The 69,276-nt window shown below is 41.3% G+C and overlaps 2 protein-coding genes and 1 pseudogene across 2 annotated transcripts; 1 reads left to right on the top strand and 2 right to left on the bottom strand.

Moving 5' to 3' along the window:
• Nucleotides 1-9,339: 9,339 nt before the first annotated feature.
• On the bottom strand, nucleotides 9,340-16,427 carry LOC110491874 (serine/threonine-protein kinase mTOR). Its single transcript, XM_021565696.2, has 3 exons — nucleotides 16,211-16,427; nucleotides 12,177-12,302; nucleotides 9,340-10,224 (listed from the first exon to the last, which is right to left on the bottom strand). The coding sequence occupies exons 2-3, from the start codon at nucleotides 12,261-12,263 to the stop codon at nucleotides 10,048-10,050; spliced, it is 264 nt and encodes an 87-aa protein (XP_021421371.2). The 5' UTR covers nucleotides 12,264-12,302; nucleotides 16,211-16,427; the 3' UTR covers nucleotides 9,340-10,047.
• Nucleotides 16,428-18,089: 1,662 nt separating this feature from the next.
• On the bottom strand, nucleotides 18,090-67,940 carry LOC110491873 (annotated as a pseudogene).
• On the top strand, nucleotides 51,590-57,661 carry LOC110491872 (angiopoietin-related protein 7). The gene is made up of 5 exons (XM_021565695.2): nucleotides 51,590-52,156; nucleotides 55,993-56,093; nucleotides 56,174-56,368; nucleotides 56,658-56,853; nucleotides 56,953-57,661. The coding sequence occupies exons 1-5, from the start codon at nucleotides 51,799-51,801 to the stop codon at nucleotides 57,120-57,122; spliced, it is 1,020 nt and encodes a 339-aa protein (XP_021421370.2). The 5' UTR covers nucleotides 51,590-51,798; the 3' UTR covers nucleotides 57,123-57,661.
• Nucleotides 67,941-69,276: the final 1,336 nt, after the last annotated feature.

The raw sequence follows: 69,276 nt of genomic DNA, 5'->3' as shown, positions 1-69,276 counted from the left end.
ACAGTTTAATTACCTCTGGTTATGGACACTTTTGCCAGCAATAAAGCTTCCACGGCCTGTTCCTGGGACAGTGAACATACATCTGAAATGAAAGAAAATCGCTTATTTTTTGTAGATATGAAAATAATAACTGAGATATGACCTTTCAATCTAAAGTAGCAGATGTCATTTTTAGGATGCGACAATAGAGCACAGAAAGCTTAACACCAGACTGGTGTTGTGGTTGTTCATTAGGTGATGGGACATATGCAATATGTATACAAAATAATATACTCACCTTCCTTGAAAATCCATCTATACCACCAAATGAGACAATGTTGTATCTTGAAAAATAACACATTGGAATTAAAAGTGAAATGTTTAACCTATTAACCTGATTCATTATTTATCTATTACCAGTTGAACATCTCCAATTTGAAAATGTGTCTAGGAATAAGTATGATTAAAAAAGATACAATAACTTCTTAGATTTGATGGAGACATTATACATCTTAGTACCTTATCAATTTATGATTTGTATCAATGTGGACAAGAGACAGGGGTGCAGGAACTGAGTATTTTTGCCGAGCAATGCAACAAAGCTGGATCATTCTGGCAATGATACCTGCACCATCTACACGCCGAAAAGACTCCCTAACTATTCGCCATTGTACACGATTGCCCATTGCTCAGACTTCCCTTGACCATTCTAAAGCCCGCATGGGGAATCCTTGCCTTAATGTCCCTTACTTTCTGGTCTAACTCTTCATCTGACATATCAGAATAACATTCCCTGACAGACATATTGTGTTCTTTCATCACTCTGTAAAAAAAGCTAACTGTTACACTGTCAGGAAATATGATTATATATTGACTATGAAACAAATACTACAAGAAAGAAAGAAAGTTAGATGAATTCAACTGAAAATGGCGAGAACAGGAATTTGTAGCTAAATATTTTTAGTTAGCTTGAGAATAATAATTGCATGATTTATCATTCTGCGGTATGTACAGTGGGGCAAAAAAGTATTTAGTCAACCACCAATTGTGCAAGTTCTCCCACTTAAGAAGATGAGAGAGGCCTGTACTTTTCATCATAGGTACACTTCAACTATGACAGACAAAATGAGAAAAAAAATCCAGAAAATCACATTGTAGGATTTTTAATGAATTTATTTGCAAATTATGGTGGAAAATAAGTATTGGTCACCTACAAACAAGCAAGATTTCTGGCTCTCACAGACCTGGTTATCTACTCCGATTTCAGAGCACTACCGGAGCGCAGAATAATGAATTTATGGAGAGGTCTCATTTGTGTCTGGAAGTAGCTAGCAAGCTAGCCAACATTAGCTTGTGTGTATGACTGCCCTTGTAAGGCCAGAACACTCAAATCCACCCTATGTTCGGTGTGCGCTCTGAGAGTGAAACTTTCTGAATTTACCCAGAGGGGTTTTCATTTTTCATGGAATAGAAACACCATAATATTAATCAAATGAATTAAGCAAGTAGCAAGTAGAATAAATAAGCAAGTATCAGTCAAAAGTTTGGACACACCTAATTATTCCAGGATTTTTATTTTTCTAAACTTGTTTGCTAGCATGATGAATGCTTTCCACGTGGTGTTTCCTGGCAGCCAATCTACAGAGAAGATGCCACAGAGGAGGCACGTCCACACACCACTCTCTACCCCTTATTGCCTTGTTTGTCCACTGACATGGCCTTAGGCCCAGATCTGCGGTAAACTCGGGAGTAAAATTGAATTCACTGAATCCGCTTTTTACTTGACTATGAGAAAAGTCTGTTTGGTTGTTACAACTTCTTAAATATGTTGGTAAAGTTATCATTTATACACTGTGCTCACTGTCACCACAAGTTGTCTGGGGGAGTTGGCAATGGATGTCCATCACAGTGCAAGTGTAGTCCATTAATTACAATGAAGAAGAATGACGGGAAGAGTTGTAATTAAAAATCACAAGTGATTCTAAGACCTTTCTGTAGCTAAAGTAATGTGCCGCTGCTTTTGGTAATGATGCCTAAGTTTGATAAATGTCTTTGCGCGACATCAATCTTCTTTCTCTTTTTAACATTGCCAAGCGTGTGATTGGTTTATAACACTTCTCACCAGGAACTGGCGAGTGCTGCACAGCGATCCACCACTCAGCTCCTAACTGTGTGGAGCACTATTTCCAGAGAGAACTTCTAATAAATTATCCATCAGCATTACCTAATCCTGCTGAGTACTTTTCCATGTGAAAATACACTACCGGTTCAGTTTGTCTCTGACAAACCTCTTCTCCTTAAGAAAAACACAGAAAAACTAGTGCCAGTAGTGCTTCTGTGTTACCACGAGAACTCAGAAGATTCCAAGGTTGCAGGTCTTATCATGGTAATTGCCTTGTAACGTGTCCAGTTTTCAAATAAATAGCTCTAAAATTACAACAAATTATTTTGGGGAGATGGAGTGTGTGTGTGCACGGACCAGGTGTGCACCTTTCCACAGTGCCAACCTGTTTTCGGGAAAGTGTGTCAGCACGTCTGGAAGAAAATCGTGCTAACCAAGTTACACAGGTGTTTTCCCGAAACAACATTCCACAGACAATGAGAATCCCTGTCAGGAAGTGCAATGGCAGGTATGAAACATTCCTTTCCTGGTGTCATGTTCGCTTGTTGCCTCAATAGAATTATGAGGTGTGTTTGTAGAGTGGCTAGTGAAAGACTGCATGCCCCTTAAAAGGTGAAGACTGTGCAATGCCTTAACATGTAATCTCATTTTACATACATTTGAAATCGGAGGTTTACATACACTTTAGCCAAATACATTTAAACTCAGTTTTTCACAATTCCTGACATTTAATTCTAGTAAAAATTCCCTGTCTTAGGTCAGTTAGGATCACCACTTCATTTTAAGAATGTGAAATGTCAGAATAATAGAGAGAATTATTTATTTCAGCTTTCAATTAGAATGTTACTGTACATCAATGATTCCCGACCAAAATTACTGAGCTTGAGCAATTCTGGCAAAAACAATGGCCACATGTTGCCCGAAGAGTTGTGCAAAGTTGGCAGAATATTATTCATGATTCACAGATGTAATAGTTTCCACCAATAATAACCTCTGGGGTGTGAAGACATGCAATCAAGACATCTTCCTTTTTTTAAATGGATTTTTAAATGTTTTATTTATTGCACTTTGAATCTTTGGAGTAGGTTGTGTAGATACAGTTGAAGTGGGAGGTTTACATACACTTAGGTTGGAGTCATTAAAACTCGCTTTTCAACCACTCACACACTTCTTGTTAAACTATAGTTTTGGCAAGTCAGTTAGGACATCTACTTTGTGCATGACATAAGTAATTTTTCCAACAATTGTTTACAGACAGATTTCCCTTATAATTCACTCTATCACAAATCCAGTGGGTCAGAAGTTTATATACAATAAGTTGACTGTGCCTTTAAACAGCTTGGAAAATTCTAGAAAATGATGTCATGGCTTTAGAAGCTCTGAGAGGCTAATTGACATCATTTGAGTCAATTGCAGGTGTACCTGTGGATGTATTTCAAGGCCTACCTTCAAACTCAGTGCCTCTTTGCTTGACATCATGGGAAAATCAAAAGAAATCAAGACATCAGAAAAAACATTGTAGACCTCCACAAGTCTGGTTCATCCTTGGGAACAATTTCCAAACACCTGAAGGTACTGATTGGCCATAATGCCCATTGTTATGTTTGGAAGAAAAGGGGGAGGCTTGCAAGCCGAAGAACACCATCCCAAACGTGAGGCATGGGGGTGGCAGCATCATGTTGTGTGGGTGCTTTGCTGCATGAGGGACTGGTGCACTTCACAAAATAGATGGCATCATCTATGGACAATTATGTGGATATATTGAAGCAACATCTCAAGACATCAGTCAGGAAGTTTAAGCTTAGTCGCAAATGGGTCTTCCAAATGGACAATGACCCCAAGCATACTTCCAAAGTTGTGGCAAAATGGCTTAAGGACACCAAAGTCAAGGTATTGGAGTGGCCCTGACCTCAATCCCATAAAACATTTGTTGGCAGAACTTAAAAAGCGTGTGTGAGCAAGGAGGCAAACAAATCTGACTCAGTTACACCAGCTTTGTCAGGAGGAATGGGCCAAAATTCACCCACGTTACAGTGGGAAGCTTGTGGAAGGCTACCTGAAACGTTTGACCCAAGTTAAACAATTTAAAGGCAATGCTGCCAAAAACTAATTGAGTGTATGTAAACTTCTGACCCACTGGGAATGTGATGAAAGAAATAAAACCTGAAATAAATCATTCTCTCTACTATTATTCTGACATTTCACATTCTTCAAATAAAGTGGTGATCCTAACTGACCTAAGACAGGAAATTTCTACTAGCATTAAATGTCAGGAATTGTGAAAACTGAGTTTAAATGTATTTGGCTAAGGTGTATGTAAACTTCCGACTTCAACTGTATCTCCCTGGCATATTACATCATTTATGCAGCAGCATACAATACATTTTTGGAGTCACCTTGTTGTGCTGTGCTCACAACAGGAAGGTGGCGCAGCTATCCTTTTTGTGGGAAAATGTTGTCATCAAATTCTGCCATTCTCTGGATTTATGGTTCATTCAGGACAACTGGGAACTCGGAAAAAGTCAAATCATGACATCAGTGAGCTTCAGGCCAGAGCTCTAGAAAGAAGCCGGAGTTCCCGACTTGGAATTCGGAGTTGGAAGACCGTTCAAAACGTATTTTCCCCAGTCAGAGCTCTTTTTATTCCAGAGTTCCCAGTTGTCTTGACCTTACCAAAGTCTGAAATTGACCAGTTCCGAGTTTCCAGTTGTTTTGAACATGGAACGAAGTCATGCTGGATTGATAGCATGGCCAATGTATTGATCCTTTTCTGGCCCATGGCATGTCAATGTTTATCCTTTTAAGCTTGGAAAAGACACCCTTAAACCCAGACCACACACCGACCACTGAATAGCAGGGTAGTGATTGCTTTGCAATGCTTGCAGTTAGCCACTGATTCCTTCCAAACCACTCATTGTTGAATTTGACATTTCCAGCTTGTTGTTCAATGTTTATGTCCAACGGCCAATGAGCATCGGTACGTTTTATCTGTAATTTCTCTTCATATGACAAGAATTTAAAGGATTTTCTAGTAGATTGGTTACCAAACTTTTTATACCCCTTCAAACATTCAACCTCCAGTTGCATACCACCTCTAGCACCAGGGTCAGCGCACTCTCAAATGTTTTTTTTTGCCATCATTGTAAGCCTGCCACACACACACTATACGATACATTTATTAAACGTAAGATCAAGTGTTTGTCACAGTCCGGCTCGTGGGAAGTGACAAAGAGCTCTTATAGGACCAGTATATACAGTGCCTTGCGAAAGAATTCGGCCCCCTTGAACTTTGCGACCTTTTGCCACATTTCAGGCTTCAAACATAAAGATATAAAACTGTATTTTTTTGTGAAGAATCAACAACAAGTGGGACACAATCATGAAGTGGAACGACATTTATTGGATATTTCAAACTTTTTTAACAAATCAAAAACTGAAAAATTGAGCGTGCAAAATTATTCAGCCCCCTTAAGTTAATACTTTGTAGCGCCACCTTTTGCTGCGATTACAGCTGTAAGTTGCTTGGGGTATGTCTCTATCAGTTTTGAGTCGAGAGACTGAAATTTTTTCCCATTCCTCCTTGCAAAACAGCTCGAGCTCAGTGAGGTTGGATGGAGAGCATTTGTGAACAGCAGTTTTCAGTTCTTTCCACAGATTCTCGATTGGATTCAGGTCTGGACTTTGACTTGGCCACTTGGCCAGAAACCTGCAGACAGAAGGCCAGAGGGTCGTTGGCACTCTGTGTTAGAAGATGATGTGGAACCAAATCCACCAGTTTTTAGACCCAAAAGGCAGCTAGGACCTCAACTAGACATGACTGCAAAGTACAGCCCCCTTCAACGTTTTCAACTGTTTTTCACCTCGTCAGTTGTTGATTCCCTGGTGTCGAACACCAATGAGTACAGGGCTAAGAAGCAGGCAGGAAAGAAAGAGGCATGGAAGACCATTTCCATGTCAGACCTTTTCTGCTACTTTTCAATGGTCATTTACATGGGGCTGTTGAAGTTGAAAACTCTAAGGGACTACTGGAAAACGTCAGCTCTCTATCAACTGCCTTTCTGCATGACTGTCATGTCTTGTAAAAGGTTTCTGACTATCTCACGTGCGCTTCACATCATTGACCCAGAAGTTGATGGGGAGAATGACAAGAAGAGAGGCACACCAAGGTTTGATAGGCTCTGTAAAATAAAACCTCTCTACCCCAGCATCGTTGATGCCTGCAAGACTTATTTTCAGCCCGCCCAGAACCTGTCCATCAATGGTAGCCTCAAATGCCAGAATCAGCCTCAAACAATACATGCGTAACAAACCAACCAAATGGGGTTACAATCTTTTTGTTTTGGCTGATTCTGTGTGTACACTTGCAATTTTTTTGTTTATGAGGGGAAAAACTGTTTTGCTACTGGTAATGGACTGAGTTATGATTCCGTTATGGAGGTATTGGATTTTCAACTGCTGGGGAAGGGCTACAAACTGTTTGTGGACAACTTCTATACAAGCCCTACCCTGTTTACAGAGCTCAGGAAGCGGGAGGTGTGGGGTTGTGGCACCATTCGTACCAACAGGGTGGGATTTCTAAGACCAAGGTGAACGACATGCCTAAGTGGGTTGAGCGGGGTACCATGTGATGGATCCGTGAAGATGGCCTGCTCTTTGTGAAGTGGATGGGTACCAGAGAGGTGGTCATGTGCTCCAGTATCCACAAGTCCTTCAGTGGAGATCACGTTGTCAGGCGTGTGAAGGACGGTGCCGGGGCATGGACCACAAAAAAATGTCCCCATTCCAGCTGCTGTGAAGGACTACAACAAGAGCATGGGAGGTGTGGACCTGTCAGATGCGCTGATAGGCTATTACAATGTTCTACATAAGACCATGAAATGGTACAAACCATTTTTCTATAATTTCATTGACATTGCTTTGGTGAATGCCTTCATCCTCCAGAAGGAAATTGCCAAGAGCTGTGGACAGGCCCCCATCTCACAGCTAGCCTTCAGGGAGCTGCTCAACCAGGAGCTTGCTAGTTACAGCAAGTCCACTGCAGCACCTCAGGGCAAAAAGGGCACAGTAGGGAGATGTCGTTGTGCCCTTTGTCACAGGAAATGCCCCATCACCTGCACCACCTGGTCAGTAAGCCTCTGCTTTACAGCCCGAAAGAGACTGCTATGGGCCATGGCACCAGCAGCACAATATTGTGTAGAGGACTGAGGGTCTGAGGGAAAATGTGTAAATAGTTACCCTGTTTGTTTATTATTATTATTATTTATTTTTTCATTTATATATATAATTTTTGGGGGTGTGTTAGAATAGCATTTATGTATTTTGTATATAGTTCTTTCCTTCAAAATGTATCACTGTACCAATTCGGCCACTTGGGTACATTTGGGTACATTTGTGTGGGACACCTGGGTGACTTCATGCTCAATGTCATGTAGCTCGCTTATTTTTGAAGTTACCTGTCTAAAACTTTTCTTCTATTGTTGCCATCGTATGTTCTTCATTCAAATCATCCACAGCATCCTATCTGTATGTTCGGCTGAAAGATGATGCAGCAACAATAAAAAACAGAAAACGTATGTTTATTTCCTTGTATTTTATTCTACCAGATCTATTGTGTTATATTCTCCTACATTCAATTCACATTTCCACAAAATTCAGAGTGTTTCCTTTCAAATGATACCAAGAATATGCATATCCTTGCCTCTGGGCCTGAGCTACAGGCAGTTAGATTAGGGTATGTCTTTAGGCGGATATTGAGAAGAAGGGGGGGTATAAACAAATAAAAATATATTTTAGATTTTAGATTTTTCAAAGTAGCCACCCTTTGCCTTGATAACAGCTTTGCACACTCTTATAGACAGTGTAGACATTGTTAATGTTGTAAATGACTTGTAGCTGGAAAAGGCAGATTTTTTTATGGAATATCTACATAGGCGTACAGAGGCCCATTATCAGCAACCATCACTCCTGTGTTACAATGGCTATTCTATTCTTGTTCTGAGAAATTAAGGCTATTCCATGGGAGAAATTGCCAAGAAACTGAAGATCGCTACTCCCTTCACAGAACAGCGCAAACTGGCTCTAACCAGAATAGAAAGAGGGTTGGGAGGCCCCGGTGCACAACTGAGCAAGAGGATAAGTACATTAGTGTGTCTAGTTTGAGAATCAGACACCTCACAAGTCCTCAACTGGCAGCTTCATTAAAGAGTACCCACAAAACACCAGTCTCAACGTCTAGAAAAAGACATATCTCAGACTGGCCAAGAAAAAGAAAAGATTAAGATGGGCAAAATAACACAGACATTGGACAGAGGAACTCTGACTAGAAGGTCAGCATCCTGGAGTCGACTCTCCACTGTTGATGTTGAGACTGGTGTTTTGCGGGTACTATTTAAACTTCTTGCTCCTACTTGAGACGTCTGCGTCTCAAGTAGGCACCTGGAAATGCAAATGCGCTACGCTAAATGCTAAATGTACTCGTTAAAACTCAAACGTTCATTAAAATATACATGTAGGGTATTGAATTAAAGCTACACTCGTTGTGAATCTAGCCAACAAGTAAACAACAGATTTTGCGGTAGCCGGCGCTACCCAAAACGCAGAAATAAAATATAAAACATTCATTACCTTTAATGATATTCTTTGTTGGCACTCCTATATGTCCCATAAACATCACAAATTGGTATTTTTCCCGATTAAATCCGTCCATGAATGCCCAAAATATCCATTTGTATGGCCTGTCTGCATCACGAAAAAAGCTCTCTTCCAACACGCAACGTCATGTTTAAAAATGATATAAGTTGCCTATATTCTTTGACAAAAAACTTCAACCTACTTTTATAACCCAACTTTAGGTATTTGTAAACGTTAATAAGCGATCAAATTGATCACTGGGCGATCTGTATTCAATAGCAGCTACAAAAGAAAACAGTGTCCATTTTTCAATCTTCCAAAATCGATTGAGGTAGGCTGGATGGAATCAAGGATCTATTCGTAATGTCTCAATGGATTTTTGGCGATATCGTGTGGAAGCTGTAGGAATTGCATCCGTCTCCATATTAAATTTGGTTTCCTTTAAATAATCCATGAAAGGGGCGCATGGATACTTTTTTCAGATTTCAGTGACCAATTTTTCTTGCGCTTTTCGATGAAACACACGCTCTGTTATAGTCACAGCCGTGATTTAACCAGTTTTAGAAACTTCAGAGTGTTTTCTATCCACACATACTAATCATATGCATATACTATAGTCCTGGCATGAGTAGCAGGACGCTGAAAAGTTGCGCGATTTTTAACAGAATGTTCGAAAAAGGAGGGGGTATGATAAAGATTAATGAAGCTGCCAGTTGGATGGTACCAAGGGTATTATGAGGCTTGTCTTATGTTGCTTCAAAGTAGCCGAGCTAAAATCCAACTAAACATGCAGGCAATTATTTTATAAACCAGATGTATTTTTCTCTCATGTTCTATTGGTTTTTAAAATCAATGTTCTTTCATTGTCCAGTAGCCAAAGGCACAATCCTAGTGATATTGGAAACACATACTAGTTGTTGCATATTTGGATGTCCCCACTTTCTAAATTTCTAACAGATTTTTTGATGTCTGTCACATGAAACCACTCATAATGGTGTTCTCTTACTAATTGCATTATGGAAAAAACGTTTGCGTGTAACCTAGCCTACTGCCATGTGCGCATTGCTGCGCTTATAATTGGATCTAGCCTAGGCCTACTGGTTGTATGAATTTGGGATCTACCATTCTACAACTGTCCCAGAGTCTGTTTACACAGAATGAAACGAGAGAGAAATTGGCTGGGGTTGCAAGACGTAGAAGAGTAACAGCACTGGGGTCGGGTCACGGTCCTGGAGAAAGAGTAGAACGCTCTGTACGTGACCCTTTAGATGAGGGAGAACATGTGGGCTGAGAAAACGTTTGTGTGTTTTTAAAGCTCACACTGCAATAACAAATAGAGTGCGACTGATTTGTTTTTCTCCTAAAGTAGTTGCGGTAGGAGTCCTGGCCATGAGCTTGTGGAGCTCCTGCTGGTGTTGCTTGTCTTCAGCGGCATGCTGGGCCTGCTGCTGCATCCCCTGGACAAAGTGTTGTGTGTGCTGGAAGGCTTCAATCTGATGGGGGACAGAAGAACAACAGACACACACGGGGGTCAAATAGGAATTCTCATTCAAAACAGGGATTCAACTCAACTCTCCTGACATAGTCAAAATACAACTGGCTCCAGAGTGATGTTCAACAGTATTTGTCTTTATCTTTAAATTAGTTTCAAAATGTTTCCCCCTTCAGAGTGGGGATGGACGGCCCCTCTCTGGCAGGGACCGGGGTGCATGTGTCATTAAGATTCCTGCCTTGTGAGCTGTGAGTGGCTCCTGCAGCTGGCCCTACTATAGCTCTGTGGCAGGCAGCAGGCTGGTGGGCGCAACATCGCCTCTTCAACCTCAGGAGGATGAAAAAATGTGGCTTGTCACCAAAAACCCTCACTAACCTTTACAGGTGCACAACCGTGAGAATCCTGTCGGGCTGTATCACCGGTATGGCAACTGCACCACCCTCAACCACAAGGCTCTCCAGAGGGTAGTGAGGTCTGCACAACGCATCACCGGGGGCAAACTACCTGCCCTCCAGGACACCTACACCACCCGATGTCACAGGAAGGCCAAAAAGATCATCAAGGACAACAACCACCCGAGCCACTGCCTGTTCACCCTGCTATCATCCAGAAGGTGAGGTCAGTACAGGTGCATCAAAGCAGGGACAGAGAGACTGAAAAACAGCTTCTATCTCAATGCCATCAGACTGTTAAACAGTCACCTCTAGCCGGCTAGCACCCGGTACTCCACCCTGCACCTTAGAGAATGCTGCCCTATATACATAGAGTCACTGAACACTGGTCACTCATCCTATATAACCACTACTATACATACATACATTTCTATATACACCATTCAATGAACTGCATTTTAGTTACACTGTTCATACACACTGCATATTTATTTATAAACTGTATTCGGGGCGGCAGGTAGCCTAGTGGTTAGATCGTTGGGCCAGTAACCAAAAGGTTGCTCGATCAAATCCCCAAGCTGACAAGGTAAAAATCTGTCGCTCTGCCCCTGATTGTATTTGGACGACTGTTACAGTATTTGGGTTGTTCATTGGATTCCTTCAGACATTTCTTAGTATATCTTGTGTAAAGGAATCTGGTATATATACATATAGATTGTATTTGGACAACTGTTACAGTATTTCGGTTGTTCATTGGATTCCTTCAGACATTTCTTGATTTCTTGTTCTTTCTGGGTTTAAAAAAAAGTGTTTTATTATTATTTGAGCATCTGTTTGACATTTTACTGCATTATTAGGAATTAGTAACAGAAGCATTTCGCTGCACCTGCTAGAACATACAAACTTACAATAAAAGTGCCGTGGGGGAGGAAAAACTATAACAATGTTATTAAACAGGTTTGAGGTACGGTTTCTAAACCGTGTGATTTCCGAGAGGCGGCCTACATTTTGCAATCGTTCCAATGAGAGATTCAGTTCCACACCAAAGCAACAGGCTGTTGGACTTTCCTGGCAGTATCCAAATCCAGGAGAATATATTTCCCCTTGGATTGACAGGAAAGCTTCAAAATATTGTTTTAAGCAAATTTGTCACATTCTGGTTGTATTGAAGTCAAGTGGCAATAAACGACGTATTTTGAACCTGATACAGCAACTTAAGTCTGTATCCAGATGAAAGGTTTTTAAATACAATCTGATTGCCAAATACTGTGTAGAGTTTTATAGCCATTTCTGACAGAGATATCTGTGCCCGCTGTTTTATGGAGTCCAACCTTTTGTCCAGAAGGTCTTTGTCAGGCCTGGTCAAAACGTTACACTTGATAAAACGACGTGAGCTGGACAACGTAGTGCATTTAATCATGATTTTAGACAAAAACACTTTGGGCAAGGATAACTGGTTAATGGTGCAGGCTAACCGGTTGCAAAAAGAACCCTTACTGGCATCCCTATTTTGAAACATTTGGCCCTTGACCCATTAGCTGTCCTGTGCTAGTGAACTCACCAGACGTCCACTCTTGCCACAGAGGCTGGCGTACTTGAGCCAGGTCCTCATGTCGTCGTGGAGGTTGATGACCAGCGAGCAAACCATCAAACCACCTCTGCCAGTCCTCTACGATCCACTGGTAAACTTAGAGAAAGAGAAACAAAGAGCAATCTATCAATTCAATGTATTTTATAAAGCCCTTTTTAGAGTGTCTTCAGAAAGTATTCAAACCCCTTGATTTATTCCTCATTTTATTTTACTACAGCCTGAATTCAAAATGGATTAGATAGGGTTTTATTCCGGCCCAGCTACATACAATAAATACCCCATAATGACAAACTGAAAAAAAATTGTTCAACATTTCTTTTTAATTTATTGAAAATTAAGTACAGAAATAGCAAATTTACATAAATATTCAGACCCCTTAGTCAATACATTTTAGAATCACCTTTGGCAGCTTTGAGTCTTTCTGGGTAAGTCTAAGAGCTTTGCACACCTGGACTGTACAATATTTGCACATTATATTTGTTTTATTTCTTCAAACTATGTCAAGTTGGTTGTTGATCACTGTAGTAGTAGTTGTAGTTGTGTTGAGCGATTCGTGCTTTTCGAGGTCGGTTCGATTATAAAGAAATAATCTCAGTTATTGATTTCAGTTTTGATTATTTGTTTTGACATTAAATGCACTATGCATTATGTGGTTTGAATGTTGTAACAAAACAGAATAAAAAAATACAAGTTTTTTTTAAACTATTAACTCCCTACTATGTCACACAGTTCAAGCTTATTTATCTCTAACACACAAAAACAAAAAATGGAATTCAAATAATTGAACTGACATTTTGGTAAATCGCTCACTGCTAATTGCTAAACATCAATTTAAGTCTTGCCATAGATTCTCAAGCCAATTTTAAGTCAAAACTGTAACTTGGCCACTCATGAACTTTTAATGTCGCCTTGGTAAGCAACTCCACTGTATATTTGGCCTTGTGTTTTAGGTTATTGTCTTGCTGAAAAGTACATTTGTCTCCTAGTGTCTGTTGGAAAGCAGACAACTAGGTTTTCTTCTAGGATTTTGTCTGTGCTTAGTTTCTTTTTATACAAAAACATCCCTAGTCCTTGCAGATGACAAGCATACCAATAACATAATGCAGCAACCACTACTTTTGAAAATAAGAAGAGTGGTACTCAGTGATGTGTTGTGTTGGATTTTCCCCCAAACATAACACTTTGTATTCAGTGAATTCCTTTGCCACATTACTTGCAGTATTACTTTAGTGCCTTGTTGCAAACAGGATGCATGTTTTGGAATATTTTATTGTACAGGCTTCCTTCTTTTCACTCTGTCATTTAGGTTAGTATTGTGGAGTAACTACAATGTTGTTGATGCATTCTCATTAATCTCTAACTGTTGGCCTCATGGTGAAATCCCTGAGTGGTTTCCTTCCTCTCCGGCAACTGAGTTAGGAATTATGTCTGTGTCTTTGTAGTGACTGGGTGTATTGATACACCATCCAAAGTGTAATTAATAACGTCACCTTGCTCAAAGGGATATGTTTATTTGAGTTTTTACCCCTCTACCAATAAGAGCCTTTCTTTGCTAGGCACCTCCCTGGTCCTTGTAGTTGAATCTGTGTTTGAAATGCACTGCTCGACTGAGGGACCTTACAGATAATTGTATGTGTGGGGTAGAGAGATGAGGTAGTCATTCAAAAATCACAATAAACACTATTATTGCACACAGAGTGAGTCCATGCAACTTATTATGTGAGTTGTTAAGCACATTTTTACTTCTGAACATATTTAGGCTTGCCATAACAAATAGGTTGAACACTTATTGACTCAAGACATTTCAGCTTTTCATTTGTATTAATTTGTAAAAACATAATTCCACATAATAATTCCACTCATTATGGGGTTTTGTGTGTAGCCCAGTGATAGTGTGTAGGCCAAAATCTCAATGTAATCATTTAAATTCAGGCTGTAACACAACAAAATGTGGAAACAGTCAAGGGGTATGCATTCTTTCTGAAGGAACTGTACACATTTGTAGTTTTCACAAATTACTTTCCAGGAGAATTGACCAGACTTTACACACAATGTCCAGGTAGATGGTATTTTCTTCTTTTAGAAACACATTCTCTAGACACTAGAGAATACAAACAAACACACATGTGCAAACAAAACGAGGGAAAGAAAAATGCAGCCTGGTTGAAGACCTTTGGGACTCCAATTAAGGGGGAAGAAACGACCCACAAAGTGCACACAAGCGCATATAAGTAATGGGTAAACACAACAACGACCATAGTGTGCACAAGTGTGTCCTGCAGCGTTGCTTGAGAGCCCAGGACATTAATGTGGGGACACAGTCAACATGGTGTTTAGCTCATGCAATGCATTCCCCTTCATTCCAGGTCTGCGTCCCAAATGGCACCCTATTCCCAAAGTGCACTACTTTTGACCAGGAAGGGAAGAGGGTACTATTTGGAACTCAATCTAGGTCGTTTGACAGAGGAGTGTGTGACTCTCTTGACAGAGGGGTCAGGTTAGACGCCAATAAATCACAGTAGAAGGGAAGCCTGTCAAGATTTGAACCTGAGACTCTGGAGCTGTCATTAAACAAGCCTTGTTTGCTCTGCTGGTCCCCCCCCTCTCTTCTTTTATGAATGGAAAGTGGAACCATCTAAGGTTTGGGGGTTTACATATCCCCCTGGGAGATGTGACAGGCCCTAAGGCCCTATGGAGATGTAAATAATAGCCTTGTTGGGTTTGTGTCTAAGCAACACTTGTGTGGAAGTTTGTGTGTGAGGGTGAAGGGGTATGCGTGTGTTTGCGTGGTGTCTTAGGCAAAGCTTCAAAATGTCAACAAGACTTGACCTCACAGAGGGAGAGAGAGAGAGAGAGAGGCTGGAATTCCAGCCAGACAAAGAGTGGTAGTATTAAACATGACTTTTACCACTCTTTTGAAAGTGAAGTCATCACGTGTTGGGAACTGCTTCCCTTGCATTGGCATCGAGTGCATACTGGAACTCTCACCACACCTACTTTTAGGTTTTCTGTCTGAGCGTGCACCGACAGTGGCCTAAAAAAATACCTCCAAGATCTTGTTTTGATTTCCAATTAGGATGGTGGTAATGGAACTAACTATAGACAGCACAATGATCGAGTACATTTTTAGTTTGGGTCATTTTCTGGTCGGCGTTCGTATTGAGTTGCACAGTCATACACATACATTGTACCTGGTTGATTGTGTCAGTAGCATATGCTTGTCTCAAAGATAAAGCCATGCAAGTCTAAGTACACATGGGCGGTACAGTTAAACTGCAAATGGCTCATTAAAATAATGTATAAACATGTCAAAAGCAGGCCGTCAATGGTTAACATTGGTTAACTGTCCTAACTGCTCTTCCTAGCCGCCTGCAGAAGTTGAAGAGTGTATTACAGGATCTAACTAACCACGTGCATGTTGTTAGGAATCTGGGTGTATACACCAGTGTAACACCAGCGTGGCATTGGAAAAGTCACATCAATGCATAATCCCATTAGGTAGGGCTAACTAACTAAATAACCTCTTTCATCTGTTGTGGAGGCTTTCTGCATCTCTCCGTTGACCATTTTCATAAAGCACATTCAATTTGAATTCTCTCTTGTTGAGAGTTGACTGAATGATAGCGAAGTGAGCCATGCAATGTTCTTTCATAAACAATGTTATCCGTGTTCGCCTCAACACAAACAGATCTAGGATCAGGCTAACTTCCTAGACAATTAGTATACAGATCAAAGTCCTAGTGTATGCTGATCGTCAGCTTAACATCCTGATCTTAGGTTCTTCAAATGTCCATTGTAGACAATGACAAGCTTTTCTATATGTATGGTACTTGGTTCTATATTATTGGTAAGAAAAGTCGGCCAGCAATCGCAAATAAAATATTATGATATTGAATTATTTATTATCAGTGGTCACATGGACACGTTTCGACCTTCAAGCCTTCGTCAACTAGTTATACCTGCAAATGTTCTTGTGAAACATTAGTGGAGAGTTTCGTGCTTACCTTGTAAGCTCTGCTGTAACTCTCTCCCGCCATGGCGGTCAGCTCTGCATCCAGTAGATCTCTGGCCTTGTCGATGCACTGGAATAGCACACACGTAGGTACACACCAGAGGGGGTAGGTGGCACCTTAATTGGGGAGGACGGGCTCGTGGTAATGACTGGAGTGGAATGGCATCAAATACAGTGCCTTGCGAAAGTATTCGGCCCCCTTGAACTTTGCGACCTTTTGCCACATTTCAGGCTTCAAACATAAAGATATAAAACTGTATTTTTTTGTGAAGAATCAACAACAAGTGGGACACAATCATGAAGTGGAACGACATTTATTGGATATTTCAAACTTTTTTAACATATCAAAAACTGAAAAATTGGGCGTGCAAAATTATTCAGCCCCTTTACTTTCAGTGCAGCAAACTCTCTCCAGAAGTTCAGTGAGGATCTCTGAATGATCCAATGTTGACCTAAATGACTAATGATGATAAATACAATCCACCTGTGTGTAATCAAGTCTCCGTATAAATGCACCTGCACTGTGATAGTCTCAGAGGTCCGTCAAAAGCGCAGAGAGCATCATGAAGAACAAGGAACACACCAGGCAGGTCCGAGATACTGTTGTGAAGAAGTTTAAAGCCGGATTTGGATACAAAAAGATTTCCCAAGCTTTAAACATCCCAAAGGAGCACTGTGCAAGCGATAATATTGAAATGGAAGGAGTATCAGACCACTGCAAATCTACCAAGACCTGGCCATCCCTCTAAACTTTCAGCTCATACAAGGAGAAGACTGATCAGAGATGCAGCCAAGAGGCCCATGATCACTCTGGATGAACTGCAGAGGTCTACAGCTGAGGTGGGAGACTCTGTCCATAGGACAACAATCAGTCGTATATTGCACAAATCTGGCCTTTATGGAAGAGTGGCAAGAAGAAAGCCATTTCTTAAAGATATCCATAAAAAGTGTTGTTTAAAGTTTGCCACAAGCCACCTGGGAGACACACCAAACATGTGGAAGAAGGTGCTCTGGTCAGATGAAACCAAAATTGAACTTTTTGGCAACAATGCAAAACTTTATGTTTGGCGTAAAAGCAACACAGCTCATCACACTGAACACACCATCCCCACTGTCAAACATGGTGGTGGCAGCATCATGGTTTGGGCCTGCTTTTCTTCAGCAGGGACAGGGAAGATGGTTAAAATTGATGGGAAGATGGATGGAGCCAAATACAGGACCATTCTGGAAGAAAACCTGATGGAGTCTGCAAAAGACCTGAGACTGGGACGGAGATTTGTCTTCCAACAAGACAATGATCCAAAACATAAAGCAAAATCTACAATGGAATGGTTCAAAAATAAACATATCCAGGTGTTAGAATGGCCAAGTCAAAGTCCAGACCTGAAACCAATCGAGAATCTGTGGAAAGAACTGAAAACTGCTGTTCACAAATGCTCTCCATCCAACCTCACTGAGCTCGAGCTGTTTTGCAAGGAGGAATGGGAAAAAATTTCAGTCTCTCGATGTGCAAAACTGATAGAGACATACCCCAAGCGACTTACAGCTGTAATCGCAGCAAAAGGTGGCGCTACAAAGTATTAACTTAAGGGGGCTGAATAATTTTGCACGCCCAATATTTCAGTTTTTGATTTGTTAAAAAAGTTTGAAATATCCAATAAATGTCGTTCCACTTCATGATTGTGTCCCACTTGTTGTTGATTCTTCACAAAAAAATACAGTTTTATATCTTTATGTTTGAAGCCTGAAATGTGGCAAAAGTTCGCAAAGTTCAAGGGGGCCGAATACTTTCGCAAGGCACTGTACATCAGACACATTGGTTTCAAGGTGTTTGATGCCATCTCATTTGCTCAGTCCCGGACATTATTTTGAGCCGTTTTTCCCTCAGCAGCTTCCACTGGAACACACACACACACACACACACACACACACACACACACACACACACACACACATGAAAAGGACATTTCGGTTATCAACTGGGCAACGGAGAGTGTAGAGCTTTATATATTGGCATTGTAAATGATCGTTCTAAACAACACTGTTATGTCTATGAAAACGATGTAGTAACAGACCATACACTTCAGCTGATTTACCAAATAGACGTATGACTTCTCAGGCAGATAGATGCATGCTCTCAACCTCCCAGTACACACGTATCTCTTACGCCAAAGAAACCCAGATGGACCAGCTGGCTGGATTGTGAAAGGACATGTTCAATATTTCCCTATCCCAGTCTGTTGTTCCCACTTGCTTCAAGATGTCCACCAGTGTTCCTGTACACAAGAAAGCGAAGGTAATTGAACTAAATGACTATCGCCCAGTAGCATTCACTTCTGTCATCATAAAGCGCTTTGAAAGGCTAGTTAAGGAACATATCACCTCCACCTTACCCGACACCATAGACCCACCACAATTTGCATACCACCCCAACAGATCCACAGACAATGAACTGCACACTGTCCTATCCCACCTGGACAAGATGAATACCTATGTAAGAATGCAGTCCATTGACTACAGCTCAGCCTTCAACACCCTTGTACCCTCCAAGCTCATCCCAAAGCTCAGGGACCTGGGTCTGAACTCCTCACTGTGCAACTGGGTTCTAGACTTCCTGACGAGCCAACCCCAGGTAGTGAAGGTAGGGAACAACATCAGCCACGCTGATCCTCAACACGGGGACCCACAGGGTTGCGTGCTCAGCCCCCTGCTGTACTTGCTGTTCACCCATGACAGCGTGGCCACACAAGTCTCCAACAATCATCAAGTTTGCTGATGACACAACAGTGGTAGGCTTGATTACCAACAATGACGAGACATCCTACAGGGAAGAAGTGAGAGCCCTGGCGGAGTGGTGCCAGGAAAATAACCTCTCCCACAACGTCAACAAAACAAAGGAGCGGATCGTGGACTACAGGAGACAGCAGAGAGGGGCACGCCCACATCCAGATCTACAGGGCCGCAGTGGAGAGGGTCAAAAGCTTAAAGTTCCTTGGCATACTCATCACACATCACTTAGGACCTTAAATGCGTGATGACAAAGGCGCAATAGCGCCTCTTCAACCACATGAGGCTGCAGAAATTTGGCTTGGCCCATAAGACCCTCACGAACTTCTAGAGATTCACAATCGAGAGCATCCTGTTGAGCTGTATTACCGACTGATAAACAGCTTATATCTCCAGGCCATCAGATGGTTAAACAGTCACCACTAGCCGGCCTCCGCCTAGTTACCTGCCCTGAACCTCTGACACTGTCGCTAGCTGGCTACCACACGATACTCTACCCTGCACCTTAGAGACTGCTGCCCTATGTACATAGTCATTGAACACTGGTCACTTTAATCATGTTTACATACTGTTTTACCCCCTTTATACAGTATGTATACACTGTATTCTAGTCCCGGCTCATCCTATATAACTACCGCTGTACACACCTTTTCTATTCATATACTGTCTATACACACCATTCACATACATATAGATTTATATTCCGTACTCTGGTCCGGAAGCTAATTTCCTGCAATTCTATTCATTTTGCCATGGGGTTTTGTACTGTGTATTTAAATACCAATCTGTTAACACTTTACTTGACATCCAGCGTCATAACGTGTTATAACAGTCATTCATAATCATGTCATAACAGCTGATATAACATGTTACAATATGGTCATAACACTGTCATATTTAGACCTGTTGTGACATATATTGTGTTATTTTATGGCTGGTTATGACAACTACATAAGAGTGTAGAAACCCACAAAATCTACCACTGTAGTTATTTTATGGCTGGTTATGACACCTACATAAGAGTTTCAAAACCCACAAAACCTACCACGGTAGATATTTTATGGCTGGTTATGACACCTACATAAGAGTGTAGAAACCCACAAAACCTACCACGATTGATATTTTATTACTGGTTATGACACCTACATAAGAGTTTCAAAACCCACAAAACCTACCACGGTAGATATTTTATGGCTGGTTATGACACCTACATAAGAGTGTAGAAACACACAAAACCTACCATGGTAGATATGTTATGGCTAGTTATGACACCTACATAAGAGTTTCAAAACCCACAAAACCTACCACGGTAGATATTTTATTACTGGTTATGACACCTACATAAGAGTGTAGAAACCCACAAAATCTACCATGGTAGATATTTTATGGCTGGTTATGACACCAACATAAGAGTTTCAAAACCCACAAAACCTACCACGGTAGATATTTTATTACTGGTTATGACACCCACATAAGAGTTTCAAAACCCACTAAACCTACCACGGTAGATATTTTATGGCTGGTTATGACACCTACATAAGAGTGTAGAAACACACAAAACCTACCACGGTAGATATTTTATTACTGGTTATGACACCTACATAAGAGTTTCAAACCCACTAAACCTACCACGGTAGATACTGGTTATGACACCTACATAAGAGTTTCAAAACCCACTAAACCTACCATGGTAGATATTTTATGGCTGGTTATGTCACCTACATAAGAGTGTAGAAACCCACTAAACCTACCATGGTAGATATTTTATGGCTGGTTATGTCACCTACATCAGAGTTGTCAAAACCCACTAAACTTACGACACAAGGCAAAACATTCCATTATACCATAAACATACTAAATATCAATATGTTAACACTTTACTTGACACCCAGCGTCATAACGTGTTATAACAGTCATTCATAATCATTTCATAACAGCTGATATAACATGTTACAATATGGTCATAACACTGTCATATTTAGACCTGTTGTGACATATATTGTGTTATTTCATGGCTGGTTATGACAACTACATAAGAGTGTAGAAACCCACAAAACCTACCACGGTAGTTATTTTATGGCTGGTTATGACACCTACATAAGAGTGTAGAAACCCACAAAACCTACTACGGTAGATATTTTATGGCTGGTTATGAGACCTACGTAAGAGTGTAGAAACCCACAAAACCTACCACGGTAGATATTTCATGGCTGGTTATGACACCTACGTAAGAGTTTAGAAACCCACAAAACCTACCACGGTAGATATTTTATGGCTGGTTATGACACCTCATAAGAGTGTAGAAACCCACAAAACCTACCACGGTAGATATTTTATGGCTGGTTATGACACCTACATAAGAGTGTAGAAACCCACAAAACCTACCACGGTAGTTATTTTATGGCTGGTTATGACACCTACATAAGAGTGTAGAAACCCACAAAACCTACTACGGTAGATATTTTATGGCTGGTTATGAGACCTACGTAAGAGTGTAGAAACCCACAAAACCTACCACGGTAGATATTTCATGGCTGGTTATGACACCTACGTAAGAGTTTAGAAACCCACAAAACCTACCACGGTAGATATTTTATGGCTGGTTATGACACCTCATAAGAGTGTAGAAACCCACAAAACCTACCACGGTAGATATTTTATGGCTGGTTATGACACCTACATAAGAGTGTAGAAACCCACAAAACCTACCACGGTAGATATTTTATTACTGGTTATGACACCTACATAAGAGAGTAGAAACCCACTAAACCTACCATGGTAGATATTTTATGGCTGGTTATGTCACCTACATCAGAGTTGTCAAAACCCACTAAACTTACGACACAAGGCAAAACATTCCATTATACCATAAACATACTAAATATCAATATGTTAACACTTTACTTGACACCCAGCGTCATAACGTGTTATAACAGTCATTCATAATCATTTCATAACAGCTGATATAACATGTTACAATATGGTCATAACACTGTCATATTTAGACCTGTTGTGACATATATTGTGTTATTTCATGGCTGGTTATGACACCTACATAAGAGTGTAGAAACACACAAAACCTACCACGGTAGATATTTTATTACTGGTTATGACACCTACATAAGAGTTTCAAACCCACTAAACCTACCACGGTAGATACTGGTTATGACACCTACATAAGAGTTTCAAAACCCACTAAACCTACCATGGTAGATATTTTATGGCTGGTTATGTCACCTACATAAGAGTGTAGAAACCCACTAAACCTACCATGGTAGATATTTTATGGCTGGTTATGTCACCTACATCAGAGTTGTCAAAACCCACTAAACTTACGACACAAGGCAAAACATTCCATTATACCATAAACATACTAAATATCAATATGTTAACACTTTACTTGACACCCAGCGTCATAACGTGTTATAACAGTCATTCATAATCATTTCATAACAGCTGATATAACATGTTACAATATGGTCATAACACTGTCATATTTAGACCTGTTGTGACATATATTGTGTTATTTCATGGCTGGTTATGACAACTACATAAGAGTGTAGAAACCCACAAAACCTACCACGGTAGTTATTTTATGGCTGGTTATGACACCTACATAAGAGTGTAGAAACCCACAAAACCTACTACGGTAGATATTTTATGGCTGGTTATGAGACCTACGTAAGAGTGTAGAAACCCACAAAACCTACCACGGTAGATATTTCATGGCTGGTTATGACACCTACGTAAGAGTTTAGAAACCCACAAAACCTACCACGGTAGATATTTTATGGCTGGTTATGACACCTCATAAGAGTGTAGAAACCCACAAAACCTACCACGGTAGATATTTTATGGCTGGTTATGACACCTACATAAGAGTGTAGAAACCCACAAAACCTACCACGGTAGTTATTTTATGGCTGGTTATGACACCTACATAAGAGTGTAGAAACCCACAAAACCTACTACGGTAGATATTTTATGGCTGGTTATGAGACCTACGTAAGAGTGTAGAAACCCACAAAACCTACCACGGTAGATATTTCATGGCTGGTTATGACACCTACGTAAGAGTTTAGAAACCCACAAAACCTACCACGGTAGATATTTTATGGCTGGTTATGACACCTCATAAGAGTGTAGAAACCCACAAAACCTACCACGGTAGATATTTTATGGCTGGTTATGACACCTACATAAGAGTGTAGAAACCCACAAAACCTACCACGGTAGATATTTTATTACTGGTTATGACACCTACATAAGAGAGTAGAAACCCACTAAACCTACCATGGTAGATATTTTATGGCTGGTTATGTCACCTACATCAGAGTTGTCAAAACCCACTAAACTTACGACACAAGGCAAAACATTCCATTATACCATAAACATACTAAATATCAATATGTTAACACTTTACTTGACACCCAGCGTCATAACGTGTTATAACAGTCATTCATAATCATTTCATAACAGCTGATATAACATGTTACAATATGGTCATAACACTGTCATATTTAGACCTGTTGTGACATATATTGTGTTATTTCATGGCTGGTTATGACAACTACATAAGAGTGTAGAAACCCACAAAACCTACCACGGTAGTTATTTTATGGCTGGTTATGACACCTACATAAGAGTGTAGAAACCCACAAAACCTACTACGGTAGATATTTTATGGCTGGTTATGAGACCTACGTAAGAGTGTAGAAACCCACAAAACCTACCACGGTAGATATTTCATGGCTGGTTATGACACCTACGTAAGAGTTTAGAAACCCACAAAACCTACCACGGTAGATATTTTATGGCTGGTTATGACACCTCATAAGAGTGTAGAAACCCACAAAACCTACCACGGTAGATATTTTATGGCTGGTTATGACACCTACATAAGAGTGTAGAAACCCACAAAACCTACCACGGTAGATATTTTATTACTGGTTATGACACCTACATAAGAGAGTAGAAACCCACAAAACCTACCACGGTAGATATTTTATGGCTGGTTATGACACCTACATTATAGTTTCAAAACCCACAAAACCTACCACGGTATATATTTTATGGCTGGTTATGACACCTACATAAGAGTTTCCAAACCCACAAACCTACCACGGTAGATATTTTATTACTGGTTATGACACCTACATAAGAGTTTCAAAACCCACAAAACCTACCACGGTAGATATTTTATGGCAGGTTATGACACCTACATAAGAGTTTCAAAACCCACTAAACATACCACGGTAGATACTGGTTATGACACCTACATAAGACTTTCAAAACCCACTAAACCTACCATGGTAGATATTTTATGGCTGGTTATGTCACCTACATAAGAGTTGTCAAAACCCACTAAACTTACCACACAAGGCAAAACATTCCATTACACCATAAACATACTGTTGACACGCAGGCTATGTTCACATTTTTTTCTTGACCATAAATTATAACTGTAATTGCACACTCACTGATGTCAGACATGTACCTACCCCAATGCTCGGTTACTGAAAACTGGGATGAATGCAGGCGCAGATTTCAGGAGCAGGCCAAGACACCCTCTTTTTGACCGATGACTGATATAAGGGCATGTACGTGATAACGTGTTATGACACTACGTGTCAAGTAAAGTGTTGCCATTTATCTACTACTGTACATATTATATCTTGCGCAAATCTGATATATATACAGTTGAAGTCGGACATTTACATACACTTCGGTTGGAGGATAAAAAAACGTTATGCCTAAGGATGTGTAGCCAATCTGTGTATGGACCCTAAAACATTTACATACACTTAATTTGGAGTCATTAAAATTAGTTTTTTAACCACTCCACAAATTTCTTGTTAACAACCTATAGTTTTGGCAAGTCGGTTAGGACATCTACTTTTTTCTACTTTTTTTCCAACAATTGTTTACAGACAGATTATTTCACTTATAATTCACTGTATCACAATTCCAGTGGGTCAGAAGCTGACACTCATAGGACTTCATGTTACACAATACATGTATGTTTTGTTCGGTAAAGTTCATATTTATATCCACAAATCATATTTTACATTGGTGTGTTATGTTCAGTTGTTCCAAAACATGCAGTGATATTGCAGAGAGCCACATGAATTCACAGAAATACTCATTATAAATGTTGATGAAAATTCAAGTGTTATGCATGGAACTAGATACACTTCTCCTTAATGCAACCGCTGTGTCATATTTCAAAAAAAACTTTACGGAAAAAGCATAATCTGAGAACGGCGCTCAGAGCTCAATCCAGCCAGAGAAATATCCGCCATGTTGGGTAGTCAACATTAGTCATAAATAGCATTCTAAATATTCACTTACCTTTGATGACCTTCATCAGAATGCACTCCCAGGAATCGCAGTTCCACAATAAATGCTTGTTTTGTTCGATAATGTCTATCATTTATGTCCATTTATGTCAAAATAGCTTCTTTTGTTAGGGCTTTTGGTAAACAATTCCAAAAGCACGTTCTGGTCCAGTCGGACGAAAAGTTCAAAAAGTTATATTACAGGTCGAAGAAACTTGTCAAACTAAGTATATAATCAATCTTTAGGATGTTTTTATCATAAATGTTCAGTAATTTGCCAACTGGAAAATTCCATTGTCTGTAGAAAAGCTACCTCTCATGTGAAATGCGCGTGACTGAGAACGAGGCTGCTGGCAGACCCCTTAGTCAAACAGCTCTCATCCGGCCCCCCTTCACTGTAGAAGCCTGAAACAACGTTCTAAAGATAGTTGACATATAGTGGAAGCCTTAGAAACTGCACCATAACCCATATCCCACTATGTATTCGATAGGGGCTGAGTTCAAAAACTACAAACCTCAGATTTCCCACTTCCTGGTTGGATTTTTTCTCAGGTTTTTGCCTGCCATATGAGTTCTGTTATACTCACAGACATCATTCAAACAATTTTAGAAACATCAGAGTGTTTTCTATCCAATACTAATAATAATATGCATATATTAGCATCTGGGACTGAGAAGAAGGAAGTTTACTCTGGGCACGCTATTCATCCAAAGTGAAAATGCTGCCCCCTATCCCAAAGAAGTTTTAAGAAACGTTCCCCAACAGAATTGGAGGAATGAATACGCCCCTGATCACACATAAACACAGTTCACTTTCATAGCAGCAGTGCTTAATTTGAGCCCGATCGCCACCTCTCCGTTTTGGACTGTTTTGTTCCGGAACATTTTTGGCCGGATCTGGTACCTTTTCATGGCATGAAAAATAATGATCACTTTTTGCAATGTAATTTTTTTTAAATAAACGCAATCAAAGCCCATTCGAGTTGCCTCTTCCTTATTTCTCCTGCCCCCCTGCATCTGTCACAGAACTAGAATGAGATTCACTTTCTGTGATCTCTCTCCCTCTGCTCTGATAGACTTGAGCCTGCAACTCTCGTGGCACTTCATAATTGATTTTCTTATAGAACCATAGCCACGTGAAGGGTTCTGCAGCATGCTTTAGAAATTGAAATAAATTTGACAAACTGCTGTCTGTTCAAAAAAATTATAATTCAGAATAGCCTACTACACCATTAGCAAGCCTAAACGTTTGCCACAGAGGATAAATTGCTTATTTTTAATAGCCTAGTTGTGGAGTGTAGCCCAATTACAAGGCATAGCCTACAGTCGGGAAGTCGTTTTCATTGATCTCAGATTCTCAGTTTGTCAGTGTCGAAGTAGTCTGTCCTTTGATCATTTGTGCGGTATTACGGTGCTTTCAAGATTACTGGAAACAAGGGAAAAAACGTCAGTGATCTTCAGGTCGGAAAGTTGGAGCTCTAGAAAGTGCCCAGAGTTCCCCACTTGGAATTCCTATTAGGATGACTGTTCAAATTGAATTCTCCAGGTCGGAGCTCGTTTTTACCTGATTTCCCAGTTGTCTTGAATGCACTGAAGTCGGAGATTTCCTAGCTCCAATTTCCCAGTTGTCATGAACGCGGAATTAAAACATATTATGCCAAAGTCTCCAGTCATGTAAAATGACGTAGAATTGCATGAAATGTGTTTATAAAAGGCCAAACATTTCCTGTAGATCTCCATTGCAAAAAAGTGTGTTTTAATCAATTATTTGGTGACTTTAGTATATGTAGTATAGTTTTTATCTAAAAAGGATACATTTAATGTATCATTATTTAAATTGTTCTGATATTCACTGAGGAGGATGGTCCTCCCCTTCTTCCTCTGAGGAGCCTCCACTGACATATGTAGATAGCATTTTGATTACTGTTACACTGGTATTTCAGTTGTTAATTGACACGTGTAGATTGCATGTTGATTACTGTTACACTGGTATTTCAGTTGTTAATTGACACGTGTAGATTGCATTTTGATTACTGTTACACTGGTATTTCAGATGTTAATTGATACATGTAGATTGCATTTTGATTACTGTTACACTGATATTTCAGTTGTTAACTGGATTCGTTGTGACATTTCTTGATCTCACGTTGTATTCTTTTTAAAATTATTATTTGTGTACGCATTTGACACTATACTGCATTGTTAGGAGCTATTAACATAACCACCCACTAACATCTGCTAAACTGTGTACGCGATCAATAAACATTTATTTGATTTTGATTTGCTATGGATACATACGGGTGGATGCCAACTCCCATCTAGACAGTCGAGCTGTGGCTGTTATCATCACTGTTTGGCTTCAGTTACAGCCAGTCAGAGAAAATGGAAGCCCACTTACTGTTTAGTGCTCCCAGAGGAGCTCTGTGGCAAAGGTGTGGCAAACAACACTGCAGCCTTTATGACATGTGTCGACTGTTCCGCTGTATCGACTGGTTTTTAAATGTATAGGCTAGCTGTATTGAATAGATGCAATGTAATACATTTTACATCAATTTGTAAAATGAGTCTGTATGAAATAGTTTGCCTTGTTCAATCCACTTTTAAATAGTTATGTAATAGGCAAGTTACTGCAGTTACAAAATAGAAACATAGTGATACTATTGTAATGTTATTGCCATAGTAATATTTGATGTAGGGATGATTGAGAGCTCGTAGCTAGACCCCAGGCTGCAGTGGCAGCCATCCGCGCCATCTTGGCCTGCATATCCTCAGTGACCAGAGTCAACTCCTCACAACACTGCTTGTGCAACTGGACCCTGTGCAATGAAAAAAACACATTTTTAAAGAAGGAAATTACATAAACTCGATGCTACATATTTTCGTGTTTGGACCAATTAAATTTTTTGCGACTCAACCCTGACACACACACGTCTGCTTCAGGAAAAGTCAAGCGCACAAAGCCTGTATTACTGCTTTTAGTGCTTGTACCGAGACAAACTGACTGCAACTCATTTCCCCCCGTATGGTCTCCATAAAAAGACAAACACATTTAAACAGGCACTGCCATCGTGCACTAAAGACATGACTCAGATACAGTCCCTTCAGGAAGTATTCACACCCCTTGACTTTTTCCACATTGCTGTGTTACAGACTAAATAAGTTCAGGAGTAAAATGTTTCTTAGCAGGTCATATAAAAAGTTGAATCGGCTCACTCTGTGTGCAACAATAGTCATTAAATTAAAACCTCTTAGGGCTAGGGGCAGTATCCTGAATTTCCTACTGACTGGTGTGCCCAAAGAAAACTGCCTGTTACTCAGGCCCAGAAGCTAGGATATGCATAAAATTGGTAGCATTGGATAGAAAACACTCTGAAGTTTCTAAAACTGTTAATTTCTTAGGGATAGGGGGCAGCATTTTCACTTTGGATGAATTGCGTGCCCATAGTGAACTGCCTCCTACTCTGTCACAGATGCTAATATATGCATATTAATATTACTATTGGATAGAAAACTCTGCAGTTTTTAAAACTGTTTGAATTATGTCTGTGAGCATAACATAACTCATATGGCAGGCAAACTTCCAAACAGGAAGTGGAAATTCTGGGGCTGGTTGATGTTAAACTCATCGTCTATTCACATCCCAGTAAGATATGGATCTGTTCGCACTTCCTACGCCTTCCACTAGATGTCAACAGTCAGTAGAACGTGGAATGAAGCCTCTAGTGTGATGTGGGGCCGGATGGCAGCTATTTGAGTCAGTGGTCTGGCAGAATGCCAGTTCCTGGTCATGCGCATTACTCATGATATCGCCATGGGTTCCTTTACTCTGTAGACAAAAACGAATGCTCCGGTTGGAACGTTATTAGATATATTATGATAACATCCTGAAGATTAATTCTCTACTTAATTTGACCAGTTTATTCAACCTGGAATATAACTTTTTGAATTTTCCGTCCGAGTTCGCCTGGACCGGCACTAGCGTTTGGAAATGTGAACTAAACGTGCTAGCAAAAGTAGTTAATTGGACACTAGTAATGGACATTATCGAACAAAACAACGATTTATTGCGGAACTAGGATTCCTGGCACTGCATTCTGATGAAAGATCATCAAAGGTAAGGGAATATGTATGATGTAATTTCGTATTTCTGTTGACTCCAACATGGCGGAGAAATGTTGTGTATTTCTGAGAGCCGTCTCAGATTATTGCATGGTATGCTTTTTCCATAAAGTTAAAAAAAAATCTGACACAGCGGTTGCATTAAGAACAAGTGTATCTTTAATTATATGTAAAACATGTATCTTTCATCAAAGTTTATGATGAGTATTTATTTTGTTTGACATGGTTCTCTGCAATTACTCTGTATATTTTTGAGGCATTTCTGAACATGGCGTCAATGTAAACCGAGATTTGTGGATATAAATATGCACATTATCGAACAAAACATAAATGTATTGTGTAACATGATGTCCGATGAGTGTCATCTGATGAAGATTATCAAAGGTTAGTGATTCATTTTATCTCTATTTCTGCTTTTGTGACTCTATCTTTGGCTGGAAAAATGGCTGTGTGTTTTTTGGATTTGGTGGTGATCTAACAATCATATGTTGTGTTTTCGCTGTAAAGCATTTTTTTAATCGGACACGATGGGTAGATTAACAAGATGTTTATCTTTCATTTGCTGTATTGGACTTGTTAACTGTTGTAACTACCCATCCCGGGTCCGGGATCGTTGTCATCATCTGACACGAATTAGCATAATGCAATGGACATAAATATTACTAGAAAATATTCCTATTCTTGAAATCACAAGTGAAATATATTGAAACACAGCTTAGCCTTTTGTTAATCACCCTGTCATCTCAGATTTTGAAAATATGCTTTACAGCCAAAGCAAGACAAGCATTTGTGTAAGTTTATCGATAGCCTAGCATAGCATTATGTCCAGCTAGCAGTAGGCAACTTGGTCACGAAAATCAGAAAGGCAATCAAATTAAATAGTTTACCTTTGATGAGCTTCGGATATCACGGGACTCCCAGTAAGATAGCAAACCTTATCTATGTACACCACACATACTATCATCTTTAATGTCCCTCAGTCAAGCAGTGAATTTCAAACACAGAAACAACCACAAAGTCCGGGGAGATTTTCCAGTGCCTCGCAAAGAAAGGCACCTAATGGTAGATGGGTAAAAAAACATTAAAATATCCCTTTGAGCATGGTGAAGTTATTAATTACTTTGGATGGTATATCAATACACGCACTCATTACAAAGATATAGGTGTCTTTCCTAACTCAGAGAGGAAGGAAACTGCTCATGGATTTCACCATGAGGCCAATGGTGACTTTAAAACAGTTACAGAGTTTAATGGCAGTGATAGGAGACGACCGAGGTTTGTTCAACAACATTTTCAGTTAGGTTAGTATTGTGGAGTAACTATAGAGTGAAAAGAAGGAAGCTTGTACAGAAAAAAAAAACATTCCAAAACATGCATCCTGTTTGCAACAATTCACTAAAGTGATACTGCAAAAAAATGACTTTTTGTCCTAAATACAAAGTGTTATGTTTAAGACAAATCCAATACAACACATTACTGAGTACCACTCTCCATATTTTCAAGCATAGTGGTGGCTGCATCAAGGTGGACTGGGAAGTTTTTTAAGAATTAAAAAGAAACAGAATGGAGCACAGGCAAAATCCTAGTGGAAGACCTTGTTCCGTCTGCTTTCCACCAGACACTGGAAGATGAATACACCTTTCAGCATGACAATAACCCAAACACAAGGCCAAATCTACACTGGAGTTGCTTACCAAAAAGACAGTGAATGTTCCTTAGTGGCGGAATTAAAGTTTTTAGCGTAAATTGAAATATGGCAAGACATGAAAATGGTTGTCTAGCAATGATCAACAACCAATTGACAGAGCTTGAAGAATTTAGAAATAATAATTGGCAAATGTTGCACAATCCAGATGTGGAAAGCTCTTACAGACTTACCCAGAAGGACTCACAACTATTACGGACTACAAAGGGAAGCACAGCCGCAAGCTGCCCAGTAACAAAAGCCTACCAGATGAGCGAAATAACTTCTATGCTCGCTTCGAGGCAAGCCACACTGAAAAATGCATGAGAGCATCCGCTGTTCAGGATGACAGGTCAACATTCACAAGGCCACAGGGCCAGACGGATTACCAGGATGTGTACTCCGAGCATGCGCTGACCAACTGGCAAGTGTCTTCACTGACATTTTCAACCTGTCCCTGACTAAGTCTGTAATACCAAGAACACTGTGAGCCCAAGAACACTAAGGTAACCTGCCTAAATGATTATCGACCAGTAACACTCACGTTTGTAGCCATGAAGTGCTTTGAAAGGCTGTTCATGGCTCAAATCAACACCATTATCCCAGAAACCCACTCCAATTTGCATACTGCCCCAACAGATCCACAGATGATGCAATCTCTATTGCACTCCACAATGCCCTTTCCTACCTGGACAAAAGGAACACCTTTGTGGGAATGCTATTCGTTGACTACAGCTCAGCGTTCAACATCATAGTGCCCTCAAAGCACATCACTAAGCTAAGGACCCTGGGACTAAGTACCTCCCTCCGCAGGGGTGTGTGCTCAGTCCCTCTCTGTACTCCCTGTTCACTCATGACTGCATGGCCAGGCACAACTCCAACACCATCATTAAGTTTGCCGATGACAACAGTGGTAGGCCTGATCACCGACAATGACAAGACAGCCTATAGGGAGGAGGTCAGAGACCTGGCAGTGTGGTGTCAGGATAACAACCTCTCCCTCAACGTAATCAAGACAAAGGAGATGATTGTGGACTACAGGAAAAGGAGGACCGACCATGCCCCCATTTTCATCAACGAGGCTATAATGGAGCAGATTGAGTGCTTCCAGTTCCTTGGCGTCCACATCACCAACACACTAACATGGTCCAAGATTTGGCATGGGTCCTCAGATCCTCAAAAGGTTCTACAGCTGCACCATCGAAAGCAGTGGTTGCATCACTGCCTGGTATGGCAGCTGCTCGGCGTCTGACCGCAAGGCACTACAGAGGGTGGTGCGTACTGACCAATACATCACTGGGGCCAAGCTTCCTGCCATCCAGGACCTCTGTACCAGGCGGTGTCAAAGGAAGGCCCTACAAATTGTCAAAGACTCCAGCCACCCTTGTCATAGACTGTTCTCTCTGCTACCACACGGCAAGCAGTACCGCAGTGCCAAGTCTAGGTCCAAGAGGCTTCTTAACAGCTTCTACCCCCAAGCCATAAGACTACTGAACATCTAATCAAATGGCTACCCAGACATTTGCATTGCCCCCCCCCCCCCTTTTACACTGCTGCTACTCTCTGTTATTATCTATGCATAATCACTTCAATAACTCTAGCTACATGTACATATCGCCTCAATTACCTCGACTAACCAGTGCCCCCACACATGGACTCTGCACCGGTACCCGTTGTATATAGCCTCGCTATTGTTATTTTACTTCTGCTCTTAATTATTGGTTACTTTTATTTATTTATTTTTTGTATTTTTCTTAAAACGGCATTGTTGGTTAAGGGCTTGTAAGAAAGCATTTCACTGTAAGGTAAAACCTGTTGTATTTGGCGCATGTGACAAATGTTATTATTTTTTTATTTTTTTTATTTTAAAAACAGGTTTTTAGACATTAGGTAGTGTATATAATTTATATCTATATCTACAAAGAATTATGCAGAAAATGACATTGATGGAAGCCACAATCTATATGCAATATTAAAGCTGTGTATATGTGTGTGTGTGTGTGTGTGTGTGTGTGTGTGTGTGTGTGTGTGTGTGTGTGTGTGTGTGTGTGTGTGTGTGTGTGTGTGTGTGTGTGTGTGTGGACAAAGCAGGGTGAGGGCTTCCAAGGTATGTCCTCTGTTTAGAAAATGTTATATCATATCTGGAGCCGATCCCTCTGGAGAATATCATACACTTTGAGGAATAACAGAAGGGAGTTATACATATCGCAGTTAAAATAAGAGAGGAGCTTCTGAAAATCGGTAACAAAGAGAAATAGACCTTGGCCAAGAATCTTACAAAAAATAACAAAATAGTTCATGTTGATATGAACACCTAATGTGAAAAAGTGCCAATTTGCAGGCTTTCCACTTGGCATGTGAAGCAATCCCACAGGAACATGAGAAAATTGCGTGTATATTACACATACGGTGAGGGATTTTGGTATGGTTTTTGCTATGCATTTTATCATTTTGAGAAAAGAGAAATTGTGGAAATATTAGTATCAGTTATGTGACTTTAAAAAAAAGTATGTTTTCCCATAAACTACAGGATAAAATATCAATATATCTACCCATGCATACATACATAAACTACAGGAGAAAATACCAATATATCTACCCTTGCATACATACATAAACTACAGGAAAAAATATAAATATATCTACCCATGCATACATACATAAACTACAGGAAAAAATGCCAATATATCCATGCATACATACATAAACTACAGGAGAAAATACCAATATATCCATGCATACATACATAAACTACAGGAGAAAATACCAATATATCCATGCATACAGAGCACGCCACGAGTTGGAGAGTGAGCACAGGAAATTCCCCTGGACCATGTTTCAAATGGTGCTCATCCTGTTGTTAAGGGATGCTTTTCAAGGTAGGAGATAAGGAGACACTTTCTAGGGACAATTTAAAGTGTATGTACAATAGAGATGGATGGAGAACAAGTCAGTGAAGTCTCTTACCAGTTCACCAAAGTGCTTCATGGCATACTCCAGGACCCCAGATGCTGCCTCTGGCTGCTGCAGTTTGTTATTGATGCTGGAACAAGACAGACAGAAGCAAAGAGACAGCTTTTAGGCGATATCCCTACCCAATCTGGCAACCCGACTCTCAGGAGCTCTCCTGAGTCGTATTAAGCATTCTCTGGGTGATGGATAGAGTCTGAGGTCCCACACAAATAAATATATACAACAATCGGAAGTTATGAAATGGAAGGAATATGGGAGCCAGGCAACGCTGTCACTGTATGACTGATGGCACTGATCAACCCTGGTTGAGAGCCATGTCTGCTGAGATAAGGCATGTTTGGAGACTGGGTCTAATTTATGAATCATCAGAGAGAAGTACATCCAATTTGTTTTCTGCAAAGTAGTCCAACTATGTGTGCTTATGTTTGATCAAATGGGTGCAATCCATTCGTAAGTCATCACACACTGTTTCTAACCTACAGCACATCCTGAAAGGGCAAAAGTGACGAATCCAAAAGTACAGCTGAATTTACTGTGACTTTAAACATGCATCTGCACTAAAGTAGATTTGCGGAGTTAGGGCCAATGACCTTGCCTGGCTACCCAGAATCCTTGCTCCTGCAAAACGCTATGCCACGTCCACGGACGTTTAGTTCTTCTCCGCAATGAGTCTGGATCTGAGTACCTCCCCAACGATTTCTAGAATGGAAATGTATTCTAGACGATCTGAATGGTCCCAGAAACCGATGGGTTGGGCCAGAGCCAGAACAATATGTGGGTATAGCGGCTTTCCAGACATTCTGTCTTTGATAATCTGATTAGTTAGCGATGATGACTTTGTTCTGTGCAACACCCTTCATTTTGACGTCACCACAAACAACTTCAATAAGGGCAGCCTCAGACTGAAGTATATAGCGAACAATAGAGCAGCTGAAGAATTCAGATTTGTGTCATCAGGCAACCAATGACCTCCTATGAACACGAAAGGCTGGAAAAAACGAACCAATAAAAACGCCTCTGGTGAGTGACAAAGCAGGGGTCCTGTCGACACACAGGGGATACTGTTGTCATAAAGTCACCCTTCAATCTGAGAGTAGTCCCCTGGACTCCTTATACCAGCAAACCATACACGTAATGGTCATTGCTAATTTGCTATCATGAACAAGCCAATTGCAGAATGGAGGGTTCACTCACTGGCTTTTGTGTGTTAAACATGTTTTTTTTTTCACCCAAAAAAGGTGTATATTGTGAAAGGTAAATGTGCTTGCCCAGCCCATCGGCATGTGTCACATTTAGGAGATAAATTACATGTCATCCGCTTTTCGGTCTTGACAATGATCCCCCAGCTGTCTAATGTGTGTTTAAGAACCCCATACATCTGGAAGCACTCATCTGAAACACAATTCTGTAGTATTTCCTCAACTATGGAAACCCACGCGTGCAGTGCCAATACATCTGTTAAACTGTAGCATTTGAAGGAATGGGGGTCCTGAGAACAGCAGGCGAGAGAGTTGAAAGACATTGGAGCCTATATGTCAGGAATCCCAGAGTGCCCTGGGGTCAGGGCCAGACTATTGTGTTGGCTGGACCCAGGGAAGTGGTCATCTGAACACAAACACTGCTGTTGCTAACCATATGTATTTTTATAATACAAAATTGGGCATATCAAACATTAAATATGCGGTAGGAAATAAGTAAAACAGAGTTCACATTTTCTAGAACCACAGGTAAGCACTATTTTATTTAGCTAGGCAGGTTAGTTAAGAACAAATTCGTATTTACAATGACGGCGTACACAGCCTGGATTCGAACCAGGGTGTCTGTAGTGACACCACTAGCACTGAAATGCGCCACTCTGGGGCACTAAGCACAGGCTTTATTTATCTTCAAATGTGTATACACAGTAGCCATGTTTGAAATCTACTTACTTAATCTGCAAACTGTGTACTTATCATACTACGTACTATTTAGCACGTACTGTTTAGTAAAAGGTATGCAGTCCCCCATAGCCGAAATACATACTTTGTGCGTTCAAGACCACTGGGTATTCAGAAACAAAACAAGCTCAGACTGGGAAAAATCGTGACTTCGGTGATGTTAAGGTCGGAGAAGTCAGAGCTCTAGGATGATGACAAGTTTCTGACTTGTAATACCGAGTTGGATGACCGGAAAGAAAATATTTTCCCAGTCGGAGCCCCCCAAAAAATCTGAGTTCCCTGTTGTCTTGTTGCACCCAGTTACGGCTTCATATGAACCGTGAAATAACATTTGTAGCCCCACCCAGTGACCTTTCGAGTTGTTTTGGGCTAACGACATACATTACATTACCAAAAGTATGTGGACACCTGCTCGTTGAACATCTCATTCCAAAATCATGGGCATTAATATGGAGTTGGTCCCCCCTTTGCTGCTATAACAGCCTCCACTCTTCTGGGAAGGCTTTCCACTAGATATTGGAACATTGCTGCAAGGACTTGCTTCCATTCAGCCACAAGATAATTAGTGAGTTCGGCACTGATGTTGGGCTCTGTGCATGCCAGTCAAGTTCGACCACACCGATCTCGACAAACCATTTCTGTATGGACCTCGCTTTGTGCATGGGGGCATTGACATGCTGAAACAAGAAGGGCCTTCCCCAAACTGTTGCTACAAAGTTGGGGCAGGCAGCGTTCACCTGGCATCCACCAAACCCAGATTCGTCCATCGGACTGCCAGATGGTGAAGCGTGATTCATCACTCCACATAACGAGTATCCACTGCTCCAGCGTCCAATGGCGTCAAACTTTACACCACTCCAGTTGATGCTTGGCATTGCGCATGGTGATCTTAGGCTTGTTTACGGCTGCTCGGTCATGGAACCCCATTTCATGAAGCTCCCGACAAACAATTATTTTGCTGATATTGCTTCCAGAGGCAGTTTAGTGAGTGTTGCAACTGAGGACAGGCAATTTTTACGCATTTCAGCACTCGGCGGTCCCACTTTGTGAGCTTGTGTGGCCTACCACTTCACAATAACAGCACTTACAGTTGACCGGGGCAGACGGGCAGGGCAGAAATTTGACGAACTAACATCGGTTACATGTTGAAAGTAACTGAGCTCTTCAGTAAGGCCATTCTACTGCCAATGTTTGCCTATAGAGATTGCATGTCTGTGGCACAGTTTTATACACCTGTTAGCAATGGGTGTGGCTGAACTAGCCGAATCCACTAATTTGAAGGTTTGTCCACATACCTTTGTAAATATAGTTTATTTGGCGTAAACTTGTACCACAGGCCTACATGTGAATCAATTGAAGTCACCTGAAGTTTGAGAGGAATGGGAGATGCAGTCAGGGAATGATATGCTGAGGCCTTGTAATGAGGATGACTGGCTACTCTGAACTGTGTGTGGTGAGCTTTCTGGTGCTCAGAGCTGCTGACGCATCACCCAAGTGGGTGCCATACATTGTGAAGGAGAAGTCCAGTGGCTACACAACTCAGGCTGGTTTCCAGAGTAGCCCTCTACAAGATCATCACCAGACTCCATCTTCACCAACAGCAGGGAGGTTTCCAGAGTAGCTAGCCTCTAAGAGATCATCACCAGACTCCATCTTCACCAACAGCAGGGAGGTTCCCAGAGTAGCCCTCTACAAGATCATCACCAGACTCCATCTTCATCAACAGCAGGGAGGTTCCCAGAGTAGCCTTCTACAAGATCATCATCAGACTCCATCTTCACCAACAGCAGGGAGGTTTCCAGAGTAGCCCTCCACAAGATCATCACCAGACTCCATATTCATCAACAGCAGGGAGGTTCCCAGAGAAGCCCTCCACAAGATGGTCACTATACTCCATCTTCATCAACCCTGACCACCTTCCTCGAATCAAACCATGAATTGTCCCTCTCCATCTTTTTAGAATGCATGCACTGAGACCTGGCCTATATTAGTTGACCTAGCTAACAATAGCTAGGCTACTCATGATGTTTTGCTTCTTCCTTTTTTGCTTTTGATGTGCTTTGATATGATTAATTATTATTATACCAAAGATGGTTTATTTACACCAACAGTAGATGTATCAAATATATACATTTTTAATTACAAACAAAGACTTTAAATGAGAAAAAGATAAACCCACTGAGTTTAAAAAGACTTCACTAAAAACCATAGCTCAACACAAATAAACCGACGTGACAAATCAGGAGAACTACAAGAAAAGAGAAGCATTGGGACCAGCGCCGCTGTGGAAAATAGGAATGTAGCTAGGCTACCGTGTTATTAACTTTAGCTATAGCTAGACTACCGTGTTATTAACGTTAGCTATAGCTAGGCTATCGTGTTATTAACGTTAGCTATAGCTAGGCTATCGTGTTATTAACGTTAGCTATAGCTAGGCTACCGTGTTATTAACGTTAGCTATAGCTAGGCTACCGTGTTATTAACGTTAGCTATAGCTAGGCTATCGTGTTATTAACGTTAGCTATAGCTAGGCTATCGTGTTATTAATGTTAGCTATAGCTAGGCTACCGTGTTATTAACATTAGCTATAGCTAGTGGAAGTGCATAGTGCTGCATTTTTGTGGCATTTCTTCTGCCGCGTTCACCAATGCCTGGTATTGTCATATGATCCTGTATACAGTTTGAAAACAAGCCCTGGTATTTACAACAAGTAGCTAGCTAGCTAACTAGGCTAATCTTAAATATTAAGGTGTCGCTCAACAGCAAGCAAGTAATCCTGTAGCTAATGTTACTGTTCAAACAGGTATCATTTATAGTCCTACTAAAGCACATAGCTAGCTAGCTAAAGGCGTGGCAGGCAGCAGGCTGCAGATCTGTTTTAAAAGATGTACCGTTACAATGACATCGTCGTGATCATTTTAAGGAGAACAAAAATGACTTAGATTTGAACATCACTGCAAAAGCTTCGCTATTTACCTTCTCCCAAATTGTGTTGTTGTTTACATCAAGAGATCTAGCTATCAAAACACCCCCCCTTCCAATGCATAGTGGCTGTGAAATTCCTGAAAGATTTGCAGTGAATTCTACTAAATTAGTAAACAATCCGGGCATTTAAAGTATACCCGATTTTTGAAATGTTACATACTACTAAACACTATTTTTTTCGCATACACAAATGGCTTACTATATAGGATGCAAGTAGTCAGACAGACAAGGCCAGTATCAAACGCACCACTCACCACAAAACTCTATAAAAAAACTATTGGAAAATTAAGTCATCAAAAATGTAATGTTCGTGAATAAGAAGGGTTTCATACTTTTGTGGTTTAATTTCCCTTTTGTGAAGGACCTTATTATGCAAGAGGAGGAAACGTCAGCCATATGTGATTGGCAATAACTCACGCATCAAAGAGGCTCATCTCACTTGCCGCTCGACAGTGTGGTGTTGTGATAGATCCCTGTGGCACTCTATCCATCTATATCGGGACTATAATGTATATTCCATACCATAATTTCCAAATGACAAGTTTGGCATTTTAAGGCTATTCAGGAGCATGAATACCTTTCATAGGGCAGTGGAGTGCTTTACCTACAGTATGTGGCTGGTATGACAGGATATTGGGATGAAATTAGTACACAAAATATGCAGTAGCAGCGTACGGTCATGGCGGATATGTCTGCCTGTATTCATTGCAAGGCTGTATCGTACCTCAACCCCCACACTTCTCTTTATCAGATATAATATAACCTTCCTAATTGAGGTGTAGAACAAGTAGGCAAACAGGTGAACACAGGGAAAGTGGACCACATTTTTATAGTGGGATTTCAAGATTTATAGTGGGTTGGATATCGATACATGATCTCAGAAGCTGTGTTGTAACTGTAATTCGCAAGCTAGAGAAATAGTAGGACACAAAAGTTTCAGAACACCTCATATCTCCCCCTTTATACTATAACAGCCTTGGATCATGCTTTCCAATAAGTGGGCGAGACTGATAACAGCGTTTTCTGATTGTTTTGTATAATGCAGCACCACAGGGGCGGGAGTCAAGTGACTAAGGGAAATCAAACTGGACAGAGAAGGTGCAGTTGCATAACATGGAAGGTGGCATCAATTCAGTCTGTCTGTCTGGGCATTTGCAAGATAGAAAGAGAAATTCTCAATAGTTTAGTGTCTAATAGTTTTTTTTTAATTATTATTTTGTTTCATTTAACTAGGCAAATCAGTTAAGAACAAATTCTTATTTACAATGACGACCTACCCCGGCCAAACCCAGAGGACCTATGGGACTCCCAATCACAGCCGGTTGTGATTGTAAATTGTAAATGTTTTCTCCAAGAAACAATGACTAGCCAAAAGGCTATTTACAGGATATGCGCTTTCTTGTTTACGATTAATGCTCCCACACGGGTACTCATTTCCTTGAGTCATTTTTATTCATCCCCTAAATTACCCCCTCTAGGGGTTAGGGTTAATCAGCAAATACCTTGAAGGACAAATCAAAAACAAAGAAAAACTAAAATCACACACACACACACAGGCGCGCACACGGCACTAAAGCTCCCCAGATGATGTCTATTGACGAATTGGAATAAGTAACAGTGTCCCTCAGTCATAGCCCCAGCTTTAAACACAAACCCTAAACACAACCAAGTGACAGGGCTCACATAATATGCTTCACGGTGAGGTCTCCGACAACACAGCCAGCAGCCACCTTACAAGACAACCATCCAGCCAAGCTACTCCTTTGATGGAAATATGGCCCAGAGTCATTAACAGGCTGAAGTTACGCTCTGTTTTACCCCTGTGAGGCATTACCCCAGCCACCAAAAAGTCACTGGAAAAAGCTGTAACTGTAACGAGTGGCTGTAGCTCGCTACCCCTGTTGTGACTGACTGTAACTGTACTGAGTGGCTGTAGCTAGCTACCTCGGTTGTGACTGACTGTAACTGTACTGAGTGGCTGTAGCTAGCTACCTCTGTTGTGACTGACTGTAACTGTACTGAGTGGCTGTAGCTAGCTACCCCTGTTGTGACTGAGTGTAACTGTAACGAGTGGCTGTAGCTAGCTACCCCTGTTGTGACTGAGTGTAACTGTAACGAGTGGCTGTAGCTAGCTACCCCTGTTGTGACTGACTGTAACTGTAACGATTGGCTGTAGCTAGCTACCCCTGTTGTGACTGACTAACTGTAACTGTACTGAGTGGCTGTAGCTAGTTACCTCTGTTGTGACTGACTAACTGTACTGAGTGGCTGTAGCTAGCTACCCCTGTTGTGACTGACTGTAACTGTACTGAGTGGCTGTAGCTAGCTACCCCTGTTGTGACTGACTATCTGTAACGAGTGGCTGTAGCTAGCTATCTTTGTTGTGACTGACTGTAACTGTACTGAGTGGCTGTAGCTAGCTGCCCCTGTTGTGACTGACTAACTGTAACTGTACTGAGTGGCTGTAGCTAGATACCCCTGTTGTGACTGACTGTAACTGTACTGAGTGGCTGTGGCTAGCTACCCCTGTTGTGACTGACTGTAACTGTATTGAGTGGCTGTAGCTAGCTACCTCTGTTGTGACTGACTGTAACTGTAACGAGTGGCTGTAGCTAGCTACCCCTGTTGTGACTGACTGTTGCTGTAATGAGTGGCTGTAGCTAGCTACCCCTGTTGTGACCGACTGCCCCTTGAAGTCGTAAGAACTGTGAGCTCTTGTCATACTGGCTATAGATTGGGCTTCAGCATCTTTTTCTGATTCCCCTGGAGATTTTCCCTCTCAAACACAGAATTTGAGGTTGTTCCCTGGCTGCCACTGTCACCATAGCTTTGGTTTATAAAAGACAATGGGCTTCAGTCTTTTGTTAAGTGCTTTGAGACACAGGGTTTAGTAGAAAGCACAATGAAAATCAAATGTAATCGTACTGCAGATCCCAAAATCATACAATCCTTTTTTTCACTAAACCTACAGAGGCCATCTAATTTGACCACACATTTCCATATAGTCCCAAATGACAGAGCTCAGCCATTTATGATGTAATATTTGTGTTGTGGAGAAATGACCAGGCAGGAGATGGGAGTACAGTTTGTTTTCGTTTAGTCAAAACCCCTCGTGCTCTACAGTTCCCGGCACAATAGTGCGCATGTGCATTTCCAATTAGGTGTAGTAACGTAATACTGCCGTAATACATTACTACTTAGTAACTAATATAAACAGATATAGATCACACATACTACATATTACAAAAAAACAGTCTCCTTGGTCTTATTGTCGTTTATCATGTCAGAAAATAACAAATACTACAGTTAAATTAAACCCAATCGACCACCGTTGGCAGACAACCATTCAATATTTCTAGTCATGGTAAAAGTATTCAGTTACCTGGGCTAATCAGAAACATTGACTAAGTGTTGCCTCTTGGCTCTCAAGATTAATATAAATGAGTATAGAACCCCTGTAATTGAACACTGGATGGAAATCACTCTACACTCGAGGAAGTTTTAAAGAGTGGCACGAACAGCTTATCATGTTACATAAATCATGGTTGAAAATAGAGGTGAATCATCTTGAGGGTCAGTCTATATTGTGTGATAAAAAAATGTATAAATTAGTTGATTTGATCCATTGCTTTACCAATTTAAAAGGGTATTATACATACATGTATTGAGTGACTTAACAAAAGCAAGACATGCTGAACTCTCTGGTCGATTTAAGCATCTACATAGAGAAACAAAACACACTGTTCTCACGAAATCGTCCTGTTTTTTCTATATCATTGAGTAGATTGGCTTTTGGTTTTAAATGAGATAGAATATAATCCTCAATAATTTTTTTTGTCAATTCTGCCACAGACCATAAATTATGTGTGAAGGAGAGAAAGACAGAAATACTGAACCTAATCTGCAATAATCAGGAAAGTATCCTTTTATGATTAATAGTGGCAAAAGTTTGACAGAAAAACCTGTAAAAAATTACAAAACATTGTGCTTTTGTTAGTTATATTAAAAATCAGTTTTGGGAAATTAGGGATCAGGTTCCATTGAATTGAGGTAAAGTTTTTCAGATTGAGTATTGCGCACATATTTTCCAGATTGAGTATTTCTTCAATGTGTTTTACATAATCATGATGGAAACTGTACACACACACAGTGGACGCTTTTCAGTTCAACACTCAAAATAGGTTTATTGATAAAGAAGTGCCCTGGAGCTCATTCAGCTTCAGGAGTCTCTGGAACTTCCCATCCTGATGATACAACCTCTTCAAAGCCCCATTATAATTGATCATGCTGTTTTGCTCATCTGCAGCCTGGCTTGGTTTTCCGGCAGTATCGGCTTCACCTTGTCTGTAATGTATCGGCTTCACCTTCGATAATGACCCCTGACAAAAAAAACTGGAAAGTGACAGCGCATTCTACGCTAGTGGCCGATTTTGTCTAGACTTTTCACCAAGGTTCAGGGCGAGAGCCAAGAATTGCACGTGTAGGCCACGTCTGAATCAGGAGGAGCAGCATGTGAGTTGAGGAAAAGTTATTTGAAGTGGTCTTTAAAGAGACTTCAAGCAATGGGCAGTGTCGGCTTCCCTGATGGGGGAGGAGGCGACCTGATCCATCTGCCAGAAAGAGAAAACAAATCCCCCACAATGCACAATGAAATGATACGGTAACAGATATGTTCTGTTGAAGAAAGTTGTTTGAGTCCAACGACACTGTGCCCTTTCGCCCCTCTGAAATGGTAGTGTTATTGGGGGAAGCTATGGCAAGCACTGGCTGATGGCAGGGCTGGAGTCAGATAAGGCAACTAACATTGGGTTTCTTAATATAATGGTTGCTTTTGGTGTTAGACTCCTTGACTCTGTTAACCCTATCAGTCCCAGGACTCCAGCAAAAATCAGCTTTTCATTTATTTTATTTCTATCTGCATGTCCAGCATTTATATTTAGCCTCACAAAGATGTGTTTTAGCATTTTCTTTTCAGGACAATCAGGGTTACAAGTAAAAATCAAAACGATTTGATATAAACAGTTGCATTCATGAGTTTTATTGATAAATGTCAAAGAAAAAAAGATCAGCCAAAGCAAAAACCTGCTAGAAATGTATTTATATGAATGCTGTAAGTACAGAAATGACTTGTTCAGTGGGAAATGAATATCCAACTAGTCAGTGGCAACTGTGTGGAGTTTGTGACAGTAACTATGTGAGCTTATTACAGTATTACAGACACTGTCCTTGGATTTCCTTTTATCCTCTATGTAGAAGAGCCCCTCGCTTTCTAACGACACTTGTATAGCTTGTGAGCGTCATAGAGCAAAACATGTTCCATGTGTGCGTTTGTGTGAGTCTCAGCTTTTCATAGATAGTAATTTAATAAGCCATTCGGACTCTACAGATATGTTTGCAAAAAGACCAGGCCTCGGGCCCTTACGGGGGCCGCCTTTGGCTCACAAACAGCACTCTACTCAGCCCCACTAATCGCAGAAGAAACAGACGAATCCAATGGTACAACCCAGAATTCTGTAGCTCAAACACACGTTTAAAAGAGGTTAGAAGTGCAAGTCGGTGGGACTCATTGGGATAAGACTTTGAAAATGTGGAAAAGTGACAGCTGTTTGACATGTCTCTGGCCGTGGTGCATATTCATATTCATTTCTGGTTAGATCAGAATATCCATCATAATCATTGGCTTCTACAGAGAATTAAGTCAAAACCACAAGTCCAAATCCCCATCTCCATCGAGCAGGACATCACCACAAGCAGACAACGTACATGTTTTTTTTTAAATGACGTTTTGCAAAGGAAGTGATTTGATTGGTCTGAAGACAAATCTAAACTGGCCTTTCTTGGGGGACGTTTTGCTGCACTAGGACAACCCACAGTTGAGCTCAGCTCAACACTGATTGGCTAATTATTTTACAATTGTTTTATCAAGGGAGGCCAGGGAAATTTGTGACTTGTTTTGGTAATCAGTGACTGTATTGGAGTGGGAGTGTTTTCATCTCTTTTCTGAATGTTTACAGTATGTTTATGATCTGTGTATTAATATTATTTGTATCAGAAATCCATTCGCATTGCTAGTTATAGCCTAATGTTAGCTAGCTAGCTAACATTGAACCTAGTTGGTTAGCTTTAGCTACCTGCAGATTCATACAACAGCTATGACAATCAGTTTGTATTGGTAAAAGTATGTGTGGGATTATGCTGGTTCAATGTTTAACTAGCTAGCTTGCTACATGTCTAAACTAAAGACTCCACTTCGCCAGATGATTACATGACCCATCAAGCTAGCCAGGTGTGTCTGGGGGTGATTATTGTATTTCATCAGTGGTGAAAAGTACTTAAGTAAAAATACTTTTACGTACTACTTAAGGAGTTGTTTTGGGTACCTGTACTTTACTTTTTATTTCACTTCATTCCCAAAGAAAATAAATGTACTATTTGCTCCTTACATTTTCCCTGACACCCAAAAGTACTCATTTTGACAGGAAAATGGTCCAATTCACACACTAATCAAGAGAACATCCCTGGTGATCCCTATTGGCTTTGATCTGGCTGACTCACTAAACACAAATGCTTTGTTTTTAAATTATGTCTGAGTGTTGGAGTGTGCCGTCTGGTTTCCTTAATATAAGGAATTTTAAATGGTTTATACTTTTACTTTTGAGATAAGTACTTTTTAACAATTCCATTTACTTTTGATACTTATATACACTTAAAACCAAATACTTTTAGACTTTTACTCATAGTATTTTACTGGGAGGGGTTTGCTTTTATTCTAAAATATTTATACAATATTTTTATCTGGCAGGTAACCATTTCACTGTACCATTTACATCTTCTGTATCCTGTGTCACAAATACACTTTGATTTTATTTGATCTAGTGTGTGTTCACCAGAGATGAGAATGTGAAGAACAACATGACCTGCACCAAGATTAGGATATAGGACAAGGGCTAGATAACTGCATTTTAAGTGGTCCCTCATTGTAGGCTACTACTTTAAACCACTTTTAGTCTTGAAATGTTTTTTTTTTTTTACTATACCTCCTTACTCACTCTGTTTAGCACATGGCCTCACATGTGAATCCTTAAAGAGATGGGTGGGGCTAAGGCCTAAGAGGGTGAGAACGATGCTGAATGGGTGTAGACAAAGAAGAGCTCTCCAATAGGTGTACCAAAACATTTTCTCAAACCTTTATCCACTTTCAAAGCAGAATTATTTCCCCATTGTTTCTCAACACATTTCATGTAGTTCTAGTTTATATGACTGGAGGCATTAGCAGAATATTTAGTTTATATATTTTTTTTAAATGTAACCTTTATTTATCTAGGATAAGAACAAATTCTTATTTACAATGACGGCCAACCCCAGCCAAACTCGAACGACGCTGGGCCAATTGTGCGCCACCCAATGGGACTCCCAATCACGGCCGGTTGTGATACAGCCTGGAATCGAACCAGGGTCTGTAATGATGCCTCTTGCAATGTCAGAGTGGCATAGACTAAGATACAGTAGAATAGAAAACCAGTCAAAAGTTTTAGAACACCTACTCATTCAAGGGTTTTGCTATATTTTTACTATTTTATACATTGTAGAATAATAGTGAAGACATCCAAAATATGAAATAACCCATATGTAATCATGTAGTAACCAAAAATGTGTTAAACAAATCAAAATATATTTTATATTAGAGACTCTTAAAATAGTCACCCTTTGCATTAATGACAGCTTTGCACACTCTTGGCATTCTCTCAACCAGCTTCATCAGGTAGTCACCTGGAATGCATTTCAATTAACAGGTGTGCCTTGTTAAAAGTTAATTTGTGTATCACCACCTGGTACAGCAAATGCACCGCCCACAACTGCAAACTCTTCAGAGGGTGGTGTGGTCTGCCAAACGCATTACCTGGGGAAAACTTCCCGCCCTCCTGAACATCTACAGCACCCGATGCTGAACACCTCCAATTGACTCAAAGGATGTCAATTAGCCTAACAGAAGCTTCTAAAGCCATGACATAATTTTCTGGAATTTTCCAAGCTGTTTAAAGGCACAGTCAACTTAGTGGGTGTAAACATCTGACCCACTGGAATTGTGATACAGTGAAATAATCTGTCTGTAAACAATTTTCAGAAAAATGACTTGTGTCATGCACAAAGTAGGTGTCCTATGCGACTTCCAAAACTATTGTTTGTTAACAAGAAATCATTTTGGTGTGGTTGAAAAACGAGTTTTAATGACTCCAACCTAAGTGTATGTGAACTTCCGACTTCAACAGTATTTATTTATTTTCTTCTTGGGGGGAATGTGGGAGGGGTCTTGGATGTTTGAGGGACAGCTATTGGGGAACTGTGGGGGATCTTGGAGTGTTCTAGTTCACTTTTATTGGCCTGGTGGGAGATCTTTCAATGTGCCCTTGAGCAGGGCATTGTACCCTGGATGCTTCTGTGTGTCTCTCTGAATGGGAGTCTGTTGGATGACTGGTGTGGTGTAGTTGTTGAGTGGCTTCACTGCAAGTATTTTGTACATTTCGGATATTCAATGAAAAAAACATATACATTTTATACAACTCACCTTGTGTTCCTTATTCCCGTAAAGAAGATTTGTCTTATCCTTGTGAGATCGTCCTTGATTTTGGGGTGTTGGAGAAGAAAACATACCTCAATAGAGAATGTAACAAAACCTGCTCCCGACTTGTTTATTCCACCTTTCCTTCCCAACCATTGCTGGCAGCAGTGCAGCTGCATTGTGAATTCACGTGGAATTTCATGAACATTTCATATTGAGGGCATTTACAGTCACAAATACCCACTGGACATCTGTTTCTGTTAAAATGATTCCACTTCTAATGATATTCTGGTACATTTTTGCCTTTGTTCTCATTTACCAACTTATGTTATAATTAAGTTTCCTCTTAAACAATGGAACACATTTTGTGTACGGATTCCTTGTTTCCAAAACAAATGAATTACATTGGTTTAGATTCATAGAATGGCAAAACTGGTATAAGGTATAAGTGTATTTTTGCCTTTCTGTAGGTTAACCTATTGGTCACACTTTTTCATTTTGATTTTGAGCAAGTTAAACAAAAAAGTGTACTCAGAAATTCTATACTTAGGTCAAGCAAAATACAAATGGGTTTGGAGTAAAGAGTATGATTTAAGAAGACATTTAAGCAGAGCCTTTTTGCAAATGCACCCACATCGACTACAATTTAGTTCAGAGAGATCAGGGAGAACCCACAACTATGGAACCAGATTTAACTGTAATTTACCAGAAGTCACAGAAGTCGGGATGACTTCTTTCCCCGGCACATTGTCACGCACCATGTCTTTGAAGAAAAGCCGTAGCCCAACGCTCGTTGAGATAAGAAAACAGGGGGCTCAGACGAGGAGAATAATATATATTTTTCTTCTCCCTGTACCCTCTGTTCTGTTGCGTCTACCGTTCTAAAACTGGGTGGTGACTTAGCGGTAAGTACCTGGCTCCTGTCCACCATGCTCTAATCCACACCACTTGGAAGCCATGGCAGTGTGAGGCACCAGACCCGCCAGTCGTATGCAAGGCCTTGAGCTCTTCCGCTCAGACACTTTGTGGATGCCCAGGCGCATACTGAGGCACTCATTGTAGCTGAATATGGAACCATGTATTGCACTGCAAGGCTAGATATCTAGATTTTAGTGGGTCAGGCCACGTTATTCACATTTAACAAAACAAATGTGCAGAATATTGAACAGCCTCCTCACATGGGGCATTCTGTACATCCTGTTCCTTCTGCTTCATTTGAATAAATGATAAAACTGTAAGCACCAATAAAGAATACAAATAGCCCTCGTAGGAAAAAAAAGATCCCAGTCTATTTGAAAAGCACAAGTATAGGATATTATATATTAATACACTTCCAAATGTATCAATACATTTATTTATAAAGTATATCCCTACACTTTCAGTTCATCAATAGATTTCTACACTGGCTAAACTACCACCTGGCAGTCAGGTTGATATTGATCTGGAAGAGAGATTAAACAGTAACTACACACTCCCTGTTTGCAATTTAAATAAATAGCTACCCCTATTTATTTTAGCTAACGATGTTATCCAAGTTTCTAGAAATCTTTCATCCATATAGCTACAGTATGGACCACATATCTGCTTGGCATTGGCTCAGTACAAACCAAAAAAGAATTAGAGATTCATTCACATCACCACCAAATTGATGGAAATCATAGCAAAGGCAGAAGGTAAGGGACAGGTCATTTAATATTTATTTTATACTGAACAAAAATATAAATGCAACATGCAACAATTTCTTTGATTCTACTGAGTTACAGTTCACATGAGGGAAATCAGTCAATTTAAATAAATTAATTAGGTCCTAATCTAAGGATTTCACATGACAGGAATACAGATATGCATCTACTGGTCACAGATACTTTACAAAATGGACCTCACAATGGGCCTCAGGATCTCGTCACGGTATTTTTGTGCATTCAAATTGCCATTGATAAAATGCAATTGTGTTCGTTGTCAGTTCAGGAGTAAAAATGTGCTTTATATTATTCACTTCATAAAGTGAAGAAGCCGGATGTGGAGGTCATGGGATGGAGTGGTTACACGTGGTCTGCGGTTGTGAGGCCAGTTGGTCATACTGCCAAATTCTCTAAAAGGATGTTGGAGGCGGCTTATGGTAGATATTGTATTATGGTGCAAATTGTACTGATTCCAGCAACTTAGGCAATGTTCTATGATTTTAAAAAAAGATGGTAATCCGTGCCAAGGTACTTGACTTTAGGTGAAAGGTCTTAATGCTTTCCGAAGGCACTGTAAATATAGTAGGCCTAGCCTGTAGAAAGCTGATGGGATCCTCCTATTTCAGTAGAGGCCATCACTCTGTTGTCTCCCGCAATTGCATAGCCTACAGAAATGTTGCGCAACATGAGCTCATGGGCTTTCGTGACGTGTTGAATTTAGATTTCCGATTACATTTGCATTGATGTCAGAGTGATTAGAGGAACAGTAGAGTGCTGAGTACCAGGCAGTTAGTACGTTTGATAGGCTACTAAATGACCAGCAGCATCACAGCTTAGAGAAGCCTAATTACTGTGACTAAATGGTCACGTGGAATTTGAATGCCGTCATGACTGGTGACCGCCGGTGTGACGGTAATACGGTCACCATAACAGCCATAGGTATAGATACCAAGGGAGGGTGCAGGCTGACTGTATGCTGACTGCAGGAATGTCCAACAGAGCTGTTGCAAGATAATTTAATTTCTCTACCAACGTCATTTTAGAGAATTAGGCGGTATGACCAACTGGCTTCAAACGCAGACCACGTGTAACCATGGCAACCCCGGGACCTCCACATCCGGCTTCTTCACTTATAACGTGACTTATTAAGCACATTTTTACTCCTGAACTGATTTAGGCTAGCCATAACAGGGTTGTCTACTTATTGACGAGACATTTAAGCTTTTAATGTTGTAATCATTTGTAAAAATGTCCAAAAACATAATTCCACTTTGACGTTATGGGGTATTGTGTGTAGGTCAGTGACACAACATCTCAATTGAGATTTTGTGTCACTGATTTAGGCTGTAACAACAAAATGTGAACAATCAAGGGTTGTCAATACTTTCTGAAGGCACTATATTTTCATGAAATAAACACACAATGATTTAGACAAACACTCAATTAGGTACACCAACCCGTTCACAAAAATGGATCGCTCCTACAGACAGTGAGTCACGCCAGATCCAGTATCTCAGAAACGGCTGCCCTCCTATGCTTTCAAGAGAATAGTGCGACAAACAAAAAAACACCAGCAGCAGTCCTGTGGGAGAAAACAGCTCGTTGCTGAGAGAGGTCAAAGGAGAATGGCAAGAGTCGTGCAAGCTAACAGGGAAGCTAACTGGCGGCAATGTGGGGACCGACCCGGTAATAGATGGGTATACCTAATAAACTGAGCAGTGAGTGATGATTTAAAAATGTAAAAGACTGCATGGGGGTTTTAACCAATCCCTTCGGCATGTAAAGAGGCTGCTGTTATTGTTGAAACTTCCCCCCGAGGGTGCTACACAACTATCATTAACAAGGACAAGCACCTTCATGTGTGAAGGCCAAACCGAAGATAAATTGTACACATACTCCTACTTTAAGCAGTTAAATCTAAGCTTGACGAAAGTATCAAAATGCATCAGCTAGGTGTGCCTCTGGGAATGAAAGGCTGTTGAATACAAAGCCAGGGAAGGTGAAATTGAGCTGGTTATTACCACGTGAAGTGTGAGCTCTTTCAGACAGGAGCCTTTGTCCTTCGCTCTTCCAGACAGAGCGAAAAAACTGTGTCCCTCTGAAACTTGCAACACATGACAAAGAAACAAGGCACAGGGCAGAACCAACAAGAGTGAGCAAAAGTGTGTGTGTGTGTGTGTGTGTGTGTCTGTGAGTGAGTGAGTGAGTGAGTGTGTGTGTGTGTGTGTGGGGGGGGGGTTGAAGGCGGGTCAGTAACCGTGAGCACAACCAAAAAAGGGGAGGGCACACATGTATAGATATTTAAGATCCCCCAGCCACAGCTTTACTGAGGGAGCAAAGAGCCTGAGAAAGCAGTTGGCTAAAGGAAACTTCACTTCAACCAGTCAGATTCCTAACTCAACTAATCCAATCCTGTTCTCTCAGTTTCTTCAAGACCTCTGACACCGCTAAAGAATCAGACTGGACCAGGACAGCTTGCATTCAACCAGAGCAAGAATTGAGAAAATTGTAAAAGATGTCTTTGCTGACGGTGACTCTGAGCGTTACCCTCCTGCTGCTGGTGCTGACAGAAGCGTGGGCGCAAAACCCAAGGAAGAGGCTGGCGCCACCCAAGCCTCCAAAAGCGCAGTGCTGTGATGAAGTGCGCTCCCTGAAGTTGCAGGTGGCCAACCTGACCAGCCTACTGGAGGAGCTGGGCCGCAAGCAGGAGACAGACTTGATGAACGTAGTAAGGCAGATGATCGAGCTGGACAAGCAGAACCGACAGCAGGAGTCCCGCGTCACTGAGGCTGAGAGCAAGTACTCTGAGATCAATAACCGGGTGGAGATCATGCAGCTGCAAGCCGCCCAGTCCGTCACTCAGACCACATCAGGTAAGAACCTAAGTTGTGGATATTTTAACATTTCTACAAACTTCAGTGTTTTCTCTCCAATGGTACCAATTATATGCATATCCTGGCTTCAGGGCCTGCCACTTTATATAATGTTTACATACCCTACATTACTCATCTCATATGTATATACTGTACTCTATACCATCTACTGCATCTTGCCTATGCCGTTCGGCCATCTCTCATTCATATATTTGTATGTACATATTCTTATTCATTCCTTTACACTTGTGTGTATAAGGTAGTTGTGAAATTGTTAGCTTAGATTACTTGTTAGATATTACTGCATGGTCTGCTAACCATGTGTATGTGGCCAATAAAATTTGATTTGATTTAATGTCAGACACACAAGAAATGTCAGTCAGTCTGCAGTCAGAAAACAGAAAATCTACTTCAAAAAACCCTTCACAGAAATATTAGCATACAGTTTCAGACGACTATTATTAAACAAACAACCAAAAAGGTTCAATTATATTTGTATGGAGGCCATTGTTCAGGGTTTAAAAAAATTTACTATAATTATTAGAGGTCAACCTATTAATCAGGGCCGATTTCAAGTTTTCATAACAATCGGAAATCCGTATTTTTGGACACCGATTTCGTGCGTTTTGCAAGCAGCTCTTTGCTGTGCTTCAAGCATTGCGCTGTTTATGACTTCAAGCCTAACAACTCCGGAGATGAGGCTGGTGTACCCGATGTGAAATGGCTAGCTAGTTAGCTGGGTGCGCGCTAATAGCGTTTCAAATGTCACTCGCTCTGAGACTTGAAGTAGTTATTCCCCTTACTCCGCATGGGTAACGCTGCTTCGAGGGTGGCTGTTGTCGATGTGTTCCTGGTTCTAGCCCAGGTAGGGGCGAGGAGAGGGACAGAAACTATACTGTTACACTGGCAATACTATAGTGCCTATAAGAACATCCAATAGTCAAAGGTACAGTGCCTTGCGAAAGTATTCGGCCCCCTTGAACTTTGCAGCCTTTTGCCACATTTCAGGCTTCAAACATAAAGATATAAAACTATTTTTTTGTGAAGAATCAACAACAAGTGGGACACAATCATGAAGTGGAACGACATTTATTGGATATTTCAAACTTTTTTAACAAATCAAAAACTGAAAAATTGGGCGTGCAAAATTATTCAGCCCCCTTAAGTTAATACTTTGTAGCGCCACCTTTTGCTGCGATTACAGCTGTAAGTCGCTTGGGGTATGTCTCTATCAGTTTTGCACATCGAGAGACTGACATTTTTTCCCATTCCTCCTTGCAAAACAGCTCGAGCTCAGTGAGGTTGGATGGAGAGCATTTGTGAACAGCAGTTTTCAGTTCTTTCCACAGATTCTCGATTGGATTCAGGTCTGGACTTTGACTTGGCCATTCTAACACCTGGATATGTTTATTTTTGAACCATTCCATTGTAGATTTTGCTTTATGTTTTGGATCATTGTTTTGTTGGAAGACAAATCTCCGTCCCAGTCTCCGGTCTTTTGCAGACTCCATCAGGTTTTCTTCCAGAACGGTCCTGTATTTGGCTCCATCCATCTTCCCATCAATTTTAACCATCTTCCCTGTCCCTGCTGAAGAAAAGCAGGCCCAAACCATGATGCTGCCACCACCATGTTTGACAGTGGGGATGGTGTGTTCAGCTGTGTTGCTTTTACGCCAAAAATAACGTTTTGCATTGTTGCCAAAAAGTTCCATTTTGGTTCCATCTGACCAGAGCACCTTCTTCCACATGTTTGGTGTGTCTCCCAGGTGGCTTGTGGCAAACTTTAAACAACACTTTTTATGGATATCTTTAAGAAATGGCTTTCTTCTTGCCACTCTTCCATAAAGGCCAGATTTGTGCAATATACGACTGATTGTTGTCCTATGGAAAGAGTCTCCCACCTCAGCTGTAGATCTCTGCAGTTCATCCAGAGTGATCATGGGCCTCTTGGCTGCATCTCTGATCAGTCTTCTCCTTGTATGAGCTGAAAGTTTAGAGGGACGGCCAGGTCTTGGTAGATTTGCAGTGGTCTGATACTCCTTCCATTTCAATATTATCGCTTGCACAGTGCTCCTTGGGATGTTTAAAGCTTGGGAAATCTTTTTGTATCCAAATCCGGCTTTAAACTTCTTCACAACAGTATCTCGGACCTGCCTGGTGTGTTCCTTGTTCTTCATGATGCTCTCTGCGCTTTTAACGGACCTCTGAGACTATCACAGTGCAGATGCATTTATATGGAGACTTGATTACACACAGGTGGATTGTATTTATCCTCATTAGTCATTTAGGTCAACATTGGATCATTCAGAGATCCTCACTGAACTTCTGGAGAGAGTTTGCTGCACTGAAAGTAAAGGGGCTGAATAATTTTGCACACCCAATACTTCAGTTTTTGATTTGTTAAAAAGGTTTGAAATATCCAATAAATGTTGTTCCACTTCATGATTGTGTCCCACTTGTTGTTGATTCTTCACAAAAAAAGACAGTTTTATATCTTTATGTTTGAAGCCTGAAATGTGGCAAAAGGTCGCAAAGTTCAAGGGGGCCGAATACTTTCGCAAGGCACTGTATATGAAATACAGATGGTATAGAGAGAAATAGTCCTATAATTCCTATAATAACTACAACCTAAAACTTCTTACCTGGGAATATTTAAGACTCATGTTAAAAGGAACCACCAGCTTTCATATGTTCTCATGTTCTGAGCAAGGAACTTAAACGTTAGCTTTCTTACATGGCACATATTGCACTTTTACTTTCTTCTCCAACACTTTATTTTTGCATTATTTAAACCAAATTGAACATGTTTCATTATTTATTTGAGGCTAAATTGATTTTATTGGTGTATTATATTAAGTTAAAATAAGTGTTCATTCAGTATTGTTGTAATTGTCATTATTACAAATACATATTTATTTTTTGGTCCTCCAATAAATCGGTATCGGTGTTGAAAAATCATAATCGTTCGACCTGTAATAATTATCAGTGGGCGTTCCGAATCTTCGGCATTAGACAGCTGCCATCAAATGGAGACTAGTGTGCAAACTTGTCTGGGTGTCTCGTGATAGCCATCATTTAACCAGGCAGTGGGGAGATTTAACCAGGCAGCGGGGAGATTTAACCAGGCAGCGGGGAGATTTAACCAGGCAGCGGGGAGATTTAACCAGGCAGCGGGGAGATTTAACCAGGCAGCGGGGAGATTTAACCAGGCAGCGGGGAGATTTAACCAGGCAGCGGGGAGATTTAACCAGGCAGCGGGGAGATTTAACCAGGCAGCGGGGAGATTTAACCAGGCAGCGGGGAGATTTAACCAGGCAGTGGGGAGATTTAACCAGGCAGCGGGGAGATTTAACCAGACAGTGGGGAGATTTAACCAGGCATGTCGCAGTGTATATTTTAATACCCTATTAGCAGTAGTACATTTATGATGCTGCAACAGTGAACAGAGAAGCGATTTATAATGACTCTTCAAATTATACAGACACTGTGCAGACAGGTAAGCAGAGCAGGAAGAAAAGCATAGACTAGAGTGGCGTTTCCACTCCAGCCTCTAGCCATGAAAACACTTGATCCCTTTTTGATGCATTGGATCCATTACTCCCCAGTGATCTCAAAGCACCACAAATGACATCACCATACCATCACATAAACAATAGAGAGAACTATGCAAAGAAATGTAACCATGCTGTGTATAATATCCTTCTATCCAAAATTCTTTGACTTCTCTGGCAGACATCTATTCCCATGATACCGTTTGTCAATTAGCATTTTTAAAACCCGCCATGAAACAGCATCTGGTTTGGCCATCTCTAATGACATAACCTTTTCTTTTCTAGATGCCATCTACGACTGTGCATCCCTGTACACCAAGAACTACAAGATCTCTGGGGAGTACAAACTGCCTGCAGATGACTTCCTGGGGACCCCTGAGATTGACGTAAGTGATAACCCTGGAATTACAAAAAAGGTTTTACATTCACAGATCCCTGCTACATTGTAGTCTCTGTATAATGGCAGGTCTTCTGTGACATGGAGAGCAATGGTGGTGGCTGGACGCTCATCCAGAGACGCAAGGTGGGCCTGACCTCCTTCAACCGCGACTGGAAGCAGTACAAAAATGGCTTTGGCACCATCCGCGGGGACTTCTGGCTGGGCAATGAAAACATCTTCCGTCTGACAAGGCAGCCCAGCATACTAAGAATAGAGATGGAGGTACAAAGGACCAGTCCCCAGATACTGAGAGCAGTAAATAAATAACGGCATGACTCTGACACACCCCACTCCTGAGGTAACTGATGATAGTGGTGGGAGGTTTTATCCAGAACCAGGAGACTAAAGATACACCACCCAAACACAGTAAAAAGAAAACTCATGGTCAAGTGGTAAACCTCTTGCTCCACCTAAAGTTTTAACATTAGTTCAATATTCTCAGTTGCATAGTTTTACCACAAGATGTGCAGCAAACTAAATAATGTTCTGTTTCTGTTTTTCTGTTCTCCAGGACTGGGAAGGCCAGACCCGCTATGCAGAGTACAGTTACTTCACAGTGAAAAACGAGTTGAACAGCTACAAACTCTTCATCGCCAACTACAGTGGAAATGCTGGGGACTCTCTGCGCTACCACAACAACACCAACTTCAGCACCAAGGGCAAAGACAACGACAAATGTGTGGACGACTGCGCTTCACTACGCAAAGGTACAAGAGGGACAAAATACTTAACTCTGGTTTAACTCGCAGAATTAACACCTTCAAATGTATTTCCAATGACTGCATTTTCACCTTTTTTCCCTACAGGTGGTTACTGGTACAACTGTTGCACTGACTCCAACCTGAACGGCGTGTTCTATCGTTATGGCGACCACAGCAAGAGCACAGATGGAATCAATTGGTACGGCTGGCACGGGCCCAACTACTCCCTGAAGAGAGTGGAGATGAAGATCCGGCCACAGAATTTTCAACCATAAACTCTTCTAACTTCAAACTCTGGATGATGCGCATGCTTCAGATTTAACCAAACCTGAGCAACCAAATTGTCTTTCCCCTTTGTTATAGTCTGGAATTTTTATATGGGTTAAACGTGTTTAAACATGTTTGATTGTAAATTGTAGTTCATTTTGTATATATCATTGAAATATTTTCATTTTCATCGAAGCCTCTTTACCACTGTTCTGTAAGGGTAACAATGTTGCTTCCCTCCATCTTGTCTCATAGCAAGAGGTTTTATTTATCGGTCATAACTCAAGCTGTGGTTAGGTTGATTACACGTAGCGGGCAGGTATGACAATGGAAAAAAATATATACACAGAGACCCAGCAAGTGTGTTGCAATGTACCTTTGTGAGCTACTGGAACGGGAACAACCACCCATCCATCAGAAGTACCTGACAGATTTTATTGTAAGAAAACAAACACTTATTTTGGAATTGTGTCCTTTGTAAAAATGTGTACAGCTCTATAGTATGTTGTTTTGTGGGATAGGAAATAAACATGTATTTTTAAGAAAAGGTGTGCTGCTGATGGTAGTCAATGTGCTTTATTTGTCTAGCTGTCTGTCTTAGTTCAATATCATCAAATTAGCCATGTACTCATCACAAGACGTCAATGGTTAATAGGTTTGAGAAGCTGCCAGTTGATCACCCTCGTGTCTCTGATCAACCAATAACTATGCCTTTGCCTTCAGCCACCACTGAGCTCTGACTCACAGGTCCCACTGACATTCATGCCACTGGGCAAAGGTCACATTGCCAAACTCCAGAGAACAAGACCACACACACACATCGTGTCAATGGCTTCTACAGCCACTCTGACAGGTCTTGACCACATTCAAAAACAAAGACTTTGCAACAACCACTGAAATGGCACATTAATGTAAGAAGTGAGGCAGTGTGCTCAAAATGTGCTTATGGCATACCTTAAGCAGGGTGCACTGTCAGTGTGTGTCCTTTTAAACAGGTGCCAAGGCCAGGAGAGGAGATTCCAAATAAGAAATAGTGGGTGCTTCCATTTGTGGCAGATGAGCGACATTCTTAAAAGTAAGTCCTAGGGAGCTTAGGGACGGTGATCAATGCTGAGAATAATTTAGGATAGATGACAAATTACAAATTGTATCTGCGGAGCTTGTGGCTCCACCTGTCCAAAAAAGTTTCCACGGGAAGCTGCGGGTCCAAAGGAGAATGTGAGGTCCCAGTCGGAGCCCTCATTAGTCTAGTCTAGTGCTGTGGCCTGGTGTAACCTCTCGGATGTGTATTTGGACTCTGTGCTAATGGCTGACACGCTTAATTTCTTACAGCTATTCACTGCGAGGTCTGCCGGGGACATTTCAGAGTTCATTTACAGGGTAGCCTAACTTTCTCAAAGTGTTCTGCCAAAGCCTCAGCTATTTACAAGATATCAAGACATCGTGAAGTACTGAAGGAGAATTTGTTTTAGTGCCTTTTTTCAGCGCCAGCAAAGGGATATGCACAAATTTATTGTGAGACTGTGTTGCTAGGTCCCGTGTGGTTCAGTTGGTAGAGCACGGTGCTTGTAACGCCAGGGTTGTGGGTTTGATTCCCACAGGGGACCAGTATGGAAATCTATGCACTCACTACTACAAGTCTGTATAGGAGTGTCTGCTAAATGACTAAAATGTCAAAGTATCTTAAAAGTCAAATTAAGGAAATTCCTAAATCAATATGCAGTCAAATACATTTTTTTGACTCTCAGATGCAGCTTAGCAGAAACTAGGCCTATGTATTCATAAAGTGTAAAAAAAAAAAAAAGAATATACAGTATAAGGCCGGACAGCATAAGTGACAGTAAGTGCTTTTACTGTCAACACAACATTTCAGAGTGTAGGCATATTGCATATGGATGACGGCAAGCATTTGATCTCCGCTAGCATTTACTGGCAATAAGTAATGCATAGGGCAGCAAGAGTTTATTTACATGGCAAATCAACAAAAGACTTAACAGGATAGCATGCGCACAGTCATTTCATCAAGTGCTAAGGGATAGATACATCAAACCTGCATCAGTATCGGTTGTAAAGCATTTAGTGTTGAACCAACACACCAGTATCTCCACCATTGGTTCTATGTTGACATGCTTCATTCGGAGATGAAACAGTGTTGGTGGGTAATCGTATAACTTGTTGCAGTACCAAGAAAACCTTTAAATTCAACAAGTAAATGTTATAAAATCATCTGGAATGTGAGAACCCAATGACCTCAACTGACTTGCATCAAAATAAAATTGCTTTTATCCTCGAAAAGTATTCATTTATTGAGTGGAGTAATCAGCTACCAGACAGCAAAGGAGACAAGGAAAAAGACGTGGGCTTTTGAAAAGGGTAAGAAGAAAGGAAGGGCTCATTTTGTATTTGAGCAGGGCCTTAGGCTTACCTAATGGTAAGTAATGGTCTAGATTAGTAGATTAACCCCCAGATCGAGGCGCCTAAATCATTTTTGCCGACTCAAAATCCCTCATGTCTTAAGCCCCCCCACATACGATTTTAGCTGTTTTATGCCACGATTTTGCCGTCCCGGACAAAAGTTTGCAGAATGTGACAGAACTGTAGCAAATGGTACAATCTGGCCAGGTTGACATCAAGATTTTAATTGGGTAACACCGAACAGTGTGATGTAATAATCGTAAAAGACTGAATCCGACGTACAGTCTGGGAAATACTTAATAGTGTATAGCCCCCCCATCTGGGCGGCTGTGGAGCATCAAAGTCGCCTTTAATTCCTAGGACAACGTGGGTAATCGTTTCCGTGTCGGTACATACCATCCACATATTTGCAATGCCTTAATGCTAAATAAATGAAGACCCATATGGTCTGACTAGACAACTTTTTGAGATGACTTTTTGGCTTGCCAAAATCAAGGTTTCATTGCTAGGCCAACCAGCAACTGAGTTACTGAATAAAAAAAAAATAGGTGACAAGAAATGGGAAAATATCTTCAAAATTTCCTGACTTAAGTGTACAATACAATGGCCCCAGAAATCTACTACTTCTACACAAAAGTGATGGAATAGAACAGGCTACGTGGTGCACAGGAGTCATTTTATGGGAAATCTTGGAGAGGTGAGAACCAGATGGAGAAATTGAAAACTCTGAGCTGCTGGCTCCCGTCATTCATCATCATCAAGGCAGGGAGAAATTGAAAACAGGCCACTGAGAGAACGCTATTCCAGACGGATGGATGAAAGGGGGCAAACGCACAATTAAATGGCTGGAAAGCAATGGCTGGAAATACAACACTAGCGTAAAAGACAAGGGCGAGAGGAGGGATGGAAAAGATGACAGGAGATATGAAAGAGATATGGGATGAGGGATGTGTCAACCATTATTTGATTGGTGTAATGACTCTCATAAAGGGGTCGTTAAACGTCCTAGAGTCGTCAGTGGTCAGCCATGTCTTTAGTGAGGCTTTTAGGTTCTCAAATACACCAAAAGAAAAACAAAATAATAGGTAATGGAAGAACTAAAACCGAAGTGTAAGCTATGAATTTGCATTGAGGTGGACACCTGTTCTGTGTTATAACTCAAAACAGACTCCAATTTGGGAAAGGTGAAGTCTGCCAATGCTACAGTGACTAGGCCTAAGCAAGAAGCAAAAAAAGCATTCACTATGGCCGGTCGTTCCATTCATTGCACATTCATTGTGTGTGCGGTACCAGACAAACAATGGTTATCCTTTTCAGGAAACGAGGTGCATGTCGCAAGTCACAACTTCACAGAGGAGCCATTTGTGTTTTTTTTGCCAGAAATGCCTTCTGGGACATGTGAACTTTCATGTGCCTTAATAACAAACTTGTATGCCATCTGTAAATACAAATAAAATAGTTATATTACAAGCCTTGTTGGTTAAGCCACATAAAGACAGCAACCTTCCCACTAGCCATGATTGGCTGAGATAATGAGTGGGCTGGCCATGCCGAGAGAAGAGTTCAGATTGGTCTGCCATATAGAGGGCTTGTGTCTATTTGAGCTGGTCAGTCTGTTGGTAATCCTGTCGAACACAGCTTTAAAGAAATGTGTTGTGTAGTAGAGCTGCATAAGTGTTGCTCTCCACTTTCTGGAGGATCGAGTTTTGAAAATCAGTTGAATTAGAGTATGATAGTTAAAGAGATAGAGAAAACACCTGTCTCTGGATTACATCTTCAAACTATGGGCAGCCGCGGTATGGCATTCCTGACAGGGAGACGCGTCCATCATGCATCATGATGTAAACAGGTAAGATAGTCTAGCGTTAGCTAGCTACATTTTCCGATATTACACAGTTCACTTTCTTTTGACAGAAAGTGGTTACATTTCAAGCTGAAGTGTACTGTTAGCCAGCTAGCTAACGTTGGCTGGCTGGCTCCCTAGCTGATGCTATTATTTGTTTCCCAGAGCTGTTTGCTATTCTAGTTAGAGCCTAATGTTAGCTAGCTAACATTGAACCTCGTTGGTTAGCTCCCAGCAGATTCATGCAGGGTAGTAACGACATGATTTGGCACCATGTTCATTGTTGTTTAACTAGCTAATGTTACCTGGGCGGCAGGTAAAGTTATGTTAAGTTAAGTTATGTGTGTGATCTTACACATTGTTTACCTAGCTAGGTTCATTGTTACCTAGCTAGCTAGCTACATGTCTTAAGCTAAAGTGTACAACACCCGTTGAATATGGCAGGTGTCAGTAAACATTGGCAAAAAAGCGTAATGAAATTGTTGCCAGCGGAGCAGGTTAGGCTGTTTTCGTGTTATCCAGAGGGAAACAAACCGCCAGTGTGTCAAGTGTGCACTCTGAAAGCTAAGGTAACTGAGCTAAATGACTACCGCCCCGTAGCACTCACATCCGTCATCATGAAGTGCTTTGAGAGACTAGTCAAGGACCATATCACCTCCACCCTACCTGACACCCTAGACCCACTCCAATTTGCTTACCGCCCAAATAGGTCCACAGACGATGCAATCTCAACCACACTGCACACTGCCCTAACCCATCTGGACAAGAGGAATACCTATGTGAGAATGCTGTTCATCGACTACAGCTCGGCATTCAACACCATAGTACCCTCCAAGCTCGTCATCAAGCTCGAGACCCTGGGTCTCGACCCCGCCCTGTGCAACTGGGTACTGGACTTCCTGACGGGCCGCCCCCAGGTGGTGAGGGTAGGCAACAACATCTCCTCCCCGCTGATCCTCAACACTGGGGCCCCACAAGGTTGCGTTCTGAGCCCTCTCCTGTACTCCCTGTTCACCCACGACTGCGTGGCCACGCACGCCTCCAACTCAATCATCAAGTTTGCGGACGACACAACAGTGGTAGGCTTGATTACCAACAACGATGAGACGGCCTACAGGGAGGAGGTGAGGGCCCTCGGAGTGTGGTGTCAGGAAAACAACCTCACACTCAACGTCAACAAAACTAAGGAGATGATTGTGGACTTCAGGAAACAGCAGAGGGAACACCCCCCTATCCACATCGATGGAACAGTAGTGGAGAGGGTAGCAAGTTTTAAGTTCCTCGGCATACACATCACAGACAAACTGAATTGGTCCACTCACACAGACAGCATCGTGAAGAAGGCGCAGCAGCGCCTCTTCAACCTCAGGAGGCTGAAGAAATTCGGCTTGTCACCAAAAGCACTCACAAACTTCTACAGATGCACAATCGAGAGCATCCTGGCGGGCTGTATCACCGCCTGGTATGGCAACTGCACCGCCCTCAACCGTAAGGCTCTCCAGAGGGTAGTGAGGTCTGCACAACGCATCACCGGGGGCAAACTACCTGCCCTCCAGGACACCTACACCACCCGATGTCACAGGAAGGCCATAAAGATCATCAAGGACATCAACCACCCGAGCCACTGCCTGTTCACCCCGCTATCATCCAGAAGGCGAGGTCAGTACAGGTGCATCAAAGCTGGGACCGAGAGACTGAAAAACAGCTTCTATCTCAAGGCCATCAGACTGTTAAACAGCCACCACTAACACTGAGTGGCTGCTGCCAACACACTGACACTGACTCAACTCCAGCCACTTTAATAATGGGAATTGATGGGAAATGATGTAAATATATCACTAGCCACTTTAAACAATGCTACCTTATATAAATGTTACTTACCCTACATTATTCATCTCATATGCATACGTATATACTGTACTCTATATCATCGACGGTATCCTTATGTAATACATGTATCACTAGCCACTTTATACTATACTATGCCACTTTGTTTACATACTCATCTCATTTGTACATACTGTACCCGATACCATCTACTGTATCTTGCCTATGCTGCTCTGTACCATCACTCATTCATATATCCTTATGTACATATTCTTTATCCCCTTACACTGTGTACAAGACAGTAGTTTTGGAATTGTTAGTTAGATTACTTGTTATTACTGCATTGTCGGAACTAGAAGCACAAGCATTTCGCTACACTCGCATTAACATCTGCTAACCATGTGTATGTGACAAATAAAATTTGATTTGATTTGATTTGATTTGAACGCTCTGAGAGCGAAACGAGATGGGTGGGGCTAAAGCTTAAGAGGGTGTGAATGATGCTGAATGGGTGTAGACAAAGAAGAGTTTTTCACTACATACCAAAACAATTCTCGAAAGTGAGTTTACATGTTGATCAACTTTCAAAGCAGAATTACTTTCCCATTGTTCCTCAAATGCAGTGTATGATATAGCATTTTGAAACCTCTTAGTCTCTACTTTTATCCAATGTAAAAAACTACATTTAGCTACATAAGACCAAATCCAGGTGGTGAGTCACATTTCATATGAAACGGAGGTATTCTTATTTCAGGGGAATGTACATCTCTTCTCCCCAACCATGTGCCATCACACGCATTCCACCAATACAGACACAGGGAAGCCAAAGAAAATGGCCATTAAAAGCACCACATCATCCATTCTAGCAATTTCGTGGTTAGGCTTCAAAGTAAAAGTGCAGTATGACCCAACAAAAGCAAGAGTTCAATAACCCAAGGGGAATTTGAAACCTTCCAGCCATACAGTAGCCGCACTGCCTCAGTAGCTACCCATAGAATGTTTCAACAATTGATGTTGGCTATTGCCAAGTCTGGGAAGCACAGGAAATATACAGCATGGACCCGCCAAACACTCCCCTATTCACTCAAAATGGATTCTGCTGATCATTGTGTTCTCTTATTGAGGTTCCTACCTGATGAGGGACTCTAGATTGAGATGAGAGGCACCCTTCTGGAAAACCAGCTCTTTTCAGTGGAGGGCCTTGGAATATGCATGGCATTTGGCAGTCTTTTCGCCAAGCAGAACAATGCCACTGTCTCTCAGAGGAAGAGGAACCTGAAAAAACACAGGACGTTCCTTAGATGGGTGGATTAATGATGTGGCATTGCTCTAAAGCAGGGTTCTCCAACTACGGGGCGAGCCACGGGGTGTGCAGGCCTTTATTCCAGTTTATCACCACACGTGATTCAGTTAATAAGGGCCCAGATTGAGGATAGTGATGAGTTTATTATTTTAATTAGGTGTGTTACTGCAGGGCTAGAACGAAAGCCTGCACACCAAGTAGCTCTATCCAGGACTGGAGCTTAAAACCCATTCTATAGGGCCCTGCTCTGAATGTGAATCCACCTTATTGCTGTGCTCCATGAACATGGCCAGATTGAGCAGGGTTTGGGTGAACTCGACGATGTCCTGGAAGTTGAGGGCCACCTCGATGTTGCGGATCAACTCATCCTGCTGGTCCTCACTCAGCTCCAACCAGCACGACAGGGAGGCTGTAATGAACAGATCACTAACGATGGATGGGAGAATAAACATCCATTAGATCAGATCACAATCAGTATGATGGATTCTGGGGGTGAATGTTTCATCGTAATAGTGATAGTTTCATTCATTAAGCATTTTTTGGGCTCAAATCACTGTTACAGAAATAATGTTTTTTTCTAATTGGATGCTTTGTGTATTTTGGTTAGATAGTTATGAATAAAGAATATTAAAAAATGTCATGCAATGGTGTTGTTTATGCACTTTTAGTCAATTGTAAGTCACAGTGAATTGCAAGTATCTTTGAATTGTAAATCTGCTGAATGGCCACATCATATTGGCTAGGCTTCAGAAAAATAAAAACAGCCTGTGGATGCACCACCAGTAAAGATAGGTCAGCAAAAAAAATATGATTTGGTTTAAGGGTGGAAATGAGGACCTCTGTTGGAAAATGGGCGACTGCTTGGTGCTTGGAAGTGTGGTGGAGGGAGGGAGGGAATAGCTATACCTGGCCAGGGGAATGTAGATTTGGGCCAGCGACCATCACGAGTGCAGGACCACGCTCAGGCGCCTCAGCCACAATAATCACATTAATGCGCTTCATATGGTGTCAGTTGGGTGAGGGAAGAAATCAGCAGATCTGACAGGTCAGTGTCTCTCACTGTTTTGAAATGATTAGACGTGCTGTAACAAAGGCGCTTCAAAATCATTGTGCATTGGTGTCTTATGGAGAGAGAAATTTGGATGTAAACTGAGCAATACTGTCAAATACGTGTTTTATATATCCACCACAAACCGACTATTTGAAAAAGTACTTATCAACTCTGATCATGAAGTGATTTGATAATGAGCCTCTAAAACTAAAAGCACTACCTGTTTGAGGACAACAACAAAAAACAATTAGTTGAAATGGAAGCATAATTCAAGACACAGTTCAGGAATGGAAATGACATGTTATTTCTCCTGAGGGCCGTGGTGCTGACGTGGAGCTTCTTCACTGGCCCCGCCTCTGCTGTGTCGCTCATTTTCCTGCGCAGCTGGAAGATTAGAGGGTCCTCTTCCTCCTCTGCCAAAGTGTACCCCTGAGATAAACACGGTTACCATGATGATGCGCACACACACTCAGTGAGCCCAGGGCTTCTAAACATCTGTTCTGCCCACAAGTTTCATTTCCTTCCTGCAGAGAAACACACTGTAAGCAAGGTGCCTCAATTAATCCTGTTCTATTACACTGTCTGATTGGAATTATAATTGTTCAAACTTGCCTTGTGCGTTTCTCACAGATTCAAACTTGCCTCGTGCATTTCTCACAGATTGCCTCCTCGTTAATCTCAACATATTTCATAACACGTGCTGTCCAAAAACGTGAGACCAAAAACTGACCTTGACGATCCGACAGATGAGCACATCATAGCGCTGGTGTTTGATCCTTCAACATCACGTTGTTCACCATGGGGATAAAGATCTGGTACTAAAGCAAGGAAGGAGAGGAAAAGAGGAGAGATAAGAGACACCCATGACAGACTGGCGAATCTTTTGATGGTTTGATCAAAAGCTGCTGCGGGGCCAGACTTCCCTGCATGTGGTGGGGTTGGATTTCTAAGGGGAGGGTGACATCATCGACTCTTAAAGAGTAACCCTCCCTACTGCCGCTGTGGAACTTTGTGATGGCACAGCAGTCGATTGAAGGGGTGTGCGTGAATGACTATGGGTGAATGATGTGCAAGCCGAGAATCCCAGTGACTCTGAAACATGGATAAACAACACCCCAAACACAGTTCAGCTACCAAAGTGCACTGGGAGAGTGTTGACAAGCTGAGAGGAACATCGAAATGGGAGCACTTCTGCCCTAAGCCCACCCATCAAGAGGTTCCTGTGGTTGGCCCTCCTATGTTGAACATAATAAATGGCTCCCTATCCACCGATGTGTACCAAACTCACTAAAATTGGCAGCAATAAAGCCTCTCATGATAAAGCCAAACCTTGAACCAGAAAATATAAAAAACTATTGGCCTATATAACTATAACTATTGGCCTCCCATTTCTCACAAAATGTTTAGAAACAGCTGTTGTGCAGCAACTCACTGCCTTCCTGAAGATTAACAATGTATACGAAACGCTTCAGTCTGGTTTTAGACCTCATCATAGCACTGAGACTGCACTCGTGAAGGTGGTACATTACCTTTTAATGGCGTTAGACCGAGGCTCTGCATCTGTTCTCTTGCTCCTAGACCTTAGTGCTGCTTTTGACACCATCAATCATGACATTCTTTTGGAGAGGATAAGTTTTGGCCTGGTTTAGATCTTATCTGTCGGAAAGATATCAGTTTGTCTCTGTGGATGATTACAAATCAACTGAAAATGTTGATGTTCCTCATGGTTCCATTTTAGGACCATTGTTGTTTTCACTATATATTTTACCTCTTGGTGATGTCTTTCGGGAAACATAAATGTTAACTTTCACTGCTATGCAGATGATACAAAGCTGTACATTTCGATGAAACATGGTGAAGCCACAAAATTGCACTCCCTGGAAGCCTATGTTTCAGACATAAGGAAGTGGAAGGCGGCAAATGTTTTACTTTTAAACTCGGACAAAACCAAGATGCTAGTTCTAGGTCCCAAGAAACACAGAGATCTTCTGTTGGATCTGACAATTAATCTTGATGGTTGTACAGTCGTCTCATATAAAACTGAAGGACCTCGGCGTTACTCTGGACCCGGATCTCTCTTTTGACGTAACATTGCAAAAATCTGAAGCTTTCTGTCCAAAAACGATGCAGAAAAATTGATCCATGCTTTTGTCACTCCTAGATTAGACTACTACAATGCTCTACTTTCCGGCAACCCGGGATAAAGCCCGAAATAAACTTCAGTGAGTGCTAAACACGGCTGCTAGAATCTTGACTCGAAACAAAATGTTAATCATATTTCTCTGGCTTCCTTTTAAGGCTAGGGCTGATTTCAAGGTTATACTGCTAATCTACAAAGCATTACATGGACTTGCTCCTACACATCTCTCCGATTTGGTCCTGCCGTACATACCTACACGTACACTACGGTCACAAGACGCAGGCCTCCTTATTGTCCCTAGAATTTCTAAGCAAACATCTGAAGGCCATTTTTATGGAATGGTCTGCCTATCCACGTGAGAGACGCAGACTGTCTCGCCCTTTAAGACTTTACTGAAGACTCATCTCTTCAGTAGGTCCTATGATTGAGGCACTGGAGCAAGAACTGCTGTCTCTGCCTGGCCAGTTCCTCTCTCTCCCCTGGGATTCTCTGCCTCTAACCCTATTACAGGGGCTGAGTCACTGGCTTACTGGTGCTCTTCCATGCCATCCCTAGGAGGGGTGCGTCATTTGAGTTGGTTGAGTCACTGACGGGATCATCCTGTCCAGGTTTGGCGCCCCCCTCAGGTTCATGCCGTGGGGGGTGATCTTCGTGGGCTATACTCAGCCTTGTCTCAGGGTAGAAAGTTGGTGGTTTGAAGATATCTAGTGGTGTGGGGGCTGTGCTTTGGCAAAGTGGGTGGGGTCATATCCTGCCTGGTTTGCCCTCTTCAGGGGTATCATCGGATGGGGCCACAGTGTCTCCTGACCCCTCCTGTCTCAGCCTCCAGTATTTATGCTGCAGTAGTTTATGTGTCGGGGGGCTAGGGTCAGTCTGTTATGTCTGGAGTATTTATCCTGTCTTATGCGGTGTCCTGTGTGAATTGAAGTATGCTCCCTCTAATTCTCTCTCTCCCTCGCCGTCCCCTCCCGGACCTGAGCCCTAGGACCATGCCTCAGGACTACCTGGCCTGATGACTCCTTGCTGTCCACAGTCCACCTGGCTGTGCTGCTGCTCTAGTTTCAACTGTTCTGCCTGCGACTATGGAACCCTGACCTGTTCACCGGACGTGCTCCTGTCTCAGACCTGCTGTTTTCAACTCTCTCTACCGCATGTGCGGTCTCGAACACTGAATGCTCGGCTATGAAAAGCCAACTGACATTTACTCCTGAGGTGCTGACCTGTTACACCCTCTACAACCACTATGATTGTTATTTGACCCTCCTGGTCATCTATGAACGTTTGAACATTTTGGTCATGTACTGTTATAATCTCAACCCAGTACAGCCAGAAGAGGACTGGCAACCCCTCATAGCCTGGTTCCTCTCTAGGGTTCCTCCTAGTTTTTCCTAGCCACCGTGCTTCTACACCTGCATTGCTTGCTGTTTGGGGTTTTAGGCTGGGTTTCTGTATTGCACTTTGACATCGGCTGATGTAAAAAGGGCTTTATAAATACATTTGATTGATTGATTATGAACACATTTCCTCCATCCAGCCCAGATAGTTAATGAACAGAGTGTGACAACAAAACCTAAGACCCTGGA

The sequence above is a fragment of the Oncorhynchus mykiss genome, chromosome 16 (genome assembly GCF_013265735.2).
Source record: "Oncorhynchus mykiss isolate Arlee chromosome 16, USDA_OmykA_1.1, whole genome shotgun sequence".
Lineage (NCBI taxonomy): Eukaryota > Metazoa > Chordata > Actinopteri > Salmoniformes > Salmonidae > Oncorhynchus > Oncorhynchus mykiss.
This window is presented reverse-complemented; position numbering and strand designations above follow the sequence as displayed.

What these genes read in the sequence shown, in the direction of transcription:
- LOC110491872 (XM_021565695.2), top strand. Translation starts at nt 51,799, where the DNA reads ATGTCTTTGCTGACGGTGACTCTGAGCGTTACCCTCCTGCTGCTGGTG. An exon ending in TGGGGACCCCTGAGATTGAC is followed by an intron (nt 56,094 to 56,173) that starts GTAAGTGATAAC and finishes GTATAATGGCAG; the next exon opens with GTCTTCTGTGACATGGAGAG. An exon ending in TACTAAGAATAGAGATGGAG is followed by an intron (nt 56,369 to 56,657) that starts GTACAAAGGACC and finishes TCTGTTCTCCAG; the next exon opens with GACTGGGAAGGCCAGACCCG.
- LOC110491874 (XM_021565696.2), bottom strand. Translation starts at nt 12,263, where the DNA reads ATGGTTTGCTCGCTGGTCATCAACCTCCACGACGACATGAGGACCTGG. An exon ending in GTGGCAAGAGTGGACGTCTG is followed by an intron (nt 10,225 to 12,176) that starts GTGAGTTCACTA and finishes GTCCCCCATCAG; the next exon opens with ATTGAAGCCTTCCAGCACAC.